The sequence below is a fragment of the Alligator mississippiensis genome, chromosome 3, assembly GCF_030867095.1.
Source record: "Alligator mississippiensis isolate rAllMis1 chromosome 3, rAllMis1, whole genome shotgun sequence".
NCBI classification, from domain to species: domain Eukaryota; kingdom Metazoa; phylum Chordata; order Crocodylia; family Alligatoridae; genus Alligator; species Alligator mississippiensis.
This window is the reverse complement of record NC_081826.1, coordinates 123745332-123817210: the sequence shown is the minus strand read 5'-3', so window position 1 is coordinate 123817210 and position 71879 is coordinate 123745332. Positions and strand designations below refer to the sequence as shown.

Below are 71879 nucleotides of genomic sequence, written 5' to 3'. Positions count from 1 at the left end.
AGGGGAAGGAATAGGAAATTGGAAGAGGGGAAAGGAGGAAATGGAAATGGAAGCTGTCCCAGGGGAGCTGGGGTTGCAGGAGGGCCCCAGGCCAAAGGAGAGCCCCACTTACCTCTCGCAGAGCCTAAAGAGCTGGAGGAGATGCACGCAGCGCATCTGCTCCAGCCATTGTGGATAATACCATTGTGGATTAACCGCCAGTGTGGATAATTAGCCACATGTATATCCAGCTGTGGCTGAGCGGCGTGGGCAGGAGATGCCACCCGGCGGAGATAAAAAGCGGCTCCGACGATGCGACGGGCCAGTTGTTGAGTAGAGGATTGAAGGGAGAGCCCTCACACGGAAGGGATCAGCCTCCGCACCCGGCAGCGTGGAAGGCCGGGGGTGGAGCCAGGAGAGGCTCTGACGGAGTCGGCAGCGACACCGACAGCAGAGCCGGCAGGGAAGCCAGCAGTAATGCCGGTAGCAGAGCCGGCTGGAAAGCCAGCAGCGATGTCAGCCGCAGAGGTGGCAGTAAAGCTGGGAGCAACGCCGACAGAGGGTCTGGCAGCTGCACCTGCAGCAGAACCGGCGGCAGCACCTACGGAGGAACCGGAGACAGGCGCAGTGAGATCAGCATCGGGGCAAGCAGGTGCTGAGACCTAGGAGGGAGCCTACACAAAAGCCTCGGAGAAGAGGTAACAAAGGGCGTGGCCAACGGCGCCTCATCGGGCCGCACCGGAGGGTGGCCAAAGACCCAAAGTGGGGTTGGACAGTTGAACTTTGTGGCCCACAGCGGCCTTAGGAAGAGGCAGGGACTCAATACCCTAGTGGGGTGAGCCACCGGGGCTGTGGAACCTGGGCCCAGGGGAATCCATGAGGCCCATAGGCCAGTGGCACCCTTTTGGGGCCTCCTGGCCCAGTAGCTTAGGGGCATTAGTTGTCACGGTGGTGGGATTGGCACATCACGTCACAGGGTGATTAGTATAGGGCGGTAGGGAGTCTAATTGGAGGGACCGGGTCCGAGGACTTCGTGGACCATACATCAAGACCCAAAGACTCAGGCACGCAGCTGGCAAGCCGTGGACAGAGATTGGGGAAGAGCTGAGAACGCCAAAGGGGCCTGAAGATCGGCAACCCAAGGTGGTGAGTGGCCGGGGTGTAGGGGAGGTCGGAGCCCCGTGAGTGCCCGCCGGGAGGCGCGACGACCCTGGAGGCTACCCTGAAGGGGAGCCCCTCCACTGAAGTAACATTTCAAGTCGTGACAGGCAAGTTAAGGGGCTCCCCTGATGTCAGCAGGGGTAGCCTGTGGGGTTGACCCACAAGCCCGGGACAGGCGTGGTCCATAGTCCAGGCTAAAGCTGCACGGGAGCGCCTAATCCAACGGAGGTGGGCACAGAGGCAAAGGAAGGAAAAAAGAAAACAACAACAACCGTACCACATATTTTGGGTTGTTGGATGGGTTACTGTGTGGTTGTAGTGACAAAATATTAACTATTCTGCAACAGAATCATAGTATACATGGCGGTGTAAGAAACTTTAAAAGTTTGGAAACCAGTAGTTTGAGAGCTAGTGGATTGGAGATTAGACTGGTATTCAGAAAACTTGGGTTTGGTTTCTGGGTTAACTATAGACTTTCTTGTGTCCTTAAACAAGCTACAATACCTAGCATATGTCTCCCAATGCCATGAGGTGCTATGATATTAAAACCTATTAACAGTTGTATGGTGTTCAGATATTATAGTTATGGGGAGCTGCATAAGTCCCTAGCTAGAATGACTGACTTTTTAAAAGTAATTTTTATATATATCCTAAATTTGTTGATATAAATTAAAGCTACAGATGACAGAGCACTTTGAACATGCTCTGTGGGGAAAGCGAGTGTGCACATGTGAGAATTCCAGACAGTCCAGGGGAGACAGATGAGTCTTAGCAGAACTAGGGGCTTTATTGTGCGTGCTTCTGCTTCTGTCCCTACACTAGTACAGTACTTTTAAAGCCATTAATAAAGGCTTTTATTAGTTTGGAAACTGTCCTTGCTCTGCAGAGGCTTTTGTTTGAGAGTGTTTGTTTTCTTCTCCTCCCCTTGATAGGTTTTGTTTTAGGACAGAGTAGAAGAACTCCTCCAGGATTCAAAAATATTCATGCTGCCATGCAAGTACTGGGAGAAGGGAAGAGTTTGTGGCAACCTGATTAGCTGGGGTGAAATGGTGGTGAGAAAGAGAGTAAGAGAGCACAATGTTCTTTTCTTTTTATGGAAAGTGATATATCACTGTAGACCACAGTAATCCAAGGTCTGCTCTTTGCTACTTAGTGATTTTCAGACAGGCTCCATTTGTGCTGCACTGACCATTTATGCAGCTGTGGTGGACCTGGGGATGTCAATTAATCGTGATATATGCTATGAGTATACCTTATGCGAGATGAAATCCATCATCCAATTAAGTTTCAATGTATGTAGATGAAGTTTATATTGTATGAGTATACATTTGTACTTAATATAGTAGTTCTTACTCTACCTGGGCTGTTATGGGGCAGCAGAGTATTTTAGATACTGGGCCCCTGCAGCCCTCTGCAGCCCTGCTCTGCTCTGCTGTGCCAGATCCTGCTCGCTGGGCTGCAGAGGGCCCAGGGGAAGGGAAGCAGGGCAGGGAGCCCAAGCCTGCAGTAGGCAGCCTGCACCTGCCTGCTCCTTGGGCTCTGCTCTGGCCATGCAGCTTGAGGTGGGGGAGGCAGAGCCGGGCTCCATGCTCTGCTCCACCTCAGCAGCTGTCATCTCCCATAGGTGACAGCCAGGGTTCAGGTGCTGCTGGGTGTAGGCAGAGGGCTATGGACCCAGGTCTCTGGTCTCATAGGACTGGCAGCTGGGGGCCCCCTCCAGCAGGGTTGGGGGGTAGGGTGGCCATCATAGAGGACATTCTGGTTTTCTGCTACTCTGTCCTCTATTAATACAAAACCTGATGCCTTTATGTCCTCTATTTTTCTCTTCAAGAAAAGGCATTCGGTTTCATATCATTCGACGACAGAGGACAACCAGCCTGTCCTCTATGATGGCCACCCAATTGGGGGGGCTGTGGGTGAGGAGTGAGGGGCACCAGCAGGGTCGGGAGGCTGTGGGTAGGGAGTGAAGTCGGCACAAGCAGCGGTTGGGGCCTGTCTGTGCACAGAGTGAGGGGTTTGGGGGATTTTAATCAGAGAATTTGTGGGGTTTTTAAAATCAAACAATTTGCGATTTTTTTAATGGAGAAAACCAGGATCCGTGGTGATATCTGTTATTAAACCAGCTGCACATGGCTGGGACCGATTTAGGCAGGCTTTCAGAGATGTCACCAGGGATTCTGTTTTTTTCTGTTTAAAAATTGCAAATACACTTAAAAAAAACAACCAAACGCAAATTCTCAGATTCCTTCCCAATCTCCAACCCCTTTCTCTCTTAGAAAGGAGGAGGTAGGGGGAGGTACTGGGTTTTCCTTTTGGTGGGATGCAGGGAGTAGAGGGGAGGGGCTTGTGGGACCTTCCTTATTATAAGCCAGAGTTCAGTAATTTGATCTATATTTGGGCACCAAAATATACAGTGTGACTTTTTTCCACAGGAGCTGAGCAACTGCACTGACTTCAACCACAATCTTTTCCCATGCCTTAGATCTCAGTGTAGGTGCTAAAAAAAATAGTCTTCTACAGGGACTTCTTAGAGCCTGACAGCAGCAGGGGGCAAAGGGGAGCCAGTTTAATTTTCTGCTCTGTAAGTGGTTTGACTTCTTAGATTTGGTTGGAGGAAGGGGTTTCAAGAGTGGGTTTTTCTCCTCTCCCACTGTCTGATGAGTGTGGACTCTGCTCCTGTCCATCAGCTCTCTATACCTCCACCCCACCTATCCCCTTTGGCTGCCAGCTAAGCTATGCTGAGCAGGGGAACACGCTCTGGGGGAGGACAGTGACAAGACACAGCTGCTAGCTGCTTCTTAGCAACTGTGAGCAGCCCTAGCTACCAGAAGCAAAGCTGTCTGGGGCTGGACAAATGGAACTGTACTCTGCATCTTTTCATCTGCTGATGGAGCTGCTGCTTCAGTGGGCACCTCTCCACCCTGGATACCTTTTGCAAACAAACCCCTGAATTATACGAAATAAGTGGAAAGTCTAGGCTGATGAGAGAATCTGGAATTGGTTGTTGCTACTTGGAATATTTTTGGTGGTGCTTAATGTTGGGTGTCTCCCAGAGCAGGTCAAAAACAGAGACCCAGAGTCAGGGTTCTTTGTTCTCCCTTTTCGCCAACTTGCCCTGGCATTCAGGACCCATAAATTGGTGGGTTTCCCTGTCGGGGTAACCTCCTTGTAGGAGGAGGATTCCTTGATGTAAAGCTGATGAAGTAGGCCTACTTCACTCATCCTCCCAAACCCAAATTATTTGTATAAATTGGGGCAAACAAAGTACTGGAAGATGAACATAGGCGGGGGCCTAGGCTGAACTATGCGCTGCTGGTAACATTCATGAGTTATAGTTACAAGGGAGTATAAATTAGCCTGGGACTACTCTGAGCTATGATGGTTATGGTGCTGGTCCTGGAATCCAAAGGTGACATAAAGTTGCTCCTTTTATGGGAAGATAGAGAATTGTATCCTTCAGCAAGGAGAATTCAAGGTCCCCGAAGGCTTGAAATCACAGTGGACATAATCTATGGAGCAAGAGAGGTTTGTGGAAGTGTGAGGGGTGGTGGTTAGGTAAGGAAGTGCAGCAGCAGCATCCATAATAATTTGCCATTATTCAAAATGGTTACAGAGGAAATGGAGCAATGACAGGTCTTTTTTTCACATAATTGGCCCCTTCTTGTAAGAATTCTCTTACATTTTCTGAGCAATTTCTATAGCCCCTATAAAATTTCTATGCTGCTTTTTGTTCCTTATTTCTACATAAAGGAAATAGAAAGCACCCATGAGACTTTATTGGAAATATTGCATGTATTCTGGGAACCAGAAAGGGAAAAGAGCTAGTTAAAGCAGTGACAATATTGGCACAAGAACAAGCAGGCATAAGTTGGTCACAAATATATATACGGGAGATGAGTAGAGTGTTTCTAGTCATCGGAGGGGTGAGGTTTTGGAACAGACTTCCCATAAAGGTAGTAGGATGATCGTCACAGGTAGTTTTAGGGTGGAGCATGATAAACTTATGAAATGGATTATATGATGTGGTTGCCTGCAATACAACAAGGGCTGGACTCTGACCCAGGAAGTCCCTTCTAGCCTCATGTCCTGCGTGATCGTAAAGTAGATATCAGTGTGAGCCTTCGCCAAATGCTGGCGCAAGTGCAGGCTTATGTTTCATCCACTAGAACATAGGAATGTATTGAGGCATAGTGGCGGGATGGAAACTTGGGCTGTGGCAAATTTGTGCATATTCCTGAGGCAGAGAGCCTAAGCAGTCATGACTGATACAGATGCGTGCTGGAGGGTGGCAGCTCTTCTCCATTCTTCACTTCTCTCTCCGAACGGCCCCTTCACTGGCAGGCTAAGGAAGTAAAGGTGTCCTTGGCAGACAGCATCTTAGCCTTTTCTGCTTTGTAGCTGGCATAAGCCTGCAGTATGGGTTTCTGGTGGTTACTTCAGATCGGGGTTTGTTTGTTTTTGGAAGAAGCAGGACCAGGAGCTGATCGCTTTGTGGTTGATCATGCTCCCTGGCTGGAATCGGGGAACGTATCTCGCATTTTATGGCTCGCTTGTGTCCTAGCACTTGATTGGAACAGAATGTGGTCCCTGCCTCATATCCACTGACGCTCCAGTCAAGCTGTGCGCATTTTGTTCCTGGCTCAAGCTGGGAACAGCCTCTGGGTTTAACCCATAACTTCAAACATCTTTCTGGGTGTGCCTGTCACTTGAAATCCCTCATATTCCATTATGTATTGCAAATATGCCTACAAATGTTGGCAAAGTGGTTTTAAGCTGCTGATAGAAACTTGAACAGAGCCACTGTCCTTTCGTTTCTGCTCTGGCATTTTGTGGCACGCCTGCCAAAAATGTTGCCCCCAACTGGTATAGTTCCTGTATAGAATTCTGTCTTTCTGTATGGATGATTCAGCAGAGGATGAAGCTGCACTAGTCTACACTTGTTTCATGGGAAAATGCTACGGTTTACCTTTTTGGCAGTTTGTTATTATACGGTATTCGGAACATAACACATCTTTAGCAGCCAAGCTGTCAGAACTGAATTGCAGAGACGGATAAAGTGTATATCCAGGGGGGTGGCATCAAGTTTCCTTGCTACTTGCCAAACAAACAAAGTTGCAGCAACGAGTGGTCCAGCTTTGTGTGTATCGGGGTATTTCTTTCTGTTTTCATTGCACAAGGCAGAGAATGAGCTATGGAATGAATAATTCACTTGGGGCCTTCATTTAGCTGTTAATCCAAGGGTGTTTGCCAGTGATCTAATTCTTCCTTGTATCCCTAGGACAATAGGGAGGGTGGTGGGTGGCTTGCTAAAGATGAGACATTACAGCATTTTTATTCTTGCCACATGATGATACATGGCTGCATTGTCTATGAGTAGGTGCTTAGATAACAATAGCTTTTCTCTGGGGGAATCGTTTTTTTTCTTTCTGTTTTCAGTAGCCTCTGTTCTTCTTCAGCCTTTTATGCTGGGGTTTTTTTTGGCCAATTGGGGCGTCCTGTTAACTGGAAAGAGAGTATCTTTAATACTGCTGCCCTCTAATGGTGAAGTGTATCTATGACCATTGTTATATATTATTCAGTGAAAAATTCATCTAGCCCGTGAGTTTTCAAGCATTTTTAGAGCACAAGGCACATCTTTTGTAGAAAGTACTGAAGAACCATCTTTTTTCCCTTTTGTGATACTGAGGACCTCTTTCCTTCCTCACAATGGCACAGATCTCTTCCTTTCCCCCCTCAAGCTTGCCATCAGTTAGCATCCACATACCAACCACAGTACAGCAACCGCCTGTTTGATGTATATTAACAACCTTTTTGTGGGGTTTAGAAGGGTGGACCAAGGAATAAAGTCAGCACCTTGAGCTCAATCAGCACTCAGCTGGCCCCGATAGACTTGCCAACCACCGTTTTGAGATTCACAGCATCTTGGAGAGAGTTCAGACAGACCTATTTGTGAAACACTTTATTGCACTAGCTGACTCACATTGTGTCAGCTTCTAGTTTACTACCAGACATGTACTAATGCCTGCTCTATTCTCAGAAAGCTATCAGTGGCCTGCCCCAGTTGTTGACTTAAAGGGATTATGCCTTTTACCAAGCAGAGCCCACACAGCTCATTGCTGAAGAGTTTGAGGCTGTTATCTGTGGGTAAGGTACACTGTCCAGAACACTTGCACAAACAGGTTCCGCAGAAACACCCACCAAACAGTAAAGCTTTGAAATGGCCTGAAGGTATACTGACTGATTTGTGGAAGAACAATAGAAAAAGAAAGAGAACTAGAGACATCTGCAGACTTAAAGTTAATGATTGGTAGAGCATGGAAGACGGTAGTGAACTTAGTCCATTCCTCTGGCAATTAATCTAGCATCTCAGTGGGGAACAAAGGTCACATGTTGACAGGGAAAATGGAAGGTGAATTATAGTTAAGGACTGAAGAGGTCTTTTTTTCTCTTCTTATCTGAAAGTTATGAAACTAAATTCTATGGATCTGATTCTAACTTCATTTAGATTCTTCTGACATCTTGACTTCAGTGATACCGCTTCTTTATTGACTCTAATGCCAATCAGAACCAGGGCAACTTAATCAAATTTTGGAAAGTTTGCATAGTATTGTTTTCATTGCATATCATGCTCTTTGATGTACTATCTTCTACCCCTCCCAGAAAGAACAAATTCAGATGTTTATGTATAAAACCTACGTTAGGCCCAGGTTTATACATTTTGGAGAGTTCAGGCAGAAATCCTGGCCTTGCTGAAAGTCGGTGAGAGTTTTGCCATTGACTTGAACTGCCATAGAATTTCACCCCTAGTGTTTTTGTTGCTTTCAGCTTTCCAGCTGGACTGAAGGGATGTCACAAGATTTCTAGCCAGAAATAGGAATTTTGAATCTCAAAAGCAAGCTTTTTACTATTGTAAACATTTTGGGGGAAAACGATAAGAAGAATCCCACATCAGCAGAAAGTCACATGTTTTGCTGGCTTCACCTTTAGAAGGGGCGTGGGGGAAATTCTATTTCTGTAAAGACTGGATCCAAAATGAAATGCTACAGATGTGTAGAAACGTATAAGCCTGTGTAAGAATCACCAGGAAGGAAAGATGTTTTAAGATCAGAATGACAAGGTCTAAGACAAGCCTGAAAATGCTGATTAATCAATTTTCCTGTCATCTAATCCAGGCAGCATTTGGCTTGAAAGGAATCCACAGTGCATAATCAACTCATTATAGAAGCCATTTGAATCAATGTTGGGCATGCAGAATGGTGGAATACAATGCTATAAAAGGGATCTTTTTCTGAACTGCCGTTACAGGTTGGTGTCACCTATTGAAATAGGAACCACATGGGTTAAGTCTTTCTACGTACAATCTCATTAAGCATGAAAACACCACTGTTTTTTGGGTGGTCTGTGTAAGGGGTGTCACTCAGATTCCCCAGGCCATTCTGGCACAGAAGAGGGAATGTTCAGTTGCTGGTTCATTAATTAATTCTAGACTTGGAAGCCAGGAATATAAACCCACATTTTTTCTTAGTTGTGCTAGACCAGTGAAAACAACAATCTTAAACTATTACGGCCTTTTCTACCCATACAAGTTGCACCAGCCTTAGTTTTGCTTGTGCCTGAAAAATTCAACGGCACAAGCTAACTGCTTCGTATCCGCAAAGTTTGCCTTGAAGGTGTGATTTTTTTTTTAATGGAAGGCACGATTTATAAACCAATACAGTTAGTTTACTTGTATGTCGACCAAACGTAAAGCCTTGTCTTGAGAAAGTTGCACTGGTTTATCTAAATGCTCGAAGTGATGCAAATCTCCTTGTAGACAAGTGTTTTGGTTTAGCTTTAGCTGATTCGGAGCAGGTTTAAAGTTAACTAAAATAAGCCATGCATAACTTGAAATATGAGTGTCCACATAGAGCTTTGTCCTGTTTTAACAAAAATGGTACAAATATATGGGGAAGGCAGGGCCTCATGCTGGTATGAGTGTATTGACCTTGGTGTAAATCAAAGTAGAATTTGGCCCAAGGCTCTAGCTTTGTGCCCTCACAGAGGCCTTTGAAGGCAGATGTAAAGTCAAAGTTTAATCTCATTTGGCCTAACCCTGTCCTCTTCACCCTAAAAAAAGAAAAAACAACAGCTCATTGAAGCCAGAGGATTTTCTGTCATGGGGAAGGCGGGGGGGAGAGGAGGGTGGCAGAGTGAAGAGGACTTGTCCCTTTCTTCTCTTTAAAAAAAGGAAACGCACGTGTCCAGAGCAGTGCTTTGAGAATAATGTGCTTGGCTTAGTTGGAGACCACCAGCAAATGTTTTATAGAGGCTTGCCAAGATTCTGGTGGCCGTAATTAGCTGCACACAAATGGGGCATGAGACGGCCTACTGGCCTTCCCTCACTTTACCCATGGCAGGGGGACGGGTGAGACTTCCCTGCTGCTGTTCAGCTGTTGGTTAACAGAAAAGCTGTTTTCTATTTGGACTCATGCTGGCGCTGGCGGAGCAACCCCTTCTGCAGCTGTATCGTGTTACATGCTATTATGCAACACCATCCTCTTACCAACAATGACAAGAGCAATGTAAATCATGCAATCTAAAGGCTATAATTAAGAGGGGAAAGTGCATATTTTGCATTCAGAGACCCACAACCAATTCAGATGAGCTGAACTAGCAAATCCCTTGGCATCATCTTTAATGAGGAAAACTTCTCAAGTAAACTAAACCTTGGCTGCTTTGCCATGTTGGGCCAGCACGGTGTGGTGTGTTTTGACTATGACTGTCAAGCTTTGATCTTGGGCAGTTGTTTCCTGGCACAACAGGGAAAGGAATTACACCTTGAATGTTACAGATGCACCTGCAGTCTTAGAACTTTATACAGATTGCCAGTGCCCACAATTCAGAGTGCTCTGGATGACGCTCTCATTCAGGCCCTTCTCAAATGAATGGTGGCCTGGTGATGGGAAGTAGCAGTGCTTCTACTCTTATAAGATTGCTCTAAGACCAATTTGTCCACATAGAAAGATTTCCCAGGCTTGGTGCTGCTCCCTCTATTCCCCCCCCCCCCACTTCTTTTTTTTTTTTTTTAAAGTCTGTTTGTGGCTCCCTGCAGTGTGAAGATATTGTGGATGCTAAGTACAGCTTTAGGGGATGCTGAATCCTATGTGAGATTGTGGAGAGGTTTTAAAAGCTTTAGGGGAAGGGGTTTCCCCCTGCTTATTTTTTAACCTTAAGATCTGGTATTTCTGTCTTTTTTTTTCTGCCTGGGGAATCCAGAGAAATCTATTAGCTGCTCTCTCAGTCTTCTTTCAAGGGGCATACTATTGAATACCTAACAAAGCAAACTTCTCTTTCAGCTGATTGTTAGGTCTTACTTAACCATCAGTTCATTTTAAAAATAAAAGGCCTGATTCTTCTTTAATTCATTCTTTAAGTGTTAACAGGTGAAATTCCATAAGTACCAATGGAATTATTTCTGTTTTACACCATGGAGACATCAGCCCTCAGCCCCCCTCTTCCCAGTTTTAAATGAAAATGGCCTCCATTCCCAGGTTAGTCCCATAGTGCTGCTGTTAGTAACTGTGAAATCATATACCTACCTGCTGTCCAGGGCGGCTTCCAGAAAAAAACAGAACTTCAGTTTTGAATGTAAAATATGGGGAAGACAAGTCAGCAGAAGACTGTGGCCTAGCAGAGTAGGAAGTGCTACTGCTGTTTAAGTTCTGATGGCTCCACCCTTCTGTGTTTAATCTTGCATTTCCCCACCCTTTTTCTGCTAGTTTCTTCTTCACTGTTCAGGTTACCTTCTTGACACACCACTGAAGGCCAAATTGATGAGGGTTACTCTACTTCATTAATGACGCTCACATTTCACCAATTTGCATACGATGAGCTGTACCTCATCTCACTCCTGAAACAAGACAAGTGGCCAACTTTATCAGAAACATTTTGCAAACCACAGAACTTGGGCATTACAAATGTACTTGCTTGCAGTTACAGAGGGAACGTGTTCTTCTATTGCTGACCCAACAAGCCCTTTAACTGCCCTGTTCATACCTACCCTTGCCATAGGTTTATCTAACTGAAAATTCAGGGAGTTCAGAAAACGAAAGGAGGAAACCTGCATCGTTATCTAGTTAGTACCACCCTTTCTTTGCCTCCACTCAGACTTCCTGCAGTTAAACCCCCATTCTCTTACCCTGATGTAAGGAAGTAGAGGAGGCCTCTTGCTATTGGTGACAGCGGTTTGAACCAAGGGGTTAGGTGCAAGATGTTTCTGTTAGCAGGAGAGAGTGACAGTGAGAGTTGAGTGCTTCTTTGATACAAACCTGTTTATTTACAAAGAAGATACAAAGTCCAATTTCTCCAAGTACAGTAGGAATCACTCTTTGCTTATATTTCCAAGGTCTATCTCAGTCAGCATTTAGCCCCAAAGCAAGTATATATCAAGGGGCAGATCTAAGGAGGTGTGCAGCGGTGCAGTTACACCCACCTTTGATCCCTGGTCCACCTAAAGTTTAAAATCAACTGCCTAGCAGTGGCCAGAGCATTTCTATTTAGGCAGCAGCGAGGGAGACAACTGACTTCAAGGCTCATTATTTAACTGATTCCTTGTAAACTCTTTGTGTGCGAATACATGTTACAAAACGTTCACAATAAAAACAATCCTGCTGGAACAATTGGCCACACTAAAAATAAAACATGTCGGAGGTGGTCTAATTGATCACGATAAATCAAAATCTACCATGATAAAAAGATGTCAATGTGTATTTTCAGACGCAACTAACCTAGTGAAACAGTGATTTTTGGTGCCATTTTGTGACGTGTGTTTAAGTAATGCATAATGCATGCAAGGTGTTAATGACCCACTGTGCTTTTAATGGTTTTGGTTCCATTAATCAATGTATGCTTTCTTCTGCAATTCTGCTGTCTATTAGCTGCTCCTGGTAATGTACCTCCTGAAACTTTTCTCAGGTTTATATCCTGGGCTGGGCATGATATTTGCTATATCTGTGTATAGGGTAGCAGAGAGGAACAGACCCAGGAGTAAGGCTAAGATTGTGTCATAGCCTGCTTCCCGGTGTCCCCCTTGCCCTCAAAAGGGGAGGGGGGGGGGGGAGTTGAATGCCCCAATCCTATACAGATTTCTTCCTCTTCTCCACTATCCAAGTTGCACTCAGGTGATAACCCTGGGTTCCAACCGCTTCTGTCTGCATAGGAGCCCCCTACCTTTCACGCTGCTCCTTTGGGAGCAGGTAGCAGTTGTAGTTGACCAAAAGCCTACCTTGCTCCCTTGTATTATTCTATACCTGTGGATAGGGTGATCAATAGGCATGTTCTGCATTACTGAAAAAAACCAAAAATCCACAAGGTCCTTGTGGAGACAGACTGATGCCCCCACAGAAGTGGATTCTCTCTGGTGCTGCCAGTATCATGGGAAGCAGTAGCTCTTGCAGTACAGAAATAAGGCTTTTTTGCTGCTGTTCACATAACTGGTGCAGTGACACTGACAGTATTTCCATGGATCATGGACCTCTCCTGAGGCCTTGTCAAGTGTTTGACACTTCTCTAAAAGGTGCATATTTACAGAGTTTGATGCTGACATCACCAACCTAGCAAATTTAGAGGAAAGAATTGTATCTCTTGTGAGTGTATTTATGTGTTGACCTCCTTTCCCACCATGTTGATTATGTGACCATTTTTCCTGTTTTTCTCTGTTGCCAGGAGCCAGTCTACCCCGGTAGTCCTGTTCTTCAGTAGTCCCGACCTCATCTTCATTCCTGTGAAATCTGAATGGTCCTTTTGTCTACAAAGATGAAATTCAAAAGTTCTCTTCTCAAGCAGATTCTTGAAAAAAACCTTTTCTCTTGTTGTTGTGTATTTTCTTTAAAGAAAGCTGATTTATGGTTGATGCCAGAGAGAATAACACCTCTTTTATTATTATTTTAAGTAGAAACCCCCCCCACTGCTGTTGCAGTGTCCCACTTCCCGGATGAAGCTAGCAATCTTGCCTATTGACATTTCAGGAAAACTAAGTTATTCAGGCAGTTATAGTTTTGCTCCAGTTAGAGCTATGAGTTGAGAAGAAAGTACATTTCAGCTTTAAACCCAATTTTAAATAAGATCTCACCCACAGGCTTAAATGGTAAGGAAAGAGACTAGATGCAAAATGTTATACAAGAATCATTGCTATGTTCTAAGCTGCTTTTACATAGGCAATGCCTAAAAGTTGCTTATTTGTAGAGTGCTACAGGTCTTGTCATGGATGCGGGTGGGGTACAAGCACAGAATAAAGTACTGTCCTTGCCCTAGACTGCTTACGCTTCAGATGTTCTGGCTTAATTAAAATTGATTTAAAAAAAATTACCTGGCTGAATCGCACAAACCCTCTGTGTAGACACGTTTGTTGTTTGACAACTACTCTGGGGAAGTTAAACAACTATAAGCTAGCTGTAAACCCACAGAATTGTGTTGACCTGGATTTGTGCTGGTTCAAGCTAGCTGGGTTTTTGAACCTATTTCAATTAGAGTGGTGCAACTTCTGGGTATAAACCTCATTTATTACCTGGTGTAGGGCAGGTATTGACTGAAGTGATGTGAAATTGTACCAGAACAGAATGATAGCAGTTTGTATCCATTTTGCATAGATGGAAGAGCTTTGTCAGCCAGAAAATGCTAAGCAGTTTAATCAGTGGGAGCTATGCCAAGGATCTGATTCAGGGCAACTTATCTCAGTGACTGAATATAATGGATGAAAGCCACACCTTGCCTAGTTAAATAGTACACCTAGTGCAGCCCTTTCCAGCAGCGATTGGGTAAGAAATGGCGTTTGCTGGCATGTAATTCCAACTGTACAGGCTTTGTTCTGAGGCCTCACGCTGCAAGCTCAGGACACAAGCAAAGGGTGTGGTAATGTTATCCTGCCTCTTAAGTAGCCTCCCTCATGGCCTCGCTACATTGCTGGAGTCTGCTTGGTGGTGAGAGCAGTGGCTACTGTTCTCCTTCTAGCCTTCGACAGCCTGTGCCCTGGAGCCAGTTGAGACAGGGAGGTAATCTGTACCAGCAGAACAGCTAGCACAATCACTTTCCCCTGGAGGAAGGAAGAACTGGATTGGGGCTCTGAGTCACAAACTGGTTCTTGCTCTTGGGGCAGCCCAGCTACGTGCTGTGCCTAACATTTCAGCCTTCCCAATTGCTCCATACAGCTATTACGGTATCCAGCCTCTCTTCTAGAGCATCATTCAACTATGGCTCCAAAAATAGGTTAATATTAAGGTGAAACTGATTGGAGCACTGGAACAAGACTCAGGAGCCTGGAGATCTGATCTCATCTCAGTTGCTGGCCTGTTGAGTGAGCCATGCCTCTGTTTCCCTTTCAGTAAAATGGAACCTCTTTTGAGGTTTAAAATGAATTAACAGTGTATAAGAATGAGGTGTTATTTATTAATCATGGTGCTGTTAGTAACTTAAATAAATGATGAAAAACAAGCTAGATATTTAAAAATGAGGCAGTTCACTTTTTGCATTGCTCTTGACATGGCTAGAATACTTCTGGATTCTCATGCACTAGATCAAAGTGCAATGCTATAATACTTGTGGTGAAAACATTGCACAGAATTATTTAGAAGTGAGCTGTCTGTGTCAGAATAGAGACCGTGCCCTTCTCTGCAACATTAGGATGTAGAAAACTGGCCCAGAATTTAACTGTTTTAGACATGTGTGACATGGAGACATAGAAAGTTTTGGAAGACTCCATCGTGATTGTTAAGTCTGTGTAATGATGCTTGCAAGGGGCAGGAGAATGAAAGACAGTTGGACAATTAAAGGAACAATACTTTATAGTGTAGTCCATTTGAATTAAAATGATTGAGCTCTAATGCTAATCAACATTTAGAGGGAAGAGATTGGAAACGTATCCTTTCACAGGGGGGTTAGAGTTCTCTGGGTCTGGTTATACCATATTCATGGAGGCTCTTGAGGGCACTTCTGAGAAGTAAACCCTATGCCAAGTCCAGAAAGGAGGCAGTAAAGCTGTCTCGGTGTCTTCCTCTGCCACCACTCCCAAGTTTTCCATCTCCAGTGTGCTGGACAGTGGTGGAGGAGCGGCACCCCATGATGGATTTGCTGCCTCATTTGAGTGGAGCAGGAGAGGGTAGGTGGGCTTGTGTTTCATGGCAGGACACTCAGCAGCACCAGGGAAGCAGTGTAGACTGGCCTAATGCATCCTTCAGCAACATCAGGGCTGAGCTGGCTCCAAAGTAACATATTTACTCAAATAAAAGATGACCCTGATTATAAGATAACCTCCCCCCCAATAACTAAGGGAAAAGGGTACAAGCCTAATTTTCTTATTAATCTCCCTCCTCTCTTCCCTCCTTCCCCCTTTCTTTTAAACCATCTTTTTCATCAATATACTCAATGCTGATCTGAACTGTGAATCATTGTTCAGTTTTTTTTTATTTGGTTAAGGGAGGCAGACTAGAGGCCAGGGAAGTTTGAATAAGCCTCTCTGCCTCTTCTGTGAAACTGTTATCCACAACTGCCAGTATTTTGGGCCTAACCTGCCTCATCTTGTATCTAGCTAAATAAGTGTCATGACAACCCTGTGTAGAAAGGAGTGGACATACAGGGATTGTTTCATCTGCCCTGAAGTACAGCCACTCTGGAGTAGTTTACAGCAGCTGTTAATAGGAGACAGCAACAACTAATGGTTGAATCGGAGCTGTTATTGCTCCTTTTCCCAAGCCCTTCTGACGCTAGTGTGGGGATTCCAATTATCAATTCAATGAATGTTGGATCAGGCCCTAATGCACTGAAATTAAATTGCAAATGGTTAAGCCTCATTTAAACAGAGAGGGCTGGGGGCCAAGGAAAACCTGCTGGATAGAGGTGAGCTCCTTTATGGAACTAGATTGCTGGAACAATACCAGCCACCCTCCAAGATCAGCTACATGTCACGTCCCAAAATTAAAGGCACAGGCAAAGTCAGAAGGGTTTCAGGTGACTCGTGTTTTGCGGACATGTGTGTTTTTGTGTAAAAGACAAGAAACAGAAGCAGGGAGGAGAAAGGGGCAGAGGAGAAGCTTGCCCTCTGAAAAAGCATGGGGAGCTTTGGGCTGAGGACTGATTGAAAAAAAGGGCTTGGCTCTGTAAGCAGGGAGACTGTCTTTTGTTGCTTGATCATGGCTGTGCTAAGGGATGACAGGATTTAGGAGATGCTGTGCAAAAGGAAAAAGGAGAGGGAATTAAAAGGACTATCTGAACCCACCTGCAATTTCTCCACTGAATGGCTAGAACTCAGAACACCCCTGATTTTTTCGAAGTGTTCAGGTAACACTCGCCCAAATTCGCTGTGTGTTGGAATTTGGCGAGGACACCCTGGGCAGAGGGAGACATTTACAAGCTGTGTTAGCAAGAAAAAGCTGAATGTTGTGTTTATTGCTGATATTTAAGATAATTAATAGCATAATAGCATGTATCTGAGGCTCTGATAATCAAGATTAATACCTCACTGGAATATGTCTAAAGTTTCCTTGGGGACCCTATTGTGCTGTTGCACTTCAGTATGTATGCAGTGATACTGCATATTGGTAATTTGTGTTACTATGACAGAGAGGGGAGAAAGAGGCTAGGGCTCAGGAAGAACAACGCGCCACAAGGACTTTTAAAGAGATGGAAATGCATACAGTGATATCTTCTGTGACTCGTATAACATCTGCTTTGTTATGTGAAAAGAGCAAACTGAGTACTTGTGGAGATATTTAAAACATTTCAGCTTGAAAGGAGTGACAGTGTGTCTCTTGTAGATTTGTTCAGTCCTGGAAAACAGTGATGGGTTTCCATTCTGTGCCTTGAACTTCTGCTTGTCTCAGTCACATTACCAGGTGGATTTGAGAGAACTAGTTGATCTCATATTTCTTCCCATTGATTTATGGCTTCTAAGCAACATGTACACGAAGCCAAAAAATACATTAACCATTCTGAAACTTCATTACATATAAGAAATAACTATCCTGGTCATCAGGATACTGGCACATGCCAGTGTGGATGGAGGGGGGCTCATGAAATGTTGAGTGGGAGAGAAGATCTTCAAGACAGTCAACTACCAGAATGTGGCTGATACTATGAAAAGACCTGATAGTTCAGGTGCAGGCAATTTCAAGATCCCTCTTTTAAGTATACTGAATTTGCAAGGTTGTGCTTCATTGAAGTGTGATAATGTTTAAGTTGTTAACTGAACAGCTGCTTAAAACGCTTCACTTCATGGAACATTTCATCTTACCTTTCTCATGTATTGACTTGCAGAGAGTGTTGTGCACTGGAGAGGTGGTGGAAAACAAGGCTTTGGGGAAAGTGTGGAGGGTTAACAAAGTGTTAATACAGCTTCATTCTTGTATTTGCTTGGATGAGAAAGAAATACATATTACATCAGATGAAACATCTCTTTCTGAATTAGGAAGTCCTTAGAAGTCTGGGTGGGAGACACTACAGCTATGCTGAAGTTATTGTGCTGCTAAAAGCTTCCTACTTCCTTATGAGAATTTGTGAAGTGGTGACTCCCTTTCACAATTCTCAAGTCAGGTATCGAGAGAAAAAAATAATTTCATGGACTCATGGTGACTTGTAGCAGGTTAATACTGCCATCTATTGGCTAAAGCAAGATGGCACACAGACCGGGTGTTAACCAGAGAAGACCAGTGAATGATTCTGGACGTGGTTGCCTACATTCCACAAATCTGTTTTTTCCCTAACCAAATCAAATAAATATCCTATGAAATGACAGCCGATCAAAATGTTTCATTTCCATACAATCAAAACTTTTTGCTCCGGTTATGATATTTAAAATGTTTATGCTATAAAAGATTTCAACCAAAAAAAAACCCTTTTAAAGTAAAAATTCTAAACATTCTGTTTCAAAAATGTGGCAGCAGAATATTTTGACGCTATTGAAATGCTTCACATCTTTGGAGATGTCTGATGTCAGATATCACATCTGTTTTAAATGGAAATTCACCAGAATGTACACATCTCTCTTACACCTTTCAATTTGAACAAATCAATATTTTCTGACAGAAGGATATTCCACTGGAAAATTCTGGGCTAGCTCCAGAGGTGATTTTCATATCTCAGTGCAGAGAAAAGCCTAGAGCTTGCTTATCTTATCATGAGCATCTCCCTACCCAGAACACTGTAAAAGGTGCCTGTGGTCAGTCAGTTATCATTTCATCCCCTGCCCCATGCTCATTTCCTGCTGGAAAACAAGTAGACACAAACTACTGTGGGGCTGAGAACCCTGGTGCCTTGGACACAATAGTGAAAAAAGGAGAGGAAATCATTTTGGAGGGAGTTGACAGAATGCAGACCGCATTTTCAGAGGGCCAGCAATTGTGATGTAGCCCCCAAGGGGAGCCAGAGTTCCTTCTTCAAAGGTTCTGGTTGGAGCTGTAGTTGCAGCTCCATTTAAACTGCTGATGTTGCATTTGCTTGAACAGAATGCTTTAAAGATTTCTTGAGCCTGAATAGGTTGAGCACCATCTTTTTCTTTGATATACTTTCTGTGCATAGACTATGTCATCCTTTCATGAAAGTGGAACCTTCCAGTCTAGCTAGCTTAGGTTCACAGGACCAGAGCAGGTACCCTAAATCACCTTCACTACATGCCCTTTTCCAGGTCTTTAACCATGTAGAAACTCTAGTTTACAGTTTACCTCCCCCACCAGCCTACAATACTTAAAAAACTAAACAAAGATTTTGCAGAAGTTCCAAGAAACAACTACTCTATTTTAACCATCACAAGGCATGCACATATCACATAACTGGACAAAACTATACACACACCTTTTCATCTCTCAGTTTTCTTAACAAGAGTTCTCTAGATCAGGGGTCAACCTGCAGCACGTGTGACCAAAGTGGCACACGCAGCCTATGTGTGTGACACTGTAAGGTCCCATGGTGTTTGCTAGTATGCCTAGCTCTTATGGACCTCTCAGGTCTTACCATCTTGTTGGGATCTGGATAGCTTGGTGTTAAAGTATTTGTCTTGGAAGGCATTCGGGGGGTTCTCTCCAGCCATGTCTTTGATGGAAAAATAAGTTTATCGGGAGTAAGTTGTTATGTCTTGCCTTCTCTGGGACCCTCCTTAATTTTTCTTGTCCAGTTTCCCGATTTGGGGCTTCACCTCCCCTACACCTCTCCTTACGCCAACCTTAAGTTGTTATCTTCTGCTCACCTCTAAGGTGAGCCACGGTGGTCATTTTTATCTTAGCCTTTTGACCTTAAAAGAAGAGGATGTGGACCTCACTTGGCCTGAGCTCCAGGTTGTAGTAGAAATTGACTTATGGTCCTTGCTATCCCTGGGTTACCTTGTTTCCAGGGACGTCTCTGCTTCTCAGTTATGTCGCTACTGTGGTTAGGACTCCCGGCTCTTTCTTCCCATTTGCAGGGTCCCTGGCAGACCAGTCATATCTGGAGGCGTCCGGGATCCATGACTCAGCTTTAGGTAGGTACCTTAGCCGCAGCCTTGTCTCTTCTCCAGATGCCCCCTCCTGGGGCAGCTACCAATGCTCCTCTCTGGAGCTCTCTCCTCCTACTGACTCTTCTGGCCCCACTGGAAGCCTCACTTCTGGTCCTCCTGGCTCTGCTCCTGGTGGAGCTTTTATCTCTGCCTTAAGGGGCTGGGTGGTGGATTGGTGCTGGCATGCCACCATAAAGTAGGTCCATGCCAGGGCTAGAGCTGATCCTGGCTCTTCCTGGACCCGTTGTTCTTTTTTTTTTCTCTCTTATTGCTGCGGCGTTTTCCTCTGCCTCCGTTTCGCTCCCGCCAGGCTTCCAGTTTTTGTCCGCGTCCCACTGGCTCTTTCTTTTGGGGTAAGTTTTCCCTCTGGGCATTGCCCCTATCACAGACACACAGCTTACCAGGGAGGGGGCGGGCAGCACAGTGGCAGAGAGGACAGAAAGCAGAGCAGCAGATGGGAAAAGGAGCAGAGGTAAGAAGCAGAAAGCAGAACAACAGATTAGGACTGAAAGCAGAGTACAGACTGCTAGTTTAGGCAGGGGAAGTGGATCAGAGTGGCACTTAGGGGTGTGGGGGGAGGGTGCGTGGGGCTTACTTTGTGGCACACCTGACAAAAAGGTTGGCTTCAGCTGCTCTAGCTCCTCCAAAATCTCCCATCTTCTTATCCCATACAGTCATACTTTCTGCTTCTTTTGTCCTTTCTCACACTAAAATGATTAGTGAGAGAATCCTCTTATAAAGTTGTGGTCCCCTCTGTTGTGTGACGCCCCCCCTCCCCCAATCAGGTGTTTAAAGTTCTTTACTTAACCTTTGTTTAGTTATAAGCCTACCTGGGTAGACTTGTTTCTTGGCGGGGTGAAATTCTTTTTTTATGAATGCTTCCATTTGAATAGAATCTTATCCAGCTTAATGACACTCCACTGTTAGTCCTGTGTCATCACCACTTGGCATTTCATACCAGGAAGGAGATAAGAAGGAGATGGTGAAGGCAAACTAGTTTTACAATCAAAGCGGTTTACAGATTGATAAAGATATATACAGAGAATATCTAATCTCAAACATGTTCTTGAACTGTGTGTAGATGGATACCCCCACTGTCAGTCTTTTGCTAGCAAGGGTAGTGTTCTGGCAAGGTAGTATAGTTCTGCAGTCACAAAACTAGAAGTTTATACTTGAATCCAGTGGAAGAACTACCTGTACAAATAATGTCTAGGTTTGCAGTTGACACCCATGTTGCTACTGGCAGCCAGCCATGGGGTGTTGCAATCAAGGTAAATCTGCCAAATTACAGAAAGCTTTGTGGCAGATATATATATGAGCAGGATAACATGGTTCTTGGAGATAATGAGGTGCTGATTTTCAAGAGCAGCCTGGCACTTTAGTAGTATGTTCTGGTGTTCCACATCATGTTCCACAGTCACAAGAAAGACGCTTCACTTGGGCCTAATGCAGTGGCTAAAAGTCCTTTGACTTGTTTTATTCATGTTGCCTAAAATGTACATATGTGTTTTTAAATCGATCAGTATTTCTTTTCCCATGGAGCTGCAGTTATGGTTATAAACAAAATTAGGGTGGAAAAGAATCGCACATTCTGGATCTAGATCCAGACTTCCTGAAAATCTGGGATGACCTTGGATTTCATGTTCCTTTCCTGTTTCTTAGGGAGCAGCTGAAGCTATGAGAATAAATACAAACTTCATGGCAAAGGTATTTTTTCTGTTCATAAAACTCAGCAGTAAAACCTGGGTAGTAATTTATCTGTTCTCTGTAAAACAATAGGAAATCTATGTTGTAGCCAGAGAGCTACTGACAGCTTCTTCATCTTCCACTATACCCCTATTAATGGGTAAATTGGTTCAGCTTTGATTTTTATCTGGCTGCCACAATGGTATCTCTAGCTAACTGATTGAAGCCTGAACTTTTTTCTACCAATCACATCAGTTTGCTTTTCAAAAAAAAAATTCTTTACTCTTTCTGTTGCCTCATCTTCCTGACTTTCAGCATGGGAAATAGCTGGGGGCATAACTTCAATAAATCAAGTTGAAAGAGCCCATGAAAGTTCTGTGCATTGTTTCTCAGCCTGAAATAAAAACCATTTCACAGCCACTGCTGTTTCCATTTCAGGGACTGGAAATGGGGAGAAATGTTACTGACATCATAGGATTGGTGTAGCAATGTAGATCCTGATCCAGCAAACACATATGCAGATGCTTATCTTTAGGCATTCAAAAAGTGCCTTTTTGAGGTCAGAATTATGCACTGACGTAAGTATTTGCAGAGCGTTATCTGGATCATCAGTAGCAGAGATAACTATTTATGTATGAGCCATTTCCCATTACTTTTCCTTCCTTGCCAAATACACCTCATATTTTTTCTGGCTGATGACCTCCAGAGTAATAAAGCGTGGAGAAGGAGATTAAACCAAAGGGAGGAGCTGGACCGGGAATTTTTGGGCCAGCTTGCAGAGGCACTTAAGGCAAGGGATGTAGTTGTCATGGGTGATCTAAATTACCCGGACATCTGCTGGGAGGAGCAGTCAGCCAGGTTGGACCGTTCTAGGAGGTTCCTGGCCGAGATACAGGACCTCCACTTAACCCAGGAAGTGTACAGTCCCACCAGAGGAAATGCCCTGCTGGACCTGGTCCTGGCCACAGGTGATGATCTGGTAAGGGGGCTCCAGGTCCTTGACCACCTGGATGATAGTGATCATCGCTTGCTGGAATTCATCATCCAGTGCAGGGTGTCAAGGGCCTACAGCAAAGCGGTAGCCCTAGACTTCAAGAGGGCCAACTTCAACGAGTTGAGAAGATTGGTGGGAGAGGCACTGGGGTTCTCGAGGGCAGGGGAACTCAGTGCCCAAGATGAGTGGTCATTTCTTAAGGAGACAATACTCAGGGCCCAAGAGGTGATGATCCCAACAAGAAGCAAGGGGGGCAAGAGTGCCCAAAAGCCTTCCTGGCTCACCAAGGAAGTCCAGGAATGCCTGGTTGCCAAAAAGATGGCGTACACCCGGTGGAAGGGGGGGACTATCTCCAAAGAAGAGTATACCTCCACTGCTCGGGCCTTTAGGGGGGCTGTTAGGAAAGCTAAGGTGGACATAGAGCTAGGACTAGCGTCCAAGATCAAGGATAATAAAAAGTCCTTTTTCAAATATATAGGGAGGATGAAGAAGGTGCCGGGAAATGTGGGGCCCCTGTAAAAAACGCTGGGCAATCTGGTGGTTGCGCCAGAAGAGAAGGCAGACATCTTTAACAAATTCTTCACCTCCATTTTCTTGGGCAGGGACCGGAACTCCCCCACCGTGATTCAAGACGGACTCGAGGGGAACGCCTCCAGACCTAAGGTGGAGGAGGACCGGGTTAGAGTGGTTCTGGAGGGGCTGGATGTGTTCAAGTCAGCAGGTCCAGATGCTCTCCACCTCAGGGTGTTGAGGGAGCTAGCAGGGGTTACTGCAGGGCCCTTGGCACGGCTTTACGAGCACTCGTGGTGCTCAGGCCAGGTGCCAGATGATTGGAAGATAGCCAATGTGGTCCCCATCTTTAAGAAAGGGAGGAGGGAGGACCCGGGCAACTATAGGCCTGTCAGTTTTACCTCAATCCTGGGGAAACTCTCTGAGAAGATCATCAAGGAGCACATCTGTGATGGGCTGGCATCAGGGGTGATGCTGAGGGGCAATCAGCATGGTTTCATTAGGGGCAGGTCATGTCAGACCAACCTGATTGCCTTTTACGATCAGGTCACAAAAGCATTGGATGCAGTTGTCGCCGTGGCTGTAGTCTTTCTGGACTTCAGCAAGGCCTTTGACACTGTCTCTCACCCCATCCTCATTAAAAAACTAGGCGACTGTGGCATTGATGCCTATGTGGTTAGATGGATTGCTAACTGGCTGAAGGGTCATACTCAGAGGGTGGTGGTGGACGGGTCATATTCGACCTGGGGAGAAGTAAGCAGCGGAGTCCCCCAGGGCTCGGTCCTTGGGCCCGCGCTGTTCAATTTCTTTATCAGCGATTTGGACGATGGGGTGAAAAGCAACCTGTTCAAATTCACTGATGATACCAAAATCTGGGGCAAGGTGGGCACGCTAGCAGGGAGGGAAAGACTGCAGCAAGACCTGGATAGGTTGCAAGGGTGGGCTAACAAAAACAGGATGCGTTTCAATATGGACAAGTGCAGGGTGGTGCACTTGGGCAGTAGTAACCGGCAACACACTTATAAGATGGGAAACTCCCTTCTTGAGAGCACGGAGGCAGAAAGGGATCTTGGAGTCATCATTGACTCCAAGATGAACATGGGCCGACAGTGCGAGGTCACCGTCGGCAGGGCTAACTGGACCCTATCGTGCATCCACAGGTGCATCTCAAGTAGGGACAAGGAGGTGATCCTCCCCCTCTACGCGACACTGGTCAGGCCACAGCTGGAGTACTGTGTCCAGTTCTGGGTGCCCCACTTCAAGAGGGATGTGGACAACATTGAGAGGGTCCAGAGGAGGGCCACCCGCATGATCTGGGGACAGCAGGGCAGACCCTACAATGAGAGGCTACGGGACCTGAACCTGTTCAGCCTTCACAAGAGAAGGCTGAGGGGGGACCTTGTGACCATCTATAAACTCACTAGGGGGGACCAGAAGGGTTTGGAGGAGACCTTGTTTCCCCCAGCACCCCCCGGGATAACAAGAAATAACGGCCACAAGTTGTTGGAGAGTAGGTTCAGATTAGACATCCGTAGGAACTACTTCACAGTTAGGGCGGCTAGGATCTGGAACCAACTTCCAAGGGAAGTGGTGCTGGCTCCTACCCTGGGGGTCTTTAAGAAGCGGCTCGATGCCTACATGGCTGGGGTCACTTGAGCCCAGCTTCTCTCCTGCCCAGGCAGGGGGTCGGACTTGAAGATCTACAAGGTCCCTTCCGACCCTACTTCTATGATTCTATGAAATAATGACTCTGTAGTTTTCAAAGGGACAGAGGACATTCAGTATTAATATACAAATTTGAAGTGAAAATGGCATCTGATGGGGGGAGAAACAGTCAGTCCCTTTTATTGCTACACTTGCTTTATTTAGCACGTGAAAGCTAGTACCTGGGAACCACATAAGCAGTCAGATGCTGGATTAATGGTAAACATTTGTTTTGGCTCTCAGAAGAGCCACCTACACCATCAAAGCCCTATGAAATGGAAGCTCTTTCAGGTGGTGGCACATTCGGCACCAGAATATCCTGCTGTTAGATGGATGGTGTCAGTAGCCTCTGCTCCAGAGCAGAATGCAATGAGGGAAGAAAAGGAAGTATGGGCATCAATAGGAAAATGGGAAAGTCCAGGTGAGGCTCTTCAGCAAAGGAAGTGTGAAGTAACAATAGCCTGTTTTCCAAGGCAGCCATGGTGCTTTCCCTCTAAAACAACATAAGAGTTATGGTATGGCCTGATAGCATATGCTTTATAACAATGCCAATGAGAGTTGCGTTGTCATATGTGGCATCCCCAGTGCCAGTGGGGCTCTAGGTGACAGATCACACTCTTGGGCTAGGGACAGACATTACACATAAACTGGTTTAAGTGATAAGAAACTGGTTTAAGCCTGTAACAGAACAGATGTTCAGTACACATAAACCAGTTTGAAAATGGCTGAAACCTGTTTGAGGTAAACCTGGCTAAATGTAGGATCAGACTTAACTGATTTGGGTCAAACTGGTTTATACAATGTCTGCCCCAGACCCTTTGCTGGTTTAAGTTAAATCAGACTCCCCCAACATCCTGGCATGCTCTCTGGGCTGGGCGGGGCTCTCTGCTCCACAGCAGAGCTGGCCCCTCCCCTCTGCTCCCTGGCTGCAGCTCCAGCAGAGACTGCTGGTACCTGCCTGGCTTCTGCTTCCCCCCACTCCCTTCCCTCTAAGTAGGGATTCTGCCACCCCCTCTGCCTTACACAGGCACACAGCATTACCTAGCAGACCACATGCTGGCTATGGTCCATGCTGTGGCAGATGGGACAAAGGCAGAATCAACAGGTAGCTGGTAATGTCCCTCTGTTTTTTTCTGAATGGGTTGATAAATGCCGCATTAGGGGTCATAAGCACTGTGCTATCAATTCCCTGCTGGGCTGGTCAAGAGTGGGGGGAACCCCTCCCTAATCAGAGCATTCTGCCAGGGCCAGGTCACGCTCCTGTCAGCTCATCACTTTGGAAGGGAAGGGAGGGCTGCTGTAGCGCCCCCCAGCTTCTAGCCTGATCCATTGCAGGCATGTGCCTGCATTTTTTCAGTCCAGAGGGGATGTCTGAATGGTTACAAACTGGTTTAGCCTAGCCAGGTTAGACTAACCTGCAAAAATTAAATCAATTCAGGCTTAGGCTCTCTAGCCTTGGAAGGCATCCTCTTAAGCCTGGTCTCTCCAAGAGTATCCTCTGCATCTCATTTCTTTGTTCAGATTTTTTGTATAATTACTGCTTGACACCCCTTCCCTGTGGCCCCACACACCAGCATTCAGTCTCCTGGATGATACCAATGTCTTGGTGTTGATCCTTTCAAGCTAATTAGGGTGTGCCAGTGAGAGATCCTCAGCTTGTTGAATATATTCTTTTGCTTCTTCCAAACTGTTGTCTGGTACTTGGGCATCTTTTGGTGTTGGTGTAGTAAAGGTGATGGGAACAGCTAAAAAGGACAAACAAATAACTTGTAATAGTAGGCCTTTACAATGGTTTTTCTCTATTAGATCACACTCTGGTATAATTTCCCCCTCATTTTTGTGGGATTAAAACCTAGAACAAAGTAGGCATTGAATTCCTGCATCTCTTCATGTTCAGGATTTTTTATTGCATCAGTTGAGCATGGTCTTACACCTCACAAGTGAGCGCTTAGCAGTTTTAGGTTCCCCTGCGCTTCAGAATAGGTCTGGTTTGAGGTAATTGGAGAGCATGCCTGATTTATTTGCTAATAATATTTTTCCAGTATGTGGTGGGTGCTATAGCAATGCAAAACAAGGGCTGTCTCCAAAGAAAAGAAAACAGATGGGTGGAGATTTAGAGGGAAAGGGAACACACAGGTATGGTGGCCACATGGTGGTGACGGTGTGGCTGGCCATATCTGGTTAATCCAAAGTTTTGATGTGGTCATGTTTCATTCTTTTATATATGATGGCCCCAAATTACCCAAAAGTAACGTCATGAGTTAAGTGTGAGCCTCACTATAGATGGGTGTTCAAGAAGCTTGGATAAATCTGGTACACAATTTCCAGGGAGTCCTGCTTTTCCTGTTGTAGGAGAAATGTATGGCTTTCCATGACTCTGCCTGGGCCAGATCTGTTTTACTATGAGAAGGGAGGTTTTGGATCCAAAGCATAGGGCCTGTAGTAATTTTCTGTGGTAAAATGGCTGAAATTCACCTATTATGGAAATAGTTGCTTAAACTTCCGTGCACCACTAGCTCCCTGTGGAAGGTGTATCAATTAGGCCAAAGAGACTTGGAAGTCTTAATTCGGACATTCTGGTCAGGGTGTCTGCACTGTCATTATATATTTAGGCATGGAAGGCCACAAAGGTAGGAAGTGGGAGCAGAGGGTCATATTTAGGGATGAGCTACAAATCAATCTTTACATTAATTCAGTGGCTCCAATACGTTTCATAGCTGCATGGAGCAATAATGGATCTTCTTTCAGGCATACAGGTTTCCTTTTTTCCTTTGCTTTGTCTGTCTCTGAAGACCTGCTACTGCAGTGGGTTCCCCTCCTGGAATGTGCCCTGTGCTACCAGAAGCATTGAAGCAGCTGTCCCACATTGGCTTTGTTCATATTGTGCATGTTTAATAAGCCCATCACCGTGTGTCTGAGGTCCCCAGTCCTTCAGGAACTCCATATAGATGAAGCTGCATGAAACGTCATTCGATTTGATGAAGTTCTGCACAGACATGGAGGTCTGCTCACATGGAGTCCCTTAAAAAGCCTGGAGCCTGGGTACCAGATGGACACTTCGTTAGGAAGATGAAACTGCTATGCTATTGTAGTGAGCACAATGTGGCTATAAAACTAGACTGATGACGAGGGTGATACCATGATTTAAAATTTCATTGTCCTAAGCAGAGGAAAGGCAAAGCCACAGCTAATTCAGACCCGCCACTGTGTCCAAGAAAATTAATGAAAGGATACAATGGGGCAGTTTGACACTTCTATAGGGACATGCTGGAGAGTCCAGAAAAAGGTTAATTAAAACATAAGCATTCAATTTGAGAAAAGAATAGCTCTTTTGAAGACAACGAGAAGTGCAACAGACAAATCTTCCAAGTTGCAGCCAACATACAGTCCCTTCAGGAACATATTTAAGTCCAGGATCTAACTATCAGTGTTATTTTCTGCCTTTTCCTCTCAGTTTAAAGGAGAACTGATCAGAAATTTCACAAGTCGTTGTTTCTGAAAGCAAACTTCCTCCTCTTTATTGGTGAGAATCACCAGGGGATGTGCTCTCATGCTAACACAGCCAGGCTATAAGCAGAACCTGTGTATTGCTACTGGAGTTTTATTTAGCTTTTTGAGGCTATTTCAGAAAGGCAAGTGTTGTCATTGTGAAGTGGGATCTAATTTAGGTGTGAGAGTGCACATGTGCCTTGCACCTTCCGGGGACAGAAAAAGGATTAAGAAAGAATAGTGGGCACTGGGAAGCCAACAAAATCCTTGCCTGAAGAAACTGGCTAAGCTATCAATTCTAGAGGGGTCTGTGTGTAGCTGTCTGGGAATGCAAAACAAACAAAGAACCAGGGCTAAGCCAAGGGTCTTTTCAGAATGAAAGAGGTCTTTTTCTCTAAGCAGATGAAGATGTGGGTTACAAGGGTCAATGCAAGAACCCACCAAGTCCTAAGGTAGGAAATAACTAGGCAGAGTGTTCCATTAGACTCTGAGTAATAAAACGGTTTCCAAGTTTCCACCCTAATGTATAGGCCTTAGTTAATTTTCTTAAGTCTTGGAAAGACACTGCACATTGATGTGTATTGCACTCAAGTCAAGTCAGTCCCAAGGCCACTGCGACCATTGGGGCACCTTAGATGCTGTGCATCACTGGTGATTCTTTGGACAAAGTGACCTAGTGGTGCCCGTCACCTCTCCAGGTGTGGATAGCCGTTGGTTCACAGGGAGCTCATCTGCCCGTTGACAGGTCTTGTTTTTAGTCCTGCTGGGTGTCCACATACCATCCTTACCCAGGTGAGGGCGCCAGTTTAGTTTCTGACAACCCGACCATAGAATAGGCTGTACTGGTTTTCATGGTACCAGATAGTAGACCATGAGAGGCCTGGGCTGACAGGGAATGTTGTGCTAGAAAACCAAAAATCATTATTTGATAACCAGCTGGCTGATGTATGTGTAATTTTTTGAGGTCCTTTTGTGGCTGGTCCTGCCACAGATATAAAAGAGCTCTCTTAGCTCAAGTGACAGGAGGCTGATTTTTGGAAATGGGGTTCTTGTTTCACAGGTATGTGACAACTTCCAAAACTCACTCCACAGCACATCAAATTCATTTCACAGGGGCCTTGTTTATGTGAGACCTGTACTGCGCAGTAGATTAATCTACTATGCATTAAAGTGTCACTGACTACATTTGTAGGTGCTTACTGTGCAGTAGTTTACTGGGGTGTATGTAGACGAAATGGGGCGCACGTGTGCACAACGCTCTAAAGTGGGTTAAATGATTTTGCACCACTTTAATGGCCTTGGTGCTTGCATGTGTCAATGGCATGTTGCGCATTAATTCCAGCTGCTGTACCACATTCGGTGACATAACACGCCTTAAATGACTTTGGGGCGCAGCAAACTAAAACACCTCTGAGGAGTTCTAGTTTGCTGCCCTACAGACATGGAGTGAAGCACTGGGCTCAGTGCAGCTCAGGAACTGTGCAGGCAGCTTTTGCATGCAGCCTGGCAGCGGCCCAGGAAAGCAGGCTCCATGCTCCTGCAGGTGCGGTGTGGCTCTTCAGGCAAGGCCCCCACGCTGACCCCATTCCCTCAGCAACATTGGTGGAGGAAGGGCCCCACTTCCAGCTGCCAGGGAAGCAAACGTGAAAGCCACAGTTTTAAATTTGGTGCCGAAAATGGGCGCTGAATTTAAAGCTGCCACTTTCACCTCCCTGCTAATGAGGATCCCAGGGCCCCGAATTGGAAGGGGCCCCTGGGCATGTGCCCAGTTTGCCCATGCATTAATGTGAGCTGAGTCAGCTGACAAAGCTGGTGGAGGCATTGGTTGTGGGGTGGGGGGTGGTGAGCGTCCAGCCACATGGGGACTCTTGGCTGCGGGGCCCTCTCCGGCCACAGGTTTTGCAGGCATGGACAGGCTGGCCCTGCCTTGAAGAAGGACACTGAAGTTTACTATAGCTGAACACAGATATTATGAACAGAGTAAACAACATGATGCTGAGTGCAGCTTAGCAAGCATACATAGGCTCAGACAAACTAATTAAGTTTAACCTCTGAACTGATGAATTCCAGCTAGCTGTGGTTAAGCCTTTCTTGGATAAGGGTTTAAGTGCAGTTAGCTGAAATGATATTGAATATGGTTTGTTCTGCTTGTTCTACTTGCTTATTCACATAAGCATGATTGTTTACAACTGTGTTTGGCCACGGTAAAACTTCACAGTGCAGATCAGATCTTTGAGGGTTGTCTAAACTACTTCCAACCGTACTAGGGTATGTTGCTCTGAAAAGGTGCCTCAGCCATTCACTCTCACTCTACGCACACTGACTGCTAAAAAAAAAAAAAAATGTAACATAGCATTAGAGTAGCACTGGGAATGTGCCAGAGAGAGAGAGAGAGAGAGAGTGTGTGTGTGTGTGTAACCTTTCTGCTGGGCTCTGGTCAGCAGCAAGAAGGGCCAGGTTCACATTTTGGGGTACCCCATAAATTATACTAGTGGCTTGAGCCCCCACCCAGAAACCTGGGAGCACTAAATTTGCTGAGGTGTCCCGTATAAACAACCCCCCCTCCTCGCAAGCAGTGTAAACACAAAAACCCCAAATTTATTAGACAATAAAAACAAACAAACAAACCCCACCCCAAAAGAAAACACTAAATATAATTTTTAAATGCTATTAACTACAAAGCAAAGTCCATGGGTAGAGGCTTCACTTATACGCAGGCAGTCTGGGACTTGGGGCTCCCTAACAGGTAGTTCCTGGGGCCTGCACTCCTATACCTGCCCTTCAGCGATGGGCTGGAGAGGGGGCCCACACCAGAGAATCCTATGAGCTGCTCCTTGTGTTCATTGTGTGCAGGAAGCTGCTCGAGAGCATGGGTCCTTCTGCATTGCAAGGCTCTCCATTGCTCCTGGAGAAGTGGTAGAGTGCTGATCTTTGCTCCCATGGAGAGGCTGTGTGTGCGTGTGTGTGACTGTAGCTCCAGCCAGCATGCATGTACCCCAAAACTTTTGGGCTGGATTATATGGCCTGATGAAACAAAAACTGCAGGACTAAGTCAAAAGGAAGCCAGGTTGATTATTGGCTACATCTGGCTCAACCTCACAGCTTGACTGGAGCAAAGGACAATCAAAAGAAACAAAGGGGAAAAGCCAGGTCTAATTCCTAGCCAGCCATCCCAACGAACCAATACCCTTCTCCCCAGTATTAATCCCTTAAAACCTCAGAAAATGGGGAAGAAAAAGAGGAGAGAGAAGTTCCCAAACACTGGGACAATTCTCCCTCTCTCTCTCTCTCCTCTCTTTTCACTATCTGTAAATTCCTTCTCCCTTGGAGGAGACTTCACTCTTCAGCAGCCCCTAGCAGTTTCTCCCTTTCCCCAAACCAGCCAAGCTTACCTTGTATCCTTCTACATGACATCACTCTGGCCTTGTCCAGGCGGGGAGTGTCACACTCCAGTCTTTCTCTTAACCAAACTGCCTGAAAAGTCTTTGCTTCCCCTGGTCAATCAGGTCAGAGGATTTTACATATTTTGCCCAGATACAAGGCCCCAGCTTTCCGTGTCCAAAGCACATGGTCAAAACAACAGGGGCCATCTTGCGTGCACATGCACACACACATACACGCCCCAACTAAAAGCACAATCTTTGCCATGCACAACCCAAGTGTGTATGGGTCTTACACACACACACACACACGTAATATGGCTGCTATGGGGGTGTGTGTGAGTATATATATGTGTTTGGCTGTGAGGTGTGCACAAAGCACAAACAAGTAGGCAGGCATATTTTCATGACTGTGCTTACTAGCACCCCAGGAGGCAGCGTAGACATGGGCCTAGTTTAACCATTTCCAAACAAATGAGAAAGTATATATAAAATAGTGCTATATTAGATGTTTGGCAAATACTGCATTTCACCTTCACACCAGGGTATGCTTGTTTTGTTCAGAAATGCATTCTTTTGACAGCAATTGCATATAGTTCACATTAGAAAGACTTGGCCATCAAATGTAGGAATGGTGTTTTCTTCAACTGTTAAGGACGGCTCATTTCTACTGATATGTCTCTGCCTGGTAATAAAACCAAGGAGGGAGGAGAGGATAGTTAAACCTCAAGCTGCTTTTTAAAAAATATATATACATTCTTACCCCTCTCTGTTTTCCTTTTGGAGGACATTGTAGGCTAAATACTTGATCAGAAACCAGAACACATAGGACTCTTTTTAATGTGACTTTAATGAGAAGCAACTGGACATTGTAGCTTATGAGTGGAGTAATTCACGTATTGCTATAAGGAACTTAAACAGAAACAAATCCAATCCCAAACTCCCACAAAATAGAGTGTGATGACTGCAGAGAACAGACTTTGAATACTCAAAAACTAGACTTCATACTTCTGTTTATCCATCTGGGTGTCTCTTCCATAGTTATAAAAAAGCTTATACAAAAAAAGGCATGGCTATAGATTTATATGATTATATAGTGTTGTGTTTATAATATTGCTTGGATAAATGCTGGAATCCCTCTGTCTGAAGAAATTATTGGTGTACATAAGCTTGTTCCCTACTTTCTTAGAGACTTCCCAAAGAAAAACTGACTTGATTTTCTTCATCTTTAGTTAGGTGATGTCTACAGCTTTTTGCAACTTTTATATTGCATTGATTCCATCTGATTAATGTACTTGCATAATACTGAATGCATACTGAAAGCCTTCTCTCATCTATTTTAAGGGTGGATGCTTCTATAACTTTGACACAGTACTATAAAAACAACTTTTAAAAAATAGTTGTGACATCACCCAGTTTGTCCTGTGCCAGTAAGTATTGAGTTTGATGGTCTGCATGGGCGACTGGTGCCACCTTAGTTAGGAGGGTCACGTGCCTCCCCAATGACCAGTCAGTGACGTAGGAGGTCCCACCGTGGCCAATCTTGCTGACCAGGTGGGGGTCCCCCCATGGCCAATTGCACCACCAAAGTGGCTGCGGCTTCTTCTTACCCCTCTCTCTTTACCACTCCCTGGCTGGTACTCACAGGGGGGGTACTGTTGCTCCCACCTGCCCCCTTTGCCCATTGCCTAAGCAGTGAGCGCAGCTGGTTAGGGGGTGCATGTGCACCCCCGTGCACCCTCTATGCATCGCCACTGATGGTCTGTGTTAGGGTAACATGAAAGCGTCCACATCCATACCAGTGACTAAGTGATACCATTGTTTACTAGTTGTTTCCAACCTTCTCAAGCAACCATATCAGTTTACTGTAGTGAGACTTGTATTACTGAGCACTTCCCCCATAAGCAGTGACTTCAAGTTCCTGCATCTGGTATAATGTTGGCCTGCCTCTTTCATTTAGTTAAACTAAAGCCTTTCCAAATCCCAGATCGTGTCAGACTGTGCAAAACTGAAATCTGGAGCAGTCTAGCTCTATTGTATCAACTGAGCATAAAATGACAGACATATGTTGTATCAAGTTCAAGTGAGGAAGGCTCTTGTGGTTGGGATGACTTTCCTAGTTCCAGTTACAGCAGCTTTAACTATAACAGGCAAATCAGTATTTGGGAACTTCTCTACATTAAGGAGCTTCTAGCCTCCATTAGCACACAAATATAGGGCAAGTAGTCAGGCCTCAAGTTCTGACTTCCTGCATGAAGATAGTATGCCTATAGATCTCTGGGCAATGGTTGATTTAATAATTTCTGCAGTTGTCGTACTACAATGCTTTGTTGACTTAAAATGCTTGCTATTTAAAAGCAGCTATATGTGGTTGAAGCAAAAACAAATGGGCTCCTACACACATGCAGGGAGTGTAATTCCAGCGTATCAGAACAGACTCCAGCATCATGTGCATCAGTGTCCCCACGCTGAAAGCTGGCGGTGGGGTGCTTTAAAGCTTGTTCGATGAGCTTTAGTTCAAAGCACCCCACTGCCATTTTTCAGCGTGGGGACACTGATACATAAGATACTCTGTGTATTTTTAATTAGCACGGCTCTCGGAGCTGCGCTGATTAAAACACCCCCTTCCCCCTGCCTCCTGGAGCACATCTGTAAACACACAAATGGACTACAGTATGCATCTTAAGATAATTGCTCCAGTAGTTCTGGAGACTCCCTTAAAAATAGCTTATAAACAAGAATAGCACCTGAATCTCCAAGTGGAATAATTTCTTTCAATGTCACTTTAGCATATAACTGGCTTTCTTAGCTATGCAGCTCAAATGAGTTTGGTAGCCTACAGCTTACATGAAAAGATTTCTGGATGTCTCTTTGTTTTATGGGAAGGGATAGTCTTGATTATTTTTTATGGTAAAATCAGCGCAAAGAACAGTGAGACGATCTTCATTGACCAGCTTCACTGCAACAACATAATCTCCCTGGGTGAGACAAAAGCAGAGCACTAGATTAGCATGCACGTGGTGAACAGCATTCTCTCTCTGTAGGAGAAAATCCCTTTTTTAATTAAAAAAAATATTTTCCTACTGCATCCCTCCAAAAATCTCTCCCAGTCCTAAATATGTTTCAGTACCAGTAAAAGGTTTGTTCCGTGCTGCTTGCCAAAGGTCCTGTTCCTTATAGACAACAGAGCAGCAAATTCTGAATTAAAACATGATGGTGATTGCTTCCAGAGGGAAGCAAAATATTCTGATCTTTAGAAATTCCTATCAAGTCAGTGTAGCTCCTTTTACGCTTTCTGACACAATTGCCCCTTGGCTTGTGGTTTGAAGGCCATCTTTACTTTGCAGATGCTGTTTAATTAGACTAAGAGAAGTGCACCTTGGACTGGCTCCATCTCACTCTAATCTTACTGTTCAGTTATTAAACTGTTATCATTTCAGATGAATCCTTACAGAGTTAGCATATTGAGCTGTAAGAAATTTCATAAAAACACATGCCACAGGCACTCAGAACTGGATGTATTTTCATCTAAAAAATGTGTGGTTAAAAATAAGAGTTCTTTTAGGGGGAGAATTTCACATAATTGCTCTCCTCACCCTGCACAAAGAAACCAGGCAAAGTTCAAATGAATAGACTTGTGGTTTGAGAAACCCTGGTTTTGTAGGCCAGAACCTCTCTCTCACTTCAAATGTTCAGAGGAGAATTGGGAAAGTGACCTATAAAAAGGATCACATGAGATTTGGAGGAGGATTTAACACAGAATTCTCTTATGGATTTTAGGCAATGCAAGACTCCTTGTTTTTGTCAGCAATGTAGAGAGGAACAAAATATGTGGCTGGAAAGCCACCAGATGTATAGGGAGGGGCTTTGGAGCAGTGGTCCCTTTGCTTCAGCCAGGGCTTTCTGCTTTATGGAAGAAGGAAGAGACTTAGTTGCAAATATGGCTGTTGAGGACATAACCGTATTTGAACCAGATTCCTCTAAGCAGACTCTCTTGAGAATGCTGGTGTTAGATGAAACTCTGTAATCAACAGAGCCAGGTTCTGTAGGCCTTACACACATTGGGTGTATCTACACGAGCACTTTACTGGGTACATCTATACAAGACACTTAAAATGTAGGGGCGTGGGTACACACCACGTTTTTTGCCCTTTCTAGCACTGAAATGACTGTTTGCATGAGTGGGTTTTCCAGATGCTTTAAAAGTCTTTCTGGTGCATTAAACTCCTTGGATGTAGTTTAGTTTGGCTCACTGAGAATTAAAGCACTGCATCCATGGATTTTTGCATGAAAACAGAAAGCCACTCAAAGACATGTAATGAGCCTCTTTGTCCACAGATGGTGCAGCGACTATTTTGTTCACCTCTTTAAATTGCTGCCACTTTTGAATTGCTCCCGCTTTATTTTTTCTTGTGCTGTGTGCTTGCTTCCTGCTCCCACAGCTATGTGGCAGAGCATGGGGTAGGGGGTCTTGGGTTGGGGAGCAGTGTGGGACCATCCTGCTCTCCTGTGATGCTGGCCAAGGACCGGGCTTAATTCATTTGAAAACCTAGTATGTGCAAACACTGATGCAATGCTCCAAAATAAACAAGGTTAAATTTTATAAGCTTATTTAATTTAATGAGGATTAAACCCCGTGACATGTACAGGTGCCCCAGAAGACTAATTCTACTGCATAGCGCAGCAGGCAAAGCCTGTGCTAATACACAGTAAATTTAATGTAATGCACAGTAGCATCACAAAGAAAGTTAATCTGCACTAATGTGCAGTAGCACTGATTATGGCACATCAAGTTAGTCCCTGTCATTACAGGTACTAAACTTAATGTGCTGTAATTACTGCGCAGTAATGAACATGTAGACATTCCCACGGAGGAACTGACTGATGGTAAGTCCGCAGTAAAGACTTACCATCTACATATGCACCTGTATTAGGGCGCAATAAATTAATTAACTCCACCATAAGATAGTACTGTCTGGCAGAGTTATTGTGTATGTATGCTGTACTGCACGTGTAGACAGTGACAGGGGCTGGCTGGGGCACGAGAGTGCTAAGGTGTGGGGGCTGCCTGCCAGTTAGCCCTGCACTGTAAGCACCCTCATGCCCCAGCCAGCCCCTCTGCTGCCCAACGCTGCTACCTGGAGCCCAGGGCTGAACCCTTGGGCCCCCCCACCAGCCTGGGGCTCCTCTGCCCTGGCTTTAATTGCTGTGGTCCTGGGCGCACATGCAAATGTTGTGCCTGTGAGCAGTTTTCTCTGGTGCAAACTGTGCCAGAGTTTATTGCTTCAGCTTAATTGCATATGTAGATGCACCTATTGAGTAGTACCTTATTCCCTTGATGAATACAGTGGCTCCTCATGAGTTCTGCTAATATTAACACCCCCCCACCCCAAAACAAAAACCCATGGAACCGGTGCGGTTAATGGGTACTTCCAGAGGCAACCTTTCTCAGACTGCTAGGGACAGCTGCTTCATTTGTAACCAATTCAAAATGCAATGCCATGCATTGGATGGGGAAATGACAAACACTGCTGAATGGTTCTAGTGCCTGGTATTGGAAGAGAAAATCTGTGATTACTGACAAAATCCAGCTGCAGCTGGTAGGAATATAGTGACTCTGTTAGGTGATCCTTATATTTTAGAGTGTGAAGCAGCTCTTAAGTTGTAAGATAACTTACTTGGGGGACTTCAAAGTTTCCCAGACTGACAGGTCCTTCATAGTAGAGATGTTCTGAAAAACAAAATGGATCCTTATTGTGCAACACACAAGGAAAATAACATTTGACAGTCAACACTATTTTGTAATGACATTTGGAAGTCTTCAGGTGACAAGGGCTATGAAATTGTGAAGCGGTTCACAAAGAGGCCCATAACAACCCTCTGAGATAAGTGAAAAAATATCCACTGCCTTATTAGTGAGAGGGAATTTGTGCCAGTGCCCCTGCTAAGCCCCTGGGGATGTCCTGTGTGAGGTATGCCTTTATGGAAGTGTTGAGGAGACAGTCTCATCTGAGTGCTCAGGCAGTTAATAAGTGTAAAGTTTTCTGTCCTGATACATCTGACTTCCAAGTGCTTATTGAATATTAAATTAATTTAAAAAGTCTTTGACTTTTTGGAGTAAACTGGCACACAGAGGTTAAGTAACTTGTCAAAGGTATGGAAAGTTGATGTAAATGTGAAGACTGGAATCCCTGAGTCTCACTTGCTGGGTTCTGGCTCTGTAGCCACTAGATACACTTCCTCCATTCTCACCACTTACTGGGTGAAAAAAAAGATTATTTCTGCGCTTGTGGTTGTACAGTACCATCCAAGCTCCCTTTCTCTTTTCTGTAGCTTATTGGGTCAAAGCCTGCAGCCAGCACTTAAAAGTCCTCAGACATTTTAAATGTAGGTTGAAAGCTTCCTACACTCCTCTGCTGCCCCTTGAGATCCAGGACCAATTCCAGTCTCCTGTCTCATATGAGCTATTATATTGTTTCTTCTTTGATGCTGAGGGAGTAAGTGGTATTTTTATCTTGTTATATGGATTTTTCAGACTCCATTCTGCCCGGCCCCTTTCTCCTCTAGCAATTGTCTGCAGTTCACTAAAAGTTGTCTTAGCCTGGCATCTCTTAAATGAACCCTAAACTTTATGGCTAGGGACAGGATTTACACATAAACTGATTTAAGTGATCAGAAACCGGTTTAAATCTGTAACAGAACAGAAATTCAGTGTACATAAACCACTTTCAAACTGGCTGAAACTGGTTTAAGATAAACCTGGTTGAATGTAGTGTCAGACTTAACTGATTTAGGTCAAACCTGTTTATGGAACTTCTGACCCAGACTCCTTCCTGGTTTAAGTTAACTCACAGTCCCTCAGCATCCCATATGGAAGGAATCACAGTTGTTGGCTGGGCTGGGCTGGGCAGTGCTGTCTGCTCCGGCAGAGCAGGGTTGGCACCACAGGCTTCTTCACTAACTGGAGCACTATCACAGCTCCTGCTTTCTGAGAAGGGGGTGGGGGTGGGAAACCCTGCTCCAGAGTGCCCCACCTCTTGCTGCTTGAGTGGAAGGAATGGGTGGCGTGGCCAGACACTGGTAGCCAGAAAGGAAGGGGGGCATTTAATCCTCACTCCTTCCTGGACCACAGGTGTGGTCTACTTGGCTTCCCCCCCACCCCCACTCACTACTTGAGCAGCAAGAGTGGGGGCATGGCCAGAGCCTAGCCCAGGCCTGAGGCAAAGTGGGGGTGGGAGAGGGAAATCACAGAGAAGTGGGGCTAGCAGGGACCTCCAGAGGCCTTCTAATGTCTAGTCCAGCCCCTGTCTGAGCCCTGGCCAGACCCTCCCATACAGGGCTTGCTCACAGTGTCCACAACCAAGAACACCTGCTAGGAGGGCTCTGTACTGCTGGGGGGGAAAAACCACCAAGGGCTTCCTGCAGCCAGTTTTCCCCCTCTGCCCCTGGTCCAGCCCCTCCGTGTTTGCCTTCAGCAGTGCCTGTAGGATGGTCCGGCTCAGCCCTGCAGCCCCAGCTCCAGCCATGGGCAAGGCAGGCAGGTGGCTGGGCCAGGCCAGGCCAGGCCACAGGGGCTGGGTCCTTCCCAGCTGGCTGTGGATCAGGCTGGGGCCATGGGAGCTATGTGCCCGGTTTGCTTCCAGCTCCCTGTGCCCAGGCTGGGCTGGGCTGTCACAGAGCCACTGTGGTGGGCAGGGCTCTCCCCCTCCTCTTCCTCCCCTGCCGCAGGGCATGGGGGGTGGGGTTTGGAGGGGTGCAGTGCTGGGCCCCATTGTGGGGCGGGGGGGGAAACCGGTCACAGGAAGCCCTTGGTGCCTTTTTTCCCCAGCAGTACAGAGCCCCCTTAGCGGGTGTTCTTGGTTGTGGGTGCTGCCAGCAAACCTTGTATGGGAGGGTCTGGCCATGCCTCAGGCAGGGGCTGGCCTAGACACTCAAGAACCTCTGGAGGTCCCTGCTATCCCTGCTTCTCTGTGATTCCTGCCTCCCTCCTCCCCACTTCGCCTCAAGCTCGGGCTGGGGTCTGGCCATGCCACCGCTCTCACTGCTCAATCCTTCAGTGCCAGCTGGGGGGCAGAGTCTGGCCATGCTCCCCCCGCCCCTCGGAAAAGTCTGGTAAGGGTAGCTTCCCTCCTCCCCCTCCTGGCACACTCTGGCTGGGGACCATGCAGGCCGGGGTGGGGGTTTAAACTCCTCCCCAATTATACTCAGCCTGCTGGGACCTGGTCAACGCCCCCCCCCCCGGCAACAGCTCAGCTTCCCTCCAGCCTTCTGGCCACTGCCAAAGGGAAGGGAGGGCTCGCTCTAGCACCCCCTAGCTTCTAGCCTGAGTCACTGAAGGCATGTGGCTGCATTTTTGGAATTAAAAGTGAATGTCTATGCATGCACTTGCTGGTTCAATCTATGCAGGTTAGACTGACTTGCAAAGATTGAATCAGTTCAGGCTCAGGCTTTTTGAATGTCTGTACTTAGCCAAAGTGTTGAATGTGTGGAACAAGCATTGGCATTTGCAAGAGCGCCAAACCCTAGCCCAAATTTTATTAAGGAGGAAACTGAGTCAGAGAAACTGTGTGCGACGTGCCTGAGGTTCGGCAGAAAAGCTAGCAGCAGCTCTTAGATTAGAATTCAGGCTGTTCTGATTACTGCTCTAGGAACTAATTCACAGCAGTACAGGACTATCCCATGTCCTTGACCCTCAGCTGTGCCTTTTTAGAGAGAGCTGTTGCCATGGCTGTTTGCTTCTGTGGATGAAGCAGGAGCCTTAGAGTCTGACACATTTCAGCTTCATGGAGTAATGACTCAAATGTTTAAAAATAGGAGCACAGCCCACCTCTCAGTGCACATTTTACTTGAGCCCAAACAGGAGTTGCAGGTGCTGACTGCAGGCATTCGTGTTCCTGCACAACTTACTCACATAAGTAGTGGCTTCCAGGGTTCAAATTACACTTTGACTTGGGGGGGGGGGGGGGGGCTGCAAAAAGATTGGGCTTCCCATCATGATGCCCTAATAAAATCAGAGACCCCTCAGGTTATGATTTTCACATTTTACAGGGGGGCTCTTGTCTCTTATGTGGGGGGGGGGCTCAGCCCCCCTAAGCTCCCCCATTATTTGAACCCTGGTGTCTTCCTGAGGACTTTATTTGAATAAAGCAGGGTAGGTGCTTAAGATCTGGGACGGAAGTTCAATAAATGGATTTAACCTAAATCAATTAAGTCTAATACTGCTTCCATCCATGTGTATCTTAAAACAGTTTCAGCCATTTTGAAACCAGTTTATGTGCACTGAACTTCTGTTGTGTTACACACTTGAACCAGATTCTGATCACTTATACCGATTTGTATGTAATTCCTGTCCCTAGCCTAAGTGTTTGCAGCATGGGTGACTGGTGCCTCCCGAGTCTGGGGGGGCACCAGATCACTGACTGGGGGGAGGGTCCCCTGGCGGCCAATCACCGATTGGGGACGGGGGCGAAGAATCCCCCAGCAGCTGATGGCCGAGCCTGAAATCACCAGTGGTGAAACCAGAAGTGTACGTCCGCTGGCATTTCTGGTTTTACGGCTGGCATTTCCAGGAGGTGCATGACCAAGCTCAGAGGGTGCATGTGCACCCCCTATGTGTCACCAATGGTTTTCAGTAGTAGTAGTGAACATGGGTCATGGAAACTGTCCTAGTCAAATCATATTGCAATGTATGGAAATTTATGCATGTAGAAAATTTCCCCTTTGTACTGATTCCTTTGCGATAAGCCTTGTTTGAGCAGGAAGTAAGACAACACAGAGTCAGGCTCCAAAAATCCCACAAGCTCCAGATAGCAGCAGAGGACAAACATGGAGCAAGACTGAGCCGTGAGCAGCCTAGGAAATAAACCTCTTTCCTCAGAGTCCTTCTAGGACTGGTGGAGATGGAGATTTTTCTCAGGCTACATGGTTTGCTAGGGCTGAACCTGCAATATTTCAAACCTGCCAAGATACTGAAGGTGAAATGCTGGTGTCCTAGCTTTGCAGAACTCTTATTTGAAAATTAAGGAGGTGGCATTAAACAGTATATGTGCTTTCAACTTCTTAGGGAGAGCCTAGTCTCTCTCTAGTGAAGGGAGAATCTAATTTTTTCCCAATGCTCTATGACAAACTTTAACCACTGCATCAAGGCCTGATCAATGCAGCCCAGGGTCTTAACTCAATAGATTGGCCTGGCTACCACTACTTCAAGAAAAAGGTGTTTCCACAGCACACAGACAAACTGTGGAGGCTTTCCCATTAGAAGTCCCCAGTTGTCTTGGCTATTCTTTCTTGAGGTAGAGATGGAGAGAATCTCGGTCTGGAGCAGAAGTCTGGGAGATAGGCTCCCCCAGCTTCCATTCCAAATTAACCCTACCACAGCTGTAATACTTTGCCCCAGTGTAGTGGCTATCCAACCAAAAGGATTGCAGAGGGCCAAGCAGGGTGATATCTTGGAGACTAAGTTGTTCAGAGTAGCATAGGCTTTCATGGGCAACAACCTACTAGCTTCTGATAAAGTAGATGGTCTCTTCTCTGCAAAAGTTAGTCTCTAAGATATCACCCTGGCCTGCCTCCTGCCTGACTTCAGACTATTATGGCAAAGCCACCTCTCTGTACCAGAAATACTGGAATGGTTGACAAATATGAATGATGCCAGTAAACTCCTTTTGAGAGCCCTGTGTCACAAATTGGGAGAATGGACTGTTGTCTTCTCTATCAGGAGGAACCGGGCTCTTGTCGTGGGAAATGAGAGCAGCTTTAACTTTCAGCCAGTAATGGCTCCAAGGAGATACCGTGATTAAGCAGGTCTGTTGAGTGGTTTGTCACTACTCTTCTCTGCCAAGGGCCATTTGCTTTGGTGGCTGTGACTTTGACTAAGCCAGGCACCCAAACAACTGTGATTCCTTCCATATGGGCATTGCACTACTGAGTTTGCAGCGGAAGAGAACATTCCTAAAACTGAATCAAATGCAAAAAATATGTCACTTTTGAAATGGTGCTTGAGTACAGTATTTTTCCTACAGTTCATCAGCCCTTGCATTTGCCTATCAAAAAGGAGCAAATTATATAAATCCATGGTAATAATTATAGCATCTAGCCTTGCTCATTGAATATGAAACGCTTCTTTTTAGAAATCTTCTGCATGAGCTCATATGGTTTAGATGGTAAGAAAGATTGATATTATAGGATCAATCTATAAATCAGAATGATCTTTCAGTAAAAATATTCAGTAAAAAAGTGCCTGCCTTGTACAGGACACTAGTTAAGTCATAACATCTCTTAGCGACCCAAGGTTTTGGCTGTCTACATTCAGATTTTTAAGGGCTAACATGATTAAAGATGCTTTCCACAGATCAGCACAGAAAATGTTTATAAAAATCCTGTCGACATTGGGGGGTTGGAAGTGGGAGGAGGAGAGGGCAAGCTTCATCATTATTTCTTAACAAAAGTAATTTACCCATACTTTTGCTACTCAGCAGGTTATTAGGAAGTGGAGTGGTGTTGTGCACAAGCTGCAGTTTCCCAGTAAATATTCTGAGTTACTGGTTATCATTTATTGTGAAGCTGCTTCTCATTTCTGACAAAACACCTATAGTGAAATTCTCACTCCTCTTTTCTCAAATCTTTCTTATGCTGAAAATCTTTAAACATTTTCACACTCTTTGTACTATATAAAGGCCACAGTACATTTGCACCCACCTCTTCCTTTTCTAGGCTTTAAACCTTTCTGGAATTTTAATGTTTTTCTTCATCCATGTATTAATGCAGTATTGCTTAGTATCTCTAGGGTTAGATCCTGCATCCATTCAACTCAGTGGCAAAGCTCCCATTAACTTTGTTGATGGAGGACTGACCTGAATAGTGCTCAGCTATAGATATCGTAGAAGAAAGAGTATCACTGACTGCTGGGAGTGATAAAGGAAGCGAGACTAAATGAGGTCCCAAGGCAGATCAATCCAGAACCCAGTTCTGTACTGCACCTAAAAGAATTTACTGCACACTCATCCTCTTTCCACATGCCCTGCCTCCCCCCATGTCTCTCTCTGCAGATAATGCATTACATACATTAACCACAACTGGAACCCCTGGAGGGAAAAAGTTAATGCAATTGAGGTCTTGGATAAGCCTTATTGCTTGAGTGTGGTTGCAAAGAATTGGATGTTTGTTGAGTGTCCTCATATGTTGACAGTAAGTTGAGGAATTGCAAAAGTTGTGTCCTTGGGCATTAAGATTGGTTAAAGTTTGTGAGCTGTGGTTGATACAGATTTTAATGTTGCCATAATAGGTGGTTTTTCTCTGATTTGTGCCGGTAGTGATGGGAAATACACTTGAGCAACCTTAATTCTTTTGCAACTCTTTTCTTGGGAGGGTTATGGAGAATAATTAGAAGAGTTCCTCTCTGAAAAGGGGAAGATTGCCTTTGAACTGAAGACCACAAAGGATTTAGCAATGATTCTGTGCACTAAAAATGTTCCCCTATTTGCTGCTTCCTCAGCAAAAGTTCTAGTAGGCTTTGATCCCCAAGAAACAGACAACATACTTTATTTGTCATTGTATTAAAACAAGGGCCCCAGGGAGTTGTGCTTGGGCACATGTGGCCATGGTTTGAATTGCTTAAGTAAAGCTAAACAAAGAGGTAACAAATGCTGTAACTGGAATGAAAATATTGGGGAAATATAAGTTAGAATAGTATGCTAAGGAAATTCCAAGCGTGGGCCAAGGTCCTTAAGTAAAATTAAGGGAAGAAAAATGTTAACTATTTGTGACTTTTGACTCCACCTAAACCCCTTTCCACTGCAGATTCCTCTCTATCAGTACAGGGTATCCCTGGTGCTTTCAAAAAGATCAACAGGCTCTACAATAGAAATAAACCATAGGAAAGTCAGTGCTTCTTTGGGAAGAAAAGTGGAGCCAGGTTTTACAAGTTTTGGCCTCAGCAGTGTCTGACCAAATCCTGATTGCAACTATGTTTAAAGTGAGGAGAAATTGGATTTTTTTAGTGTTGCTTGGCATGCACTGAAGACAGGGCTCACGAGTTTAAGTCCAAGGGAGAACATGCTGGACATCTTCAGTGTTGCTTTACCTCACATTTGACAGCTCGTGGGACTGCAATCAAGTTTAACAGCCATGCAGATATTGTCTAAATATGGCCTTGCTGACTTTAGTACAATGTGCCTAGGACCAAACTCCTTCTCAACATAGTTAAACACCTACATCAGCCGTATAGAAAGACCATGCCTTCATTCTGAGGCCACGACATTTAAGGCTGCCTATATATGTGCAGGTTCGTGTCCTAATTAGAACCCATCATAGCAGACTCGATTAATCGAGTCTACTCTGCGTTTTAATTAGAATGCTCCAGCGTGGCCTTGCCGTCATGTGTATAAATCTTCACACATTTAAAAATGGCCATGGGGGTGCTTTATCTAAACCTCATTGAATGAGGTTTAGGTAAAGAGTCCTGCAGCCATTTTGACATGCGCAGGGGCTTAATAAACATGATGGTGAGATATTTCAATTAGAGCAGCTGTCTGGGAACCGCTCTAATTAAAATGCCCCTCCCCACCCGCAAGCAAGTATATAGGCAGCCTTCAAAACGCAACTCCTTCCTGTGGTGACTTGCATGGTAAAGCCGAAGCTACCCGGTAAGGTGCTTATTAAACAAGGTAGCTTCTATTAAAAAGCATGTGGTAAAAATTGTCTCATTAATTGAAGGCAGCTTCTAAATGAAGATATATGGTATTATTTAAACAATCAACTATGCTTTTATATCATAATACACTTCAATTAGTGAAAACAATCTCCCTGCCAGGAGAAGATTAAGGACTGGCAAACCCCAGAAGGATTTGGTTTTGTGGCTTAATGTGTAAACAGCAGCTTGTGCTGGGCTCAGGACTGACTCTAGTGCTCCTTAATGCATTTTCTAAAGGGTGTTATTAAGTACTTCATCAGAATAAGACAGTCTTCCAGTAGGTCTGTGGGTGTCTTATTTTTTCTTTAATTCAATACACTATTGAGGAAGCCTCTGAATTTAATTTTTTCTGTCTATCTGACTTACTGAATTTACATAATTGGTTGCTCATGCAGCATTTGCCTATTATTCTTTGTGATATGTCTACGCAGCGTGAAATGTCTTAGCAATTCCCCAAAGGCCACCTCACTGGCAGGATGTGCATGGTCATCAAGCCCACAGGAGATGAATTATCCTTGTGCTGATAGAGAGGCAGGTGAGAAGGTGAGGGGGAAGGGAAGAGTTATTCAAAGATAACTTACCAAAGCAGCATTCTCTGAACTCCATCGGGCTCTGTTACCTCATTTTATTTTATTTTATTTTATTTTATTTTATTTTATTAAATCAGTCCCTTCCCTACAGTAGTTGCTGGCCATGCAAGCAGGCTTGTTGAAGTTGCCTGTGAATTCCAGGAATTGGCTTTGGTGACACGGGAAGCCCTTCCTGGTTCTGCTTCCCTAAGATAGCACGTCTCATTCATTGACATTATATACTTGGACTCTGAGGTGTACAACACTCACCCCCTTCCATGGGACTAGAATAAAAGTAAGCCAACATGTTATGTAAAAAGAAGGCTTTAAAATTAAAATGACTCTGTCCTACTGTGCACCTGCCATCCCTAAACATTAGGCTGAAGTGAACAGAGTGCTAGGATGTATTGGTACATTCAGTAGCACAGCAGGTACATCTTGCTGAGGATGTTTACCAAACATTCAACATTTTAATCTGCTACATAAATTACCTCCTTTCTTCTTTCCGCAGAAAAGAAACTTTGGATGATCTGGCTCACAAAGTGATTCCGAGTAGGCTAAGACACTCCTGCCATTTATGATAAGATTAAGTTTCAGGTGCAATTCATTGATACTGTGTCCTGTACAACAAAGAGAAAAAACTCCATGAGTGAATTGTAAGGAAATTGGGCCCTGGTGACTGTGCTTGTTGCTTGTTTTTTTAAAGAAAAAGTCTTCTGTTCTTTACTTGGATATTTTAGGCCCCACCTGACAATTCCTAAATCCATGGACACCTGTGATGCAGATGTGATGCACTTAGGAACTGTGGTAGATAGCAAGAGACAGACAACTGGAATCACTCTGGATCCTGCTGTGCGGGGTTGTGGAAAGACATATGAATCTTAATGATGGCTTCAAACCTATCTCATTTATGACCCCTTTACAAGCATCTGAATGCAGGTCTCCAGGGATGAAAGGCTAATGCAAATAACCAGTTCTTGTCCCAACCTATTTGCATCTGGAAAAATGTTTTTGAGTGCTGAGAATGAGTAGCAATCAGGACTCGTAGTAGAGATGATATCTTTTATTAGACCAGCAAGATTTTATGGCTACAACCTGAGTAGCGCACAAATTCATATCCAAGACCAGGCCATGGGCAGCAGCTGGAGCCTAATCTCTACTCTTTGTATCTTAAACACTTGAGAATCTGCATTACAAGACTTATTGAGTAGATGGTTCAAGTTTATTTTCAAAGTTAAGTCAACTCAAGTTGTTACTGACTTTTAACCCTAACTTGAGTCCTGTCCACATACAGAACCTCTCAACTTGCATGTATAATAGTGATGATACTGAGTTGCCAGACCAGGGAGAGTGCAGAGGATTAAGCTCAGGTTAAACTAATTGAGCACCTGATGTTGTGGTCTCCATAACAGCTGCTACCACTCAAGTGCCTCTGCTTCTCTAAAGAAATGCAAAACTCTAGAACTCTTGGTTCAGAGATGATGCCTATTATTAGACCAAATATTAGACCAATAAAAGGCATCATCTCTGAACCAAGAATTCTAGAGTTTTGCATTTCTTTTTATCTCAGACCAATACGGGTACCAAATACATCTCTGGTTCTCTAATGCCTTCCTTCTATTCCATCTCCTGTGCCAAGGAAAGGCAGAGGTGTAGGTTGTAGCCATGTTGGTCTAAGGCAAGGCAGAGACATTCTTCCACAATTCACTGGGAAAGTATTCATAGGGTGGCTCAGTTTTCAAAAAGCCTATGAGATATGTCCCAAGACATCTTAGTGGCCCACAGGGATGAGTGCAATGCCAACACAGACACTGTTGCTCAGGTGCAGTGTTGTCCTGTAGTCAGATTTACCAGAGCTATGGGAACTTTAGAAGGGTCACTCGAGGTAACTCATCAGAGAAAATATACCCAAAGTTTATAGGTAGACAGATAATGGTGGGTACAGTGTTGTGTCGGTTGCTTCATAGCAATTGCCCATGTGTGTGCTTTTACGCTGTAGTAGCTGAAAGCTGAAAGGGGGCAGGGAACAAAGGCACAGAGAGGCAAAGTGACTTGTCTGGGGTCAGATGCACAGATGGGACTAGAATCCAGGTCTCTCAAGGCCTAGTCAGTGCTCTGATCACTGGGCCAGACTTTCTCTCAAGGACAAAACCCTCTCCTGTTTTACCAAGGGTACAACTCCTCCCCTGCCTTACTGTTGATCATAGTACTTTGTAACAGCAGCATGCCTGCTATAAAGTATCTGATTTGTAATCTTTAGAAACAGCATTTTACTTACTTAGGAGCATCGCAGCTCTGATGTTTAAAGTATGGGATGATATTTCTGAACAACTGTCGATGCTAAAAGCAAAATCTTGCAGGGGATCTGTCAAAAGGTAGGAGGCAATAAGAAGTTAGTTTTGTTTCTGTTCAACAGAGAAGTTGACGTCATAAAAACCAACGATAGAAGAATTACAGCTCTGACAAAGTCATGGAGTCCATAGAGGTAGGGATGGAAGGAACCTCCAGAGATCATCTAGTCCAACCCCCTGACTGAGGCAGGATCATCCTTATCTAAACTATTCGATACAAATCCACAATCTAAGGTCTCAGTACAATTGCTATCAACTTTGACGCAGCACAAGACATAACACCTTAATCATCCACATGTAAAGCAGGGCACCCTTTTTTGCTCTGACAATCTCCAGAGCATTCACCCTGAGCCCTACAACCTGTGGAAAATGGTTCAGGCTGCTCTAGGCCCTGTGCTAGTTTCACCATCATCAAGCTGATCCCAAGCACATCAATATGGCCCTGCAGCTGGGAGGGGAGACTCAAAATGGCAGGTTGAAGGGGAAATGTCCCAAAGCGGATGGCAAGTGGGACTCACTTAAGACAAGGATTGTAAGAGGACTGCACTTAGCAGGGTGTATAAATTTTCTGTAGTAGTGGCTTCTGCTATAGTGCTTTGCAGCTTATTTTTAGACCCCTTAGACTCCTGCCAGACTTCAGATAAAGGTATGATAGAATCTGATGCACAGTCCCCACAATTGTGCTTCCTGCCATGCCACATATGCATGACAGGCGGTGTGACTGTGGAACCAAGTATCATATCCCATCATGACATATTGCTGGCGCAGGGGGAGCCTGAGATCATGTTTTGGGCCCTGGCAAGTAGCTGATGGTCCAGTAGCTCCATGCCATGAGAGCTCACCTGGCCACATGTTCAATTAATGGCATGGTAGTAACCAGCCACAAAGGGCATTTATACACGTGCTCTGGGAGTTGTGGGGGGCTTTAATTAGAGTGGCTCTCAGATCCACTGTAATTAAAGTGCCCAAAGCGTCATGTGTATAGGTGTCCCTGCACTGAAAAATGGCGGTGGGGGGCGCTTTTCAGCATGGGGATGCTGGTACACATGATGCTGGAGTCTGCTGGAGCACGGTAATTACCATGCTCCAGCAGACTCACTGTAATTACAGCGTGTTGGAGTAGTCTCTCTGCACCTGTATAGGCACCCAGAGTTATTACACATCTTTTGTGGAATAACTTTGTGGCTTATTCTTTGTTTTATGACTCAATTAATTGATTTAATGTGTGGGCTGGATTACAATTTAAGATGTGATTGACTGGTTCTTCTTCTTCCCCATTTTTCTTTGCTAGCCCATAGGATTTTTCCAGTCCTGAATTCATTTGACTCCAGCTCATGAAAACGTGTACCCTCTCTGTCTAATCTTATTCCATTACTTTATAAAGTGCAAATCTACTCTGCCTTCTGCCTGACTTCAAACTAACATGGCTAACTACCTACCTCTTAAAACCTTATCAATATATCCATTTCTGATGAAGGGTGTTTACAATAGTGGCAGCTCAGACAGTGCTGAAGCTGGTTTAACTGCAAGGATAGTGAACAACAAACTCTGTTCAGCACACTTTAGAAACCATGGCCAGTTTCAGTGGGAGATGCCTGGTGAATTAAATTGGTGCTTAAATATGTACTTAGAAGTCTAAGGACCATATGCTGTTCCCCCATGAGGTGTCTAGGCGGTACTAATGTGTCTAATTGTTTAAGTTGGATCCTATTCTATCTCTGGGAAGCCAATAACAAACTTGCTGCTGCCACCTTCTTCCTTACTGAAGGCTAAGGAGATGCATTCTAGGGTTTCAAGGACTCAAGCATGTTGGAATAAGGTCACACTTAGACATTGATGGCACAGACAAACAAAAACATGTGCAGCGCTGCCTGTGCCTTTTAAGCATTTCAAAGAAGTGTGGGTACTGACAATGGATAGCAGCAAAATGCTGCACATCTGCCCAAACTGTATCAAAAATGACCTTGGATGAAAAAGGAACTGCTGTGGTACACAGTACATTTGTCACCTCTGTGAGACACCTAAGCACCACTTACCCATGAGGTGGAATCAGATCTGCCATTAGGTTTTATTTATTTCTTTATTTTTCTGAAAATCTTAGTCCTGGCTTTGCACTTAACTTCATTGAATGGAAAAGGCTATAAGGCTTGTTTCAGTTCTTTGCCCCTGGGATGCTGGAGTAAAGCTGGCCTTTCCTGAGACTGAGTTAGAAGGTAGTGATGCATTCCCTTCTAGTTTGAAGGCTGTCCTTCTAGAAGGACAACAGTCCTTCTACATGAGGAGCGAGATTAAATTTCATGCGAGATTGGAGAATCAGAAGCATGGAAAGAACATGAGAGAAAAGTAGGGTTGGAAATATAGAGGAAACCTGCTGGAAATGAAGACCAGTGACTCAAAGGCACAAAAAAGGAAAGACAAATATAGAGTAAGAAAAAGAGGAAGGGCAAGTATTCAGAAAGAAACAAGCACCCTGGAACTGGGTTTTAGAAGGAGCTCCTGAAACCTTATTTCTGATCTCATGTATAAATTAAGTGGCAAAATGAGCGAAGACATTTCCAAAGTTTCATGCCCAGGGCACTATGCAATAATAAAGGGACTCCATTTGGACTGTAGCAACAGGAACTGTATTAAGTGTAGTGCACACAGTGCTATATGCAACCATGTGGTGCATTGTGCTCAGTTTATAACTCACTGCCTTAAGCACGTGAATCTTCCTGGAAACTTACTGGTGTCACCATCGGATCATCCTTCCTACAACTCCTGTTCCCCCAGTCATTTAGACAGTTAAAGCAGGGTCAGGCAGCCTGATAATGGTTAATTTTCTTTATTCTTGTTACTTTTTTTGTTTGCCGTGTTTTGCAAATCTGTTGCAATGGGGTGAAAGAGCACTTTCCTGCTCCTGTGGAAACCATATGGGTCCAGACTTCTCCTTTCTGTGGGACAGTTTGTATCCCCACCCCTCCATTGCTGATCACCTCCTGGATTGGTTTCCTCCCTGTTTCTGCAAAATAGTCTCTCACTTCTCTGTTTAGTTCATTGCCTAATGCTAAAGTGAGGAAACAGCTGCTCAGGTTCTGAGCTAATTGGCAGCCAGTAACTTGGATGTGTTAACTAATGTGGCTGTAGCAGAAGCAGCCTCTGTCTTCTGCAATATGTTAAGGTTCAAGTGAAAGGTCCTTAGTGAGCAAGGGCAGAATACAGTTTCACCCACTGGAAGACCAATGTGCAGCTTGTGACCAGGTTTGAGTTACCTGACAATAGTGTAGAAGCAAGTCTATAACTTCCTTGGGGTTAAAACTCCATATTAGAAATAGAGTAAAGATCTTGTTCCTATAATGGGGGCCTACATGCCTACAGGGGGTAATGGAATCACTCCTACGTTTTAGTTGGGTAACTCTGTTGTTTGCACAATTAGGAGAACTGGTATGTTGCCCAAAAAGGCACAGCTTGCAGCTCAGTTGGGGAATGCTGTTACAAAACGGCATGGCAACAAATAACAGTTCGGTTTTGCTCTTTGAGGTAGACCATTCCTTGCTTCAGTCATGTAACTGAGTCCTTTCAAACCAAGAAGGTGTCCACCTGAAATTGTTTTTAGTGGAAAACTGGGTTTTTAATAACATTAAATTATTCAGGAAAAATTTCTGCTTTTCATGGAATACGTTAACTTTTTGTCCGAAAGCTAAATGGAAGTGAGTTATAATTTAGGTGCATCATAACCAGGAATCCTGGTTTAAAAATTGCGAATTCTCTGATTACCCCCCCCCCCCCCCCAAATCCACGATTAAAATGAAACACCATTATATAGAGAGGTATCAATTGACACAATATTTTATTGCTATATTTACAATTTTAAAGCAATTTGGAAGCCTGCCAGTGCCTCAATCACTACAATAAAACAAATGTTAAGTACCTATACATTTTGGAATTTGATTTTGGGTTTTTTATCATGGACAATTAGAGCTCCCCAAAATCCCCTGAGCTCACCAGGATGCAGGTTGAGGTCCCTCACTTCCAAGCCACAGCCCCCCCACCCCTGCTAGTGCCCTTCACCCCCCCCGCAGCCTTATCTGCAGGAGCTGCTCTCCAGGCTCCCTGGCGGCCACACACATGTGTGAGCACACACATGCACATGGTGCCCCCTGGGCCTGACCGCCCTCCTCCCACTCCCCCAGCCCCTTGCAGTCTAGAACTCTGCCAGCCTGCAGAGAGCTGTTTGCAAAAGAGCAAAATCCACATGTTTCTCCATTAAAATGAAAAAGCCATGTTTTTCTTGGTTAAAAGGGAAAATCTGTGGGTTTTTTTCTGTTTTCCCATGGGAAATAGAAAACTTGGATCCCTGATCATAACTGTTATTCTTCTCTAAGGGGTGGGCATCCCAACCAAACTACATTCTCTATGATCCACCAAATTATATAAGGCAGATGAAAAACCACAGCAGAATTTCCAAGGAAATGTTAAGGAGTTTTTTGACACTTGAATTGACCAATGAAAATGTTTTCATGGGGGAACTACTCATTTTCTACTACTATCCCAGTCTTCCTGGTACATCAGTCTCTGACTTCACAATCCAAGGTGATAATTTCTGTATTACAGATGGGACTTCTGGCTAGCTTTTCGGGAAGGTGCAAGATGGATAGCTTTTTTGCTAGAACTGTGGTGCCAGTGAGTCTGGATTCCAAAAGTAGCATGCAGAATGAGTGCTGCTAAAGGAAACCAGAGAACATAAAGTTGGCTTTTTTACTGTTTGATAAGTAAGGATGTCTGCAAGCTTTCCGATGCTCTGTGAAAGAAGATACCCTCCTGCTTTCTCTGTACCAGCCCTTTGAATGTCAAGGACTTTCCTAACCACTTCAGGGGCGCTGTAAGGGAGCTGCCATTTTTTTGTGTTTGTTTCAGAGGCACAGTATTCCAAGAATGAGTCATTAAGTGTCTCTCACGGAGACTTGTTCTTTCTTGTTTGCCTCAATCTGACGTGACTCGGTTAGACTGGGAGAAAAAAAAATGTTATGTCTTTCACATGCACAGAGCAAAAACATTTACCTTTCTGACTATAAAATACATGATGATGCCCTTCAGCCTTTCACTTCCCTGCAACATTTCATTGTGAACAGTACAGCTTGTTCCTCAGGTTTTCCTCCACCCACCCCCATCAATCTGTTATCTCTTCCATAATTAAAGCTAGCAACTCTTCTTCTGATTTCACATAGTTTTGCTCTCCCAGTTCAGCTTTGCTGTATTACCAATGCTTGAAATGCTTATGGAAATTTTCCACAAATATTCAGCTCTGCTGTAAAAGTGTGCTCTTGGAAAGACTGGCATTTTTCTGTTGACATATTTGTTTGTGAATGGTCTGAATCTTAACATTTGGAACTAGATCGGGGCTTCCTCAGAGCTTGGGGGTGTCCAGGATTAGAGGTTCAAGTCCAGCCTGTTGCTACTTCTGATGACATTATTTCAGAGGACTGTTTTCAGGGGCAAATGATGAGTTAGATTAGTGGTACTCAACCTTTTTAGATTCAAAACACCCCTCATTTGACTTAAGGCACCCCTCTAAAACTTTTGTGAATTGAGTGGCACTCCATTAAAAAACTAACTTATTTCTTACAGTGCTTGCCTTCTTGCAGATGGACCAGGCAGCAGGGGTAGAGGAACAGCCAGAGTCTTCTCTTATCTGCTATCTCCTCACACCTCAGGCAGCTTTCAGTAGATATCGTGGCACACCAGGGTGCCCTGGCACCCTGGTTGAGAATCGCTGAGCTAGATCCTGTGTTAGTATAAATGCTCAACAACAGCTTAAGAGCTCTCCTCTTGTTTGAATGTAATGGATAAGACTTAGACAGACAAGGTTCTTTTGGTAAGTCTGATATCTTTTATTAGACCAACTCAAATAGTTGGAAAAATTCTGCTTTGCAAGCCTTTGGGTACAAATACCCTTTATCAGGCTGAGGAAGCATCTGAAGTTAGTCTGTGCTCTTCCTGGATGGAATGAATAGTAAAGAAGCCAGAGGTTGGCATGCATGCAAGGTAAGATTTATATGCGTGCATGTGTAAGACCTAGGTTTCAGCTGTATTCATCCATGAACCTACAGTTTTCACCAAGGCCAGACTCTAGGGTCAAACACTGCTCTGTGTGAACCAGAATTTGGAAACATTTTTTACCCTCTCTGTTACTGATACACTGGCAGTTGCTTTGACAAGCTGTTTGGAGTGGCACTTTCTGATGTTACTGCTTCCTAAATACTGGAAGAGATTTTTTTTCCACAATATTAGTTTATACATAGGTCACCTGACACATAGCATGCAGTGGTGCCTAGTGCAGGTTTTCTGTCTTGCTTAACATTCCTCATAGATACAAAGCTAACTCTGTTGCACCCTAGGGCTACGGACAGACATTCAAAAGCCTGAGCCTGAATTGATTCAATCTTTGCAGGTTAGTGTAGCCTGCCTAGGCTGAACCGGTTTGCACAGACATTCCCTCTGGACTGAGAAAATGCAGGCATATGCCTGCAGTGGCTCAGGCTAGGCGCTGGGGGGCGCTAGAGCAACCTTCCCTTCCCTTGCACAGTGCTGAGTTGAGGAGGGGAGTGTGGCTAGGCCCCAGCAGGACCTCTGATTAGGGAGGGGCTTCCCCCCACTTCCCGGTTGCTCTTGACCAGGGGGGGAGCCAGCAGGAAGTTAATAACACAACACTTAACACCTCATCAAGAAAACAAATGCCTCTTTCATTAGTTCAAGCTTTTCTTAAATAACTTTTTCCAAGGAAGAAACAGAGAGACATTACCAGTTGACCTGTTGATTAGCTCCAAAAAGCCCTTAGCGGACACTGTCCTGTTTGCCTTTGTCCTGTCTGCCTTACACAGACACCTGTCAGCATTAGCTAGAATACCACATGCTGGCAATAGTCCCTCCATGCTGTGGGAGATGGGAGCAGGGAGTGGTGGTTGGGGTGGGGCAGGGGAAAGCCACACAGAGAGGTGGGGCCAGTCCTGGTCTGGAGCAGCCAGTCTAGTCCATGGCTGCAAAGCATCTGGGATGCTGGGGGAGTCTGGTTTAAATTAAACCAGGAAGGGGTCTGGGACAGACATTGTATAAACCAGTTTGACCCAAATAGTTAAGTCTGATACTACATTCAACCAGGTTTATCACAAACCAGTTTCAGCTATTATCAAACTGGTTTATATGCACTTAACATCTGTTCTGTTACAGGTTTAAACCAGTTTCTGATCACTTAAACCAGTTTATGTGTAATTTCTGTCCCTAGCCTAGAAGAGTGAGTAGGTCCTCAAAAGAATTCTGTTGGTTAATGGAAATTCAGTTCATTTTGCCTACTTTCTGTATTTTATGAACGGATTTATTTTTCTTGCCTTGCTCTTTGTAACAAACTTCACTTAGTGTGACTAGCAAAGCATTGCAGAAACTGGATCACCCTGCTGAAAAAAGAGCTGTTCTAATAATTGATTTCTTCTAGAATTGTGCCTGTCTTTTTTTTTTTAATCTCCCCTACTCCTCCCCTCTTGTTAGCTTTTTACTCCTGGGTTCAGTCTCACCTAGAAGTAATCTGATACTGCTCCCAAATACCTCTGCTTCTGCTTCCAGATCATTATAAAAAAAAAATGAGTGCAGCAGAGAAAAGGCAGTACACACATGAGCACTGTTTGGCAGAAATCACAACTGCAAAAGTCTCCTAGGATTAAGCAAGCTCTCCAAATATGATGCTGGCAATTTTGTGGTCTTTCAAAATCATACTTTTGGGACCAGAGAAACAAAGGAATTGTACTGAATGATGTGTGGTTTATTAGGGTCACATGAGGTAATCTAGTGCTACAGGAAATCAGCATGAGAAAGCAAGCTATTCAGTAATTACATGACACTTATCACCTTCAAAGCTTTTAATAAAATTAACTAATTAATGAGGAACTGTTTTGGGGACTGTAATTGATGCAGGTATTGAATTCTGCTCCTTTAATATCTATTTGAATAGATTAACCAGAGCCACTCTTGGCTAGTTTTGAAATTCAGCGACCCCATGTACAGTGATCTGATATAGTGGGTTTCTATCAAAAGTCTCAGACTACGCACATGGATTTCAGTGAGTACCCTCTAATGACCCTCCCCCTTGGGGTTTGTCTTCACTACAAAACCTTACTATACACAGCTTCAGTTGTGAGGCATTAAGCTATCTGACACAATACTGACTGTGACTCTGATTTCAGTGTGGACCAAAAAAATTTGAGTAACTCCATGACAGCTAATGGTGGTTAAATTCTATATAACTATGTCACTGAAAATGTTTAATGAAGACTTAATCATGATAGCTTGCTGAAAAAACACACATTGTCCTGGACGATGTTAACCTCAAGAGTTCTGGTCAGCACCGAGTTTCCTCACTTGAATCTGCAAGTGCGGGCAGGGATTTCACTTAGCTTGGCACTTTCAAAGGTAGGACAGAATTGCTGTTAGTTTTATCTCCAAAGCTCTGTGCTATTTTCATTTACTGAGGAATCCCAATCGTGATGGGATGGTAGAAGTGCCATGGCTAATGGATCTTCAAACTCCATGAGGCTGCCCAGGACTGGTGTGCCTTGTTGCAAATGGCATAGATGTTTTGCTTTAATATCCAGCTCCTGGAGGCAAGTGATGATTTGAGAATTTTATTTTCAAGAAATGAACATTAATAGCCCTTACAACAAAGCTTTAAAACATTGGTTCTCAAACATTTTAGATTCAAGGCACTCCTCAGTAACTTTTTGGAATTTAGTGGCACACTCTTTAAAGACTAATTTATTATTAATACTACTACTACTACTACTACTACTACTACTACTACTACTATCTTCTTGCACTCCCTTTACCCTTAAAAGGAACTCACTGAGAGCATGGTAGGGGCCATGCATAGCTCTTGGTTCTGGCAGGGGCTGCTAGGTGTGGCAGATTGGGGTGAGTTATTAGACCCCTGAAGGAAGCAGCTTTTCCTGAAGGGAATGGAAGGGGGTGACATTGATTGCGGGTGCCAAACAAAGGCATACCCCATGGTTTCCTTTGTCTGCCCCCTTCCTGTCACCAGTCCGTACTTGAGGGAGTGGCCGTACCACTAAGGCTGCTCCTCCAGGGACTTGAATGCAGGTGACTAGAGCCACCATTTCTCCCCTGCAACCTCTTCCACCAGTTCCAAAGCATAGAAACAGCAGTGGAAAAAGCTTGGCTGAAAAAGCATAGCCCCAGATGCACTCACTGGCCCATGGCAAAGCACACTGCTCACAGTGTAGGAGGCATTCAGCACAGGGGCTGACGGTGGTAGGGGCTGTGCTTTTCAGCTTGGCTTGTTCCCCTGCTCTTGGAGCTGGTTGGAGAGGCCACAGGGAATGGTACGGGGAGATTTGGGTGGACACAGGGCACCTGATGTGTGGGGAAGCCAGTGTTTACCTCCTCTCACAGGGGTGAGCTTTGTGACAGCTTTCAAAAGACCTTGCAGCTCCTTGGATGCCATATCACCCAAGTTGAGAATCACTGATTTAAAATATGCATACCATCTATAGATCGAGGGCCCAGAAAAGCAATGAAAATAACCTAAAATGTAATTTTTGCAAAAGAGTTAATTAAATTTAAACTCATTTCTCACTCTCTCAGACTACTAATGAATATTAAATACTAAATATTTTTAATGTTGGTAGTCCTGTAAATAGCACTTACGTATGCCAGAAGTAGATAAAATTATAGGCAGTCTAGGCCCATGCCAGTGGACCCCAAGTCTTGGAGTCATGTGACAACAGAATCTCATTAAATTATTTAAAAAGAAGGCATTTCCAGCTCTCAATATTACAAATTAAACACTGAAATTACGAGCTGTTTGTAACCTGTGCAATAGCATCAGAATTGGCCAATGTTTGGTTACAGTAACTGAGAGGTTTGAACTTCTGCATGTACTTTAATGGGGTTACCTGGCCATCCACACTGGCTGCAGTGCCTGGGCCTTCATTACTCATTTAGTCCTAGAACAGAACCAGGGATTGCTATAAAGTGTCCTGGTATTAGATATGGTCTGTGTTCTGCCTGGCAAGTTTTATTGCTTGTTACTCACAACGCTAGTTGCCTGCATATAAGGAAACTAAATGGCCCCATTTTGCCAGGGCCAGTTGACATCAGAGTGCAGCAATTTGTTATAATTGGAATGGTGTTTTCCTCTGTTAAGGAAATGGCTAAGAGTGGTCCTACCATCTAATGAAAAGATGGCCAGCATCTGGGATTCATTTTGTGATAGTTCTTTAAATGACTAGCTTTGGAATTCATTATATATCTAATCAGAAACTTTCTTGAACCTGAGAGTAATGTCCAGGGCACCTTGCTATATAAAACATTTGAAACCTCAGTCTTTCAGCTGTCTGGATGGCCACTATGTTGTTGCTGCTTTATGTGGATGTAACTCCACTGGCTCACACAGAGCTGAATGACACAGAAGTCTGTCTTCCAGGTGTCCTCTAAGCAAAGAAAGTTGTGCTTTTTTGTGACTAGCCCAGATGTTCCTGGGAAGTGATGTTATATTAACCAGAGAACCCCATCTTCTCCATAAAAAGCCCTCCTTTGTGGCTCTTACGTTAACTGTGTCCAGTCATTAATACATGGGAAACTTTTATATGAAAATAAGGTTTATTTTATTTTTAGTGGGATTTTGCAACCAGGAATAATGGGACAAGACTGGTCACATGTCACCAACCATTTTTCCTTGGACTGTCTATAATCAACCTTCTTGGCAGACATGTCACAAATTAGCCCTGTACTATCCCTAAGAGCCACTCCCATTCCCTTCCCCTGCCTGATTGGCTGCTCTGCTTTCTGTTCTCTGCCCTGTGCTCCCTGCCTGATTTGCCGCTCTCCTTTTTTTGCCCCCTCTCCTACCTGCTGCTGTGTTGACTGTCCCCTCCCTGATCTTCCCTGTGTCGCACACAAAGGCTGCCCATGTCACTTGGGGCACATGCCACAAATTACTCACCCCTGCTATAGATCAGGGTTTGGAAACCTTTGTATGATTGTATGAAAATTACCTTTTTTGTTATGAAGAAAATGTCTGACTACAAGATTTAAAAGAAGTAGAAAAAAAGCAAGGAAGGGAATCTTAATGACTGAGGTTAATTCTTTCAACATCATTCCCACTAACAAATAAACATAAAAAAAGATTAAGGTTTAAAAATCCAGAAACTGAGTCAGATGTTTTTTGGTAAAGACCATCACCTTACCATTCAAACTTTGAAACTTACTATTACTTGATATAGTTTCTGAAAAGAGAAGAGGAATAAAATCATGAAAAATGATGCAGGAAACAAAGAAAGTATAAGTCTTCTGGCATGGGGTAGAAAGTGACATTGAATTTCTATTTAAATCTCAAACAGTGGGACAAGCACCCTCCAGGAAATATTTTTTTTGCCAAATATGATAATTACACAAGCAATCCTCTGATACAAGAGGTATGTCCTATGGCTCACAGACAGCTCGCTTCCTATGGGACTCTCTGGTGTGGGTTGAGCAAGAAAATAGAAAGTTTAAATTGAGGTTAACAGGCAGAGTAAATTATGATAATGATCATCGTATGGGGAACTTGCTTGATATTGCTGCCATGAGCCAGTGAGGAATTAGGCAGCAGTATTCTAATCTAAACATATCTTTAGTTTTCCAGAACCTGAACTCAGAAATATCTATATCAAAACTTAATCTTTTTGCACTTCTGGAACAGGAATAAATCAGGCCAGAAAGGCTTCCAAATGAAGACTCCAGCATCTTTAGGATAGAGCAATTAAAAACGTTTTCAAGGGAAACTCTCTAGTTCTTTGAGTGTTTGCCCATTAGCAATCTATACAACAAAAGATCAGTGGGGAGCTGGTATCATGTAGCTTTGAATAATTTAGAACCAAAAGCAATTGCAGGAGACTGCTTGAGGAAAATAAATAAATAAATATGAAGCATCTGGCTCAATCTAGCTGCCAAAAACAATGAGTAATGGAGAAAGATCTGTCTTCTACCAAGTGCAACAGTTAACAGTTATTCTGAAGATGCACGAGACAAGATTCTTTCTTCCCCAAACTTCCCTCCAGCAGATTATCTCCCCGCTTCCCTTAATTAAAAAGACACACAGGCATACACACAGAGCAAATCAGCAAACTGATTTTAATGTGGAAAGGTGCAGAATGCAGGAAGTAGAGTTAAATAAAGTAAAGGTTGTTGCAGTGGAGATCTATTAATACTGTCTGCAGAAGATTGATACTAACAAGTCACCAAAGGTGGTTTCTTTGGTTCAGAAATAGACATTGTATAACTGACTCCCAAGAAGCCTGTCCACACCTCTAAGCAAAGACATTTTAGAGATGGCATGAGTACCTGATGTGGGGTCCACTAAGATGAACTATTCAGAACTGCATAGTTAGTTTAACAACACAAACAAAAATAGAATATGTCAAGTGATGACCTGATGGTGATCCATCCAGTCCACCAACCCCTATGGTTGACTTGTTAGCATTGTAAACTAACCAATAAAGCAGGTTTAACAGGAAGATGTCTATGTTAACACTCTGAGGCTCCATAGACCAGATTCTGATTTCAGTTATACTTAAATAGATTTATTGACTTTTGATTGTTTTAACTGAGATCAAAATCCACTCCAACAAGTTTGGGAAAATGCAGTATAGTCTGAGAGTTCATCCAACTTTAGTTCTAATCTAATGAAAAGTCATAACAGTATATAACATCACAGCCTTCTTAGGGCCCTACACTGTTAGATTATGGATGTTCTCATAGAAATCAATTGGCCTCTAAGTTTAACATGGTGATATGTAAAGGATCACTATAGACTTACACCAAGGCTTGATCTGACACATTTAAAAATTGATAGCTGAATGACTTGCAAAGAAGTCTGAAAATTTTGTTATTTTGCTTACTGAACTTGAAAGAACATTTATGTTTATTTTTCCTCCCTGCTGAAGTTTGTAGTTCTTGGATATTGGGCCAGTATATGATATGATTCAAATAAAAAATTCAATATCAATCTTTTATAATCAAGATGGGATCAGAGGAGGGCCAAACTGGGGTAATGTGGGTTAGGATACAAAGGGGTTGGGGAGAAAAGGACTTGGTAGTGGGGATTTACTATAGACCACCACACCAGGAGGATGAGCTAGACCTGGAATTCTCCAGGCAGCTCTCAGAGGCCATACGGTCGAGAGAGATGGTTGTCATAGGTGACCTAAACTACCCTGACATCTGCTGGGAGGAGCAGTCAGCTAGATCCAACCGTTCATGTAGGTTCTTAACCTGCATACAGGACCTTCACCTAACACAGGAGGTATACAATCCCACTATGGGGAATGCCTTGCCGGACTTGGTGTTGGCTATGGGGGACAACCTGGTGGTGGATCTGCAGGTACAAGGTAACCTAGGGGATAGTGATCATTAATTGATTTAATTCACTATCCAGCGAAGTGTGGTAAAAATTACCAGCAGGGCAGAAGCTAGACTTCAGAAAGGCTGATTTCAGGACGCTTAGGAGATTAGTTAGTGGGGCATTAAAGCCCAAGAGCATCGACAAAATGGGGGTCCAGGAAGGGTGGTCATTCTTCAAGGAAGCAATCCTTTGGGCACAGGAGACAATCCTACTGCATAGAAAAGGGGGCAAAGGGGCCAAGAAGCCCTCTTGGCTAAACAGGGAAATCCAGGAAAGCCTAAGGGCAAAAACAGGGGCATACAGGCTGTGGAAGCAGGGGGTAGCTATCAAGGAGAAGTATACCTCCTTGGCTCACACTTGCAGGGAATCAGGTAGGGAGGCCAAAGCAGCATTAGAACTTAAGCTGGCAAAAAAAATTAAGAACAACAAAAAGTCCTTCTGCAGGTATATAGGGAGCAAAAAGAAGGCGCAGGGCAACATAGGACCCCTGCAGGATAGACTAAAGCAGTTGGTGACAGATAGGAGGGACAAAGCAGAGCTCTTCAATGAGTTTTTTGCCTCTGTATTCTTGAGCATGGATCTAGACAAATCTCCCAAATGCATTACAGGTAGAAGCAGGAGAAACACCAGCCCACCTACTGTCAGTGCTGACCTGATAACGAGACACTTGGAGGGGCTGGGTGTGTTTAAGTCAGCGGGACTGGATGAGCTTCATCCAAGGGTGCTGAAAGAATTAGCCAGTGTCAGCAGAGCCCCTGGCACGGCTGTTTGAGCTCTTGTGGTACTCAGGTGAGGTCCCAGGAAAAGGGTTGATATGGTCCCTATTTCAAGAAGAGGAGGAAGAAGGATCTGAGTAACTACAGACCAGTTAGTCTCACCTCTATCCTTGGGAAAACTCTTGAAAAAATTATCAAGGAACACATTTGTAGGAGTCCAGCGGGTAATATAATGCTGAAGGGCAACCAGCACGGGTTCATAGCAGGTAGATCCTGCCTGACTAACCTTGTTTCTTTCTATGACCAGGTTACTAAATGCTAAGATGCAGGAGTCAAGGTAGATATTATCTACTTGGACTTTAAGAAGGCCTTCCACACGGTATCCTACCCTATTCTCATAAACAAATTGAACGGCTGTGCCATACACGATTACACAGTCATGTGGGTGGCAAATTGTCTTAAGGGTCCTACCCAGAAAGTGGTTGTGGACGGGTCGGTATTGACCTGGAAAGATGTGGACGGTGGGGTCCTCCTAGGCTTGGTCCTTGGGCTGTTGCTGTTTATTATCTTCGTCAGAAACCTGGATGAGGATGTGGAAAATACTCTATCCAAATTCGCTGATGACACAAAACTATGGGGCGAAGTAAACATACTGATGGGAAGAAACTGAATCCAGGTGAACCTGGACAGGTTAGAGAAGTGGGCAGGGAACAATAGGATGCAGTTCAACAAGGACAAGTGCAAGGTGCTACACCTAGGGAGAGGGAATCACCAGCACATCTATAGGCTGGGGGGTGACCTTCACAGAAGCACAGCGGTGGAAAGAGATCTCGGAGTCGTTGTTGACTACAAGATGAATACGAGTTGTCAATGTGATGAAGTAATTAGCAGAGCTAAGAGCACTTTGTCAGGCATTACTAAGTGCGTCATGAATAGGTCCAGGGAGGTGATGCTTCCCCTCTATGCGGCACTGCTCAGGCCCCAGCTGGAGTACTGCGTCCAGTTCTGGGTGCCGCAGTTCAAGAGGGATGTGGATAACCTTGAGAGGGTCCAAAGGAGGTCCATTTGTATGTTTAGAGGACTGCAGGGAAGGCCCTATGAGGAAAGACCGAGGGACCTGGACCTTTTCCTCCTCTGCAAGACAAGGCTGAGGGGAGATCTTGTGGCAGTACACAAACTCACCAGGTGGGGACAGCAGGGAATAGGAGATGTTCTGTTTACCAGGGCACCCCTTGGAATAACCAGGAACAACAGCCACACACTGATAGAGAGTAGATTTAAGTTGGACATCAGAAAGAACTTCTTCACTGTAAGGGTTGCCAGAATCTGGAACAGGCTTCCAAGGGAGGTGGTGCTTTTCCCTACTTTGAGGGTCTTGAAGAAGAGACTGGACAAGCTCCTGGCTGGGGTCACATGACCCCAGCACTTTTTCCTGCCATGGGTAGGGGGTTGGACTTGATCCATTGAGGGCCCTTCCAACCCTAGCATCTATGAATCTATAAGCTTCTCAACCAAACTTCTCAACTAAGCTTCCAATAGCCCTGCCTTCACCTTCTCTCCCTCTTCCCCTAGCTTGGGCTTGATCACACTGTATGAAGTCTGGGTTTCTTTCAAGATGTCATTCCAAAATACTTCCTACTGTAGATCACTCCTCCATATGCATTCACTGTACATACTCTTCTACATACTCAAAGTAAGGTCCTTAGTAACTGATGCAGGTCTATCTAGATCAATTCCAGTACCATTTAGAGAGTATTCAGATTTCAAGTGAATTCAGGGGGGCTTAATAACTTTTTTCCCATTCCCTAGAAATTTTCATTTTCAGGTAGTAGGCAGCTATGAGGTACCAAATAACCTTGTCTAGATTTAAGGGCTTTTTATTAATCAGTGGAGAATATATATTTAAGTCAGTTACCTGAACCTAGCCGTCTCCCAGTGTTGATGCCAAAACATGATAAGAATACAGATACTGTCTTCTGGGCATGTACCTAATTATAAAACTCTTCAAGAGACAGGATTGTCAAAATACCTAGAAAATACTTTCTATTCCTCAGCTATATACAGCGGAACATGCTTACTGCAGCCTCTGAGGAAGGCACCACTGGAGCACTTCAACTTAAGAGTATTTTTGGGGCTAATTAACACAAACTGACACAATTAAACTAATATAAATGCTTCATCAGCAGCCAGTGGGGCGGCATCAAAGAATTATGCTCCATCAGCTTTGATTGCATGCACTTTCAAAGTAGAAACAAGACACTTGAATAGCACTGAACTGCTATGAGCACTTAACTGGATAACCTTCCCACTTTCCTCTTCCCAGAGAATTGCCTTTTAAAATGTAACTGAAAAGATCAAAAGGGTTTTTGCAGGCATCACTGTGAAATTAAAAGGGGCAGCTATCCTTTTTTTTTGTAGTGAATTCCTGCAATATCTGTGGATAAATTTGTAAGTTATGGTTTTTTTCTCAATTAGCAAAATACAGTTAAAAATACAGTAGTCCCATATGTTTATTTATCTGCCTTATGGAGATTAGGGCCAGGTCCAGACAAGCGCAGATGTGAGGTACACCTGTCTGCGCTGCCCCACACTGCATATGCAAACATGCCCCGTGCTGCTATCTTGCAGTGTATGTGTGGGGGTGAGGAGATCCTGGAGTCAAAAAAACCCATGGCAAAAAAAAAAAGGTGGTGCAAGTGGTGTCAGTGCATGGCTCCCAAAACTGGAGCCTGGCCGGTTGGAGCCACACTCTGGCTGTAGGCCAGGCTCCCAGCTGCAGAAGCACTATGGCTGCAGTTCCCCAAGCCCCCTAGGACCTCAGGCAAGGCTGCTGGGGCCAGCATGGTTGCTGGCCCCAGCCTCCGCTACCCCACCTGGGGTAATGTGCCTTGAGCCAGAGGGTGCTGCTGCTTCTTTTCCCCAGAGAAACAAATGTCCATGCTCATGTGGGCACAGCCTGGAAGGGCTTGCTAGGTTATGTGATTTATTGATCTAGCTATATCGTTGAAAGACATCTCAGACAAACTTCTGGGGACAACATACTCTTCCTCAGCTTTGGGAGAGTAGTGAATACAACCTAACCCAAATACCAGGAAAAACAATTATTTTTGCTTAACTCTGTTATGTAAATGGTCACTTTTCGAGGCATATGTTATCAGCCTTGGGCCATGGTGGATTATAATTTACTGGGGCCCTGGGCAAACAGACAATTGGAGGCCCCACACCAGGTGAAGGCAGGTTCCTTCTGTTCCCAGCAGGGAGCTATGTCTAGGTCCTCCCATGCGGTACCACCCATGGGGCCTCCTGGCAACACAACCCTGGGAAGCCATTGCCACCTGCATGGAGTCCTGCTCTTCCACTCTAGCCTCTGGCCCTGACCCAGCTGGAGGGGGAGGCGCATGCTGCCTGCTCTGGATGCCTGTGCCTAGGATGCCTGTCTGGGCAGTGCTGCCCCTGGCACCCCGGGGGCCCCTGCTTGGCTGGCCCCCTGGGCCCAGGGCCTACTGACCCGTGTGTTAATCTACCCCTGTTTGGGCCAAATTTACCCAAGTCCCCCAATGTCAAGAAAGCTCCTGGTGCTAGTACTCCCTCTGTCTTCTATAATGTGATCATTTACTTTATCAAATTGGGGAGTGAGTCAACTGACTCTTCCAGTTATTTGATGAAACTGTTGTATCACTTAGGCATTTGGTTAAAGGCCTTAAAATATTCTTGAGCTCCTAACCTACTTTTCCTAAATATTTTTATAAAAATGGGATTACTTTAGACTTGGGCATCTGAGGATGAGTAATTAGCGGACTGTGAATAAGCCAGTGGATGGCATTTAGTTCTTCTCACACATTACATATAACCGTGGGAATTCTGGGAGTGATGTTTAGCCCCATGCTTCCGGAGACTCAAGCCAGTCTCTGTGATTAAGGAGCAGGATGCAACCTAGTGTGGGGGTAGATGAACCTATATTTGCCTACTGTGTGGTTCTTATGCCATCCTCTGAAGCAACTGTTTTTAGCAATTGTCAAAGACAGGATGCTGGACAAGATGAACTTCTGGGGGCATAGTGGGAGCCTCCAAAAGGTTGGGGCAGTAGGAGAGTTAGGTGCCTTTGAAAGGTGATTCAGAGAACCTGGAGGCACCTAGATTTAGCATACAGGAAATGCTCAGCGCTGGGGCATGTCCCAGAAACCACCCCTTTGGAGCTTAGGTGTCTGGTTCAAGGCTGCATTTGAGGTGCCTTTGGCCATTAAGGGAGCAAAGCATCTTGGTGGTGCTCATGTCCACTTTTGGCATAATAGACCAGTAGTTAAATTGGGACAGTTGGGTTATAGGCTGTTATCTTCCTAAGGGGGATTCAAACCTGTATCTTCCACTTCTGGGAGCTGTACTCTATTCATCAAGTTTTAGAATAGTTTGGATGGAGGCCACCTGTGAAATATCTTCAGGCCCAATAGTTGTATATCTCAGTGAAAAAAAAATATATGCTCTGAGCTTTTTTCGCTTTCTTTTGTGATTGTGCTTGAGAAGCTAGCATTTGCCTCTCTCCTATATATTGTTCATGGATGCAATTGTTTTATACTACAAGAATATAAGAATACAAGAAAGAATACAATACAAGAAACTTGTCCTCTCTAAAGGGAGAAAATATGGGTTTGTCAGCTTTTGATTCAGTTCTCAAACCTTGAAGGGTTTATGCAGGTTTTTTGGTCTTATGTAAAGTAGCAAGGTAATATGTTGAACGTTAATATTATATAGGGCTCCCCTAAGGACCTAGCTAGACATCTGTGGCTGTAGCACCTCTTTATTTTCTGTGTACTTCACCTTTACGTTCCTAAGCATGTCACATTTATGAAGAGTTCAGCCACCATGTTCTCTCTACTCTGTCAGAAGTGGTCAAAAAAGTGTCTACATTTTTGTGACAAGGTTCCTTGAGTGAACTTGATATCTTTTATTAGACCAACCCAAATAGTTGGAGAATAGTTATAACTATAGATCAACTCTACCCTGCCTTATACAAATTTGATTTTACCCAGAAGCAATTTCAACAAAGTAGCTTGAGTCTATGATTCTCTTTTGTGATGTAACAGCCTTTGCACTGAAATAACTTCATTGCCTTCAGTGGAATTAGTTCTCCTGTGTTCAGCTCTAGCTGATTATCACTAGTGTGGGAGAGCTAGCTGGGCTTTCTCCTGGAGACCTTACCTATGTACTTTCCTGTTTACTGTTCTAGTTGAAGTCATATGAGATGAGAGAATCTGTTGCCTTTTTATGTGTGCTCCAGTTTTGCTATAACCTTGGTGGCAGCTTTTGCCAACAGACCAGGTGAGATGTCTACTTTAAACCTGTGATTCTCAAACTTTTTGGATCAATGCACCAGTGTCAACTCTTAAAATTTCACATGGACCAATAGGGCTATAGGTTGTAGCCATGCTGGTCTAAGGACATTGGCAGACAAGGTTCTTTGGGTAAATCCAATATCTTTTATTAGTAGATTTATGACACATTTAACCTGCCTAACATCTGACTCCCCAGGTAACCTCCCTACTTTTACCAGCTATATTCATTCCCATTCTCCCTCATCCGGCTCTCACCCATTGACTATCTCAATTTACATTTTCACTGACTGGTTTTCTCACATGCATACTGACTTCTAGCTTCTTTACTATTTCATCCAGGAAGAGCTCAGACCAACTGCAGATGCTTCCTCAGCCTGATGAAGGGTATTTGCACCCAAAAGCTTGCAAAGAAGGATTTTTCCAACTATTTCAGTTGGTCTAATAAAAGATATTGGATTTACCCAAAGAACCTTGTCTGACATGGACCAACATGCACCATTTTCATTAATCTGCTAATTTAAAAGAAGGTGATCAGGCGTGATCTGTGGACCACTTACTGTGGGATTGGTGGCTACCAGTGCTCCCTGGAAAATAATTTAGGAACCATTAGGAACCATACATACAAATGTATATTTTGGCTAACCTGTGGGAGTGGTAATTAGGAATCACTGACCAAATGACTAACATGCCTAACAACTAACCCTTGTCATTTAAATCAACACAGAATTTAGCACAAAGCCTCCTAACATGTAAAGTCAGCAACATGTTAGGGGGGAGGGCAATTAATTTGCATAAGGAATTCTTGCTAAAATAAAGGTAATAGCAAAGTTTTCACCAGACCTCAAATGAAAATTTTCCTAATACAATAGATCCACTTATAATATGTGCAGCCAAAATTTGTTCTTGTAGGAATAGGCTGGTAAAGAATTTCATTACAAATATTTATATACTCCTCTTGCCCCTTGCTGGTTTTATTTTAATGGATGTGCAAAGCTGTATGAGAGCTACAGGGAAGAAAAAGCCTCGTGGGGAACCCATTGTATCTGGATGAATTGGAAAAACAAACTCTAGGGTGCTCATTTGCCATGAATCACTTTTCACATCACGTGCATAAAATGAATGAGGTGTCTGTGAATCTAATTCCCTTTGTCCCAGTTGTAAAACAGATCAGAACAATAGGAGAGGCACAAGGCCAGCAAAGCAATGGAGTTGAAAAGGAAGCACCATTCAGTGAATTCATTTTCAGTTATTTCAGTGTCGTTTGCTCCTTTTCTTTTTGACTGATTTCAAGAACAAACAGAACTACAGTCCACAGGAATTGCCTCTGGTAGCTGCATCTGCTGCAGCCTTGCTATAAGCTTGGTGGCAGCTTCTGACAACATGATTCCTTCCTAGTATCACATGGGGTCCCTTGTCACTAACTAGGGGGAACAGAAAACATGCACCTCCACTGCCAAACCTTACCTTAGGAAAACAATACATCAGAACAATGCCTCTGAATCACAGGACAGGCATAGCACATAAAGATTAAGATCCTTTTTTTCCTGGCTTCAAGATAAAATCTTAGTTGCATGGCACTTTTATACCTCTATTTTTGGCAGCTATTTATTAATCCAAGTTAGGTGAATTTACATGCTTTTTCCTTCCCTGGTTATAGCAGGATTGTGGACTTTTTATGAAAACCCTCCTCCTTCCCTCGAAGGTCTATGAACATTCCAACTAGAAAAATTGGGCTTGCTCAGAAATTTAACCCCTTTGTTCATCTTCTCAAATAGAAACTTTCCCTGCTATGGGAAATAGCTTTACTGATACTGTATAAAGAAGAAGAAGCGGAATTTAAAAAATCTCACCACAACTTTTGTAATCTATTTCCAAATTGTCCTCCTTGCAGACTGTGTGTGTGGGCCATTCTGTGCTGAGATTGGGATATAGCAGGACCAGCAGGAGAAAGACCGCATTAACCATCTTCAGGGTGGCGGTGGAGAAGGGAATAATTTCTTTCTTGCTCACTCTTTCAGCTATCAGCAAGCCTGGAATGCAGGTTTTCACTTCTTTTCTCCAGTGTGTGTGCCCACTCTAAGAAGTTCCAACATTAATGCCCGCACAAGGACAAAATGATCCAATACCTGCTCAGTTTAAAGTGATGTAGTATCAACAAGTAGCTAATCAGAATTCTGAGCAAGCTGTTTCCCTTGCGTTCAGACTTCTGCTTTCTGTTTCATGTTAGTTGAAACAAATGACAGATGACCTAATAAGACCCAATCACTGGAAATGCTGCACTCCACAGCCTTGATTCTTTGTGGAACTAAATGGGAAAGTATTTAATTTTTTCTTCTCCCTACCAGTTTCCACTCTCATGTTGCAGTCAAAGCACCTGGGTCTGGAGATTAGATAAGAGTGTCTTGGCCCTAAACTACTGTAAGTCATATTCTCCCACCCTTATTCACATCAAGTAACACATTATTCTAAGAGTAGCCACTTTAATTCCTATATTATAGCAATGTGTTTTTTTGCTAAAGAAAACAGAATTTTATTTGGTAAAGTTGATTCCCTGGGTGTTTGAGTCTTAGGAAACTTCTAAAGGAAGCTTTAGAAATTAATCATAATTTTTACCAGAGCCAAACATAATTTCAGGTATTCAATAAGAACTGACCTTCCAAGTCCTCATTTAATTATGCTTGGCATCACGCTTATTAACAATCGTCCTCTGTCTTTTTTGTAAGCCAGGACTCTGGCTATTTCTGCATATGTACTGGCTGTATACTTGCACACTACTGACAACTTAAAAACTGTGTTGTTCTTTCATATATGTAAATTGGCAATTGTTGCAGACACTGAAGAACCCAGGGAGGAAGGAAAGGTTTCTTTAACACCAGCAAACTTCCCCTCTTGGGTTTCAGAACCAGGATTTTGAATTGGCTTTCAAAATACAGTTGCCACAGTTGTGGTGAGGTGATATTGTTGCTGTGATGGTCCAGAAGAGACATGAGAGGCAAGAATTCTTGTGGGTGATATCTTTTTCTGGATCAACCTAATGGTTGCTATAGACATAGGCAAGCTTTCGGGTATCACTGTACCCTTCCTCAAGACTCTTCAACAGAAGCAGATGCAGCTAGGACAGAGGCAGATGCAGCTAAGCTAAATAGCAGGTGGAACAAAAGCTTAAGTAGGGTCATTACCACCTGTGAAATGCCTGTGTTAGGGAGTATCATTTTGATGGACCATGAAGTCTATGTTAAGTCCCTATGTTAAGTAAATTGCCACAGTAGGTATTTCTTGGACTGGAATATAATTGAAGAAAAAACAACAGGATAAACTCAGCCATGAAACAAGTAGTTGCAACTCCATTTAGTGGAACCAGGGGGGAAGCTGGCCTTAAATTGCTTGTTAGGAAAGGATAAAATGTTAGGCTGGTGGATCACCTCTTTCTCACTTTGGGTACTGCAAGGTGATCATTGTGTTAGATTAATGAAATGTGCCTTAAAACAGCAGCACGCTGCTTTCAACAGTGTCTTCCACTCTGTCATGGAGTAGAACTGCAGCAGGAACAAAAATAAGCACACTTAGAAAACAAAAAAGCTTGCAATGACTGTATTAAGAAGCTAATACTTAACAATGGGAGATCTTCTTGATGTGGAATCCTATAGCAATAGGAGTTTTTCATTGAGTTCAGTGACCTCAATATTCTTTGTAGCAGCAGCAGAACATTGTTGTAGCTGGTTTCTAGAGCTTGCAAACTCCAGGGCCATACCACCTGCTCTGCCTTAATACTGTATTTACTCAAATCCAGGATGAGTTTTTTTCCCTCAGTCAATGGGGGAAAAACAAGCCTCATTTTGGATTCGAATATTAGTGCTCTGGCTCTGCCTCTGCCCTGGGGTAGGAGCTGGAGCTGCTGGGACTGCCACTTCTGCTTGGAGCCAGGGAGTCAGCAACAATGCAGTGGGTAAGTGTAGGTCAGGGGCCAGGGCTGGGTTGAGGAAATAGCAGGAGTGAGGAATCAGGCCTATTTGATGCACATAAAGTTGTGGGAATGAGTCCACAAAGAAACTGCAACCCCTTCCCCTATTATTGGAGGGTGTCACTAATTGCGCATCAGCAGATTCTGGGGATAACAAAAGTGAAAACAGGGATGGGAGTAGGGGTTAAAGGCTAATAAGAAGTACTCCAAGGGGACACACCAAGTAGAGCACACTGGTCAGTGCCCAGTGGCTCTTGATCAAGTCCAAGGAGCCTGTGGACACCACCCAGCAAAACTTTGCCCAAAGACATGAACGGATGAGTGATAGGAAGATGGCTCCACAGTCACTGGGGATCCTCCAGCCCAGACCCTCCTTCTTGGTCAAATAGATGGCCAGCTTAGATAGGGCCAGGAGGAGGAGGTTGACCAGGAGGACCTGG

At 44.3% G+C, this 71879-nt stretch overlaps 1 protein-coding gene and 1 long non-coding RNA gene across 2 annotated transcripts; both read right to left on the bottom strand.

Annotated features, from left to right (window-relative positions):
- Nucleotides 1-4894: 4894 nt before the first annotated feature.
- LOC109283876 (uncharacterized) lies at nucleotides 4895-10932 on the bottom strand. The gene is made up of 2 exons (XR_002091184.2): nucleotides 10719-10932; nucleotides 4895-6642 (listed from the first exon to the last, which is right to left on the bottom strand). It is a non-coding gene; the product is annotated as an uncharacterized LOC109283876 (long non-coding RNA).
- A 21296-nt stretch (nucleotides 10933-32228) lies between these two features.
- LY86 (lymphocyte antigen 86) lies at nucleotides 32229-69719 on the bottom strand. The gene is made up of 5 exons (XM_006276579.3): nucleotides 69329-69719; nucleotides 47934-48020; nucleotides 46147-46275; nucleotides 37075-37127; nucleotides 32229-34374 (listed from the first exon to the last, which is right to left on the bottom strand). The coding sequence occupies exons 1-5, from the start codon at nucleotides 69441-69443 to the stop codon at nucleotides 34273-34275; spliced, it is 486 nt and encodes a 161-aa protein (XP_006276641.1). The 5' UTR covers nucleotides 69444-69719; the 3' UTR covers nucleotides 32229-34272.
- Between the last annotated feature and the right edge of the window lie 2160 nt (nucleotides 69720-71879).

Coding starts and splice junctions, on each gene's coding strand:
- LY86 (XM_006276579.3), bottom strand. CDS start 69,443: ATGGTTAATGCGGTCTTTCTCCTGCTGGTCCTGCTATATCCCAATCTC. Junction 37,128..46,146: donor CTGCGGAAAGAAGAAAGGAG/GTAATTTATGTA, acceptor TTTGTTTTTCAG/AACATCTCTACTATGAAGGA. Junction 34,375..37,074: donor GAAACTTTGAAGTCCCCCAA/GTAAGTTATCTT, acceptor TGTCTCACCCAG/GGAGATTATGTTGTTGCAGT.